Raw genomic sequence first — 71,545 nt, 5'->3', positions numbered from 1 at the left:
TTCGTGGGTATCTGGTGTGATTCGTGCCCTGTGATTAACACCTACACACGTGATAGTGAAATGCTTCATCCTTACACCCAAGAACCGCGTGGACTCCAGGGAAGAATTGCTCCTGTCTACCGGACAACCTGGAAATCTGTAACTAAGCAGAGAAGGAAGGCTCTGTGCATCCACAGGACTGACTTCATCTCAAAGATGGCCCATGGAGCTGGTGAGGCAAGTCTTGAAGGTTGAGAAAGCCTCGTGGGGACGAAGTGAGAAGTGCAGAGTGTTGGGGACAGTGGTGAATTCACTGAGCAGGAGGCAACTTGGACCCGTATCTTCCATGTGAAAGCATAATGCGGTTCCATTCAGCTTTCACGTTAGAAACATCACCCTGACTGCACTGTGAAGGACAGACGGAGGCCGGGGAGGGCCAGGAACGTTACGGGAAACTGGAGGGACCCTACAGAGGGATGTGGCTGAGACCTGTCCGGTAGGCGACTTTAGAGTGGTTTAAATGTGGACTCAGACAGACGACAGAATTTTGGAAGACATTCTAGGTTTATATGACTGCAGAGAAAAAAAGGAGGAACATTGCTTTAAAGAAAATAAGTCCAGCTTTCTAATATAATTCGTTTTTTCTTCTTTACCTTTGGTCACAGGGACAAGTTAAGGTATCCTACGTTGTATGAGATCATAACTGCTGTGCAAATTCAAGTGTGCAATGATAAACTGAACTAGGAGACTTTCAAAAACCACTGATCTCAACCAAAACAGCATTGAGTGAGGGAGCCCAGGGACACTGACTAGAATCAATAGTCCTGAGCTCTCAGAAAAGAAAAGTAACAACTGCGCGGTTCCAATAATGCTTAGGAAGCTTGGCTTACCATGATGATAAATTGTAATATTAAATATATTTTTTAAAAATCTGCTGTATTTTGTCTACTGGGTATCAAGGCAAAAGCATCGCATTCCTTTATCAACAACTATTTGTACATATGAGCTGTTGTCAGAGAAGATAAATATATTAAAATAGCATGACTACCATGTCTTCCAGGAGTACACAATGCCATCTATCAAAGTATATAAGTCTAATATGTATTTATACCCTGTATACACACCTATGTGTATGTTTATACCACATCTCCCTTTAACAAGTCTCTATCCACAAAACGTAATACAGTCTAGAAATAGACAGCTCAAAATGCCTTCCTTATTAAACACTTGACCTACGGCAGCTGAACAGCAGGACTGGATCACCAAAGTCAGCCTTTTTAAAAAATGAAAGTACAAACCTTCAGCTCCCAAGCAGAGCCTTATGCCTTTCTTCCTCTCCATAACGCTGCCTAGCAACAGAGCATCACTCCTTAATCACATACATGAATATACAGCTGGTAGGAATTTCGAAACGGAAGACAAAGGAGTCACACTGTCGGCAAATGAACAACCCAGATTGTAAATCCATGTAGGCACACATGCACACCTCTCTGGGAGCACCAAGTGTGCACATATGCATTATTAAGGTTGATTCTCTCCACATGGTATATGATCTACAAGAATAATCAGACAGTGCTCTTTCCAAAAAACAAAAGCAACAAAAAACAAACAAAACAAACAAACAACAACAAAAAAAACTGGCGAATAAGAGACTGGGCATGCGTGCATGAGTGGGTTAAGCATGCAAACCCAGCACCTGAGGGTGAAGGCTGGAGAATTGCAACATTAAGACCAACCTGGGCAGTGTAAACAGATCCAGTCATGCAACAAACAACATGAAGCATCTTACCTGTGTGTACACATACATGTATTTCCCCCAACATATTCGCAGGGAACTGGGGAGTTGGTAAAGTGCCATCCAACAAGAATGAGGACCTGAATTTGATCTTCAACACCTAGACAAAAGGTCAGTGACAGTGTGTGCTTGTAATCCCAGCCCTGGGGAGTCAGAGACAGGATCCCTGCGACTCGCTGCTAGTACAGCTACACAAATCAGTGAACTCCGGGCTCAAAAGTCAAGGAGGGGGATGAGTGAGGAGGACACTCAGCCTTGACCTCTGACCTCCACATGCAACTGCATACATGCATTCATGCTTACCTGAACACACATGCTTACATACAGAAAAAGGTGCTTGCACAAAAGAAAGACACCAAAGGACAAAAATGCAAGCATAACGTGGCGGTCAAACTGTCGTCTGTGAACACACAGTGAACAGTAACTGAACAGCAAGCTGAACAACATTTGTTCACAGAAACTTTTGCTCAGAAAATTAAAATTCTGTTTACTTTGTAGTCTACCTTTGAATGGTCTGCTCAATGCCTCTTGTGTTTCTTAGAAGTTATTTTATGTCACTGGGAGACAAGTGCTTCTGCCCTGTATTTTATCAATTTAAGAATTTATGCCATTGGGAGATGTGTGTTTCTGATCTGGATTTTATGAATTTAAGTGAATTTCAAAAATTGAAAAGAGAAGTCAATGCAAGATTAAATTCATCACTAGAATCATCCTTGACTCTACAGTCCTTCCTCAGGCTGTGCATCCTGGTCTAGGAAATGGTGCCAGATGGCTAAGTGTAGAGTTATGATATCAAGCAAGCAAGGGGATACTGCTTGTGACTGACCTTCACACCAACTCCAACAGTGTCAGTCCACCCAACTGGACTGAAAAGAAAGATCCACTCATTCATTCCTTGTTGTCAAAAAGTAAAGCTACAGGGATGGAAGATTGCTCAGTGGTTGAGAGTACATGCTGCTCTTCCAGTTTAGTTCCCAGAATTCAGGTGGAGCAGCTCAGAAACCACCTATAACTCTAGCTCCAAGGTCCAAGGACCCAGTGCCCTCTGAGGGCATCTGTACACACACACACACACACACACACACACACACACACACACACACACTAAAGCTACCTTAATTTATTGCAATGTTTTGATATAAGCAACTCTCATTGCAAAATGGTTTAAAATTAAGCTGTGGTTCACAAGGCTCTGCAAATGTCAGTGATGGTGGTACAGAAATGCACTCCACACAAACCACACAAATGCACACCACAAAAGTTTAGAGCGATGGAACATCTTGTTTAAATCCATGAACAAGAAGATGAATGGCAGCCCAGTGAGTGATACATAGGGTCTTACAATGCTATCCCTGAGATCGTCCAATGGCCCCTACACAGCATTTACATAGGCTTTGCTCTATAGAAAAGCCAAAATTGATATCCCAGTCCACAACACCAGCAGAAGACACCCACTCTACCAGAGGCATATAGAACCCCAGAGAGCACACTGGTTTCCAGAATTCTAGAGGCCACACCAGTTCCCAGAACCCCAAAATTCCAAAGGCAAAGAAAACCAGCCAAAACCAAAACCCCAGTGGGCACCAGAAGAGCCACTGGTCACCAGAACAATGGGCCGATCAGGCCAGAAGACCAGAAAGGAAATAGAAAGCAGGAGAAAAAAATATCCAAAAAGCATCCATCCAACAACGGTAAACTCAGAAATTGACACCTAGACTGATAATCACCCCAAACCTAGATGACTAAAGGCCAGTGTAAGAACACGATCCACAAGCCCAGGGCAATGTGGCTCCCCCTGAGCCCAACTATTCTACCACAGCAACCCCTAAGTATTCCAACATAGCAGAAGCTCAAGAAAATGGCCTTAAATCCAATCTTAGGAAGATGATGGAAGAAGCCCTTAACTTAGGTCTATTTCCCTGTGAAGAGGCTATGGCAACTCTTATCAAGGAAAGCATTTAATTGGGGTTGGTTTACAGTTCAGAAGTTCAGTACACCATCACCATGGCGGGACATAGCAGCATAGGCAGACGTGGTGCTGGAGAGGTAACTGAGCGTTCTACATCCTTCAGGCAACAGGAAGGGGTCTGTCCCACTGGGTGTGGCTTGAGCATGAATAAGACTCAAAGGGCCACACCTGCTCCAATAAGGCCACGCCTCCCAATAGAGACAGTCCCTGCAGTGGACATTTCCTTTCAGACCACCACGTCCCATTCCCTGTCCCCCCAAAGGCTTGCAGCCATTCCACAATGCAAAGACGCTTCACAAGTCCCTATAGTCAGTAACAGTCTCTAACTCGCTTAAAACAGAGCTTCTTCCGACACTCTTGCAACCTCGGGATTGTAATCACCTGTAAAAGCGAAACAACAATAATAATAAATCTAAGAAAGCCAGCTCACACGCTTCCGTTATACGACGGTAGCACAGGATATATACATTACCGTTCCAAAACATCCACAGGGGAGGAAGCTCAGTGGGGAAAGACTGGCCCGAAGTAAGGCAGACGGCAGCTGGGCGGACTCCAGGCTCCGCAGCTCCACGCTTGGCATCCAAGTGCTCTTGACCTCTCCGGCTCCCTTCATGCTGTTGACTGCAGCACACTTGCTACTCTTGCATGTCTTGCGCTGCCTGTTAACACTCCTCCTCAGTGGGCATCCCACGGGTATCCCGGGTATCCCAGTAAGTCTGGATCCCCAACACAATCCAGGCTTCAACCACGCCACCCCAAACAACGGCCTCTCTAGGTGCCCCGACACTCGGTAACTTCCCTTAGTCACGGAGGAAGTTCCCATAATGCCTTTCTATCCTCAACTCTAAAGCCAGAACCACATGGCCAAAAGCTGCCAAGTTCTGCTGTCTGCTGGAGCTTGAACGTGGAGCCCTCCCTCGTCCTATTACAAATCCGTCCTTCGCTGCCTAAGCTTGGCTGGCCTCAAACTCAGCCATCCACCAGCCTCTGCCCTCTGAGTATTGGGATTAGAGGCCTGTGCCACCACATTTGGACCTAAACTGCTCTTTAATTCCTCTTTACAAGTTGGAAGGAAGCTTAGCTGGGTAGGATCTTGCCTTGAAGTCACGACTCCCTGTATTCCATTCCCTAATCTGTTTATCTCCTTGAACACGGGATCAAATCTTCACCGGAGCTATCACTAACAACACACAACAGAGTCCATTGTTAGGCTGTTTCAAGACTTCCTCTGCCAACTAAATTAGTTCAAACTCTTCACTTTAGCTCCAGGCAGACTATTTAAACAAGGACAAAAAAGCAGTCAGTCACGTTCTTTACCAAAATATCACAAAAATGACCTCTAACCCACATATTAATATTCTTCTCCTGTGGAACCTCCTGAGTGAGAGCCCCCACAGTTCATCAAATCACAGTCAGCACCACAGTCTCCCAAGCTCCTGCTAGTGTGGCCCATTAAACGTCACGTGAGCATTCAACTGCTTTTCTGATCCCCTGCCCCCTCCCCCATCTTCTCTCTGCCCATCTGTCTCTGCATCTCAGTTTCCATCTCTTTCTCAGAGGGAGAAAACATAAGTAACAAGGTCTTCTTTCACATACCAACAACAGCTCCCTCTTTCTCCCCTCCTCCCACTTCCCACCCATCCCCCACCCCCTCCTCAGAAAAGGTAAGGCCTCCCACGGGGGCTCAACAAAGCCTGGCACATCAAGCAGAGACAGAACTCAGCCCCTTCTTGCTGCATCAAGGCTGACAAGGCATCCCATCATAGGGAAGGGGCTCCAAAAGGCCAGACCATGAACAAGGGATAGATCCTGGCCCCACTGCCAGGGGACCCAAAAAGCACACCAAGCCACACAACTGCCAGCCACTTGCAGAGTGCCTAGTTCAGTCCCATGCAGGTTCCCCGGCTGTCTGTCCAGAGTCCATTAGCTTATAGGAGCTCAGGTCAGCCGTCTCTGTGTGTTTCCCCAGCATGATCCTGATTTCCCTTGCTCATACAACTCCTCCTCCTCTTTTTGACTGGACTCCCAACCGGGCCCAGTGCTTGGCTGTGGATCTCTGCATCTGCTTCCATCAGTCACTGGGTGAAGGTTCTATGATGACAATTAGAATTGCTTTTCTAATCCACAGTCCCTAGCCCCATATTCCTTCAAACAAAAACATGGTCAGGCTTATCATAGCAATACCCCAGTCCCTGTCACCAGCTAGAAACTATAACTAAGACAGCCTTTGAAAAGGAAATGAAGATAAATCCCTTAAAGAATTTAAGGAGGAAACAAGCAGGTGAAGGAAATGGATAAAACTATTTAAGACCTGAAAATGAAAATAAAAGCAATACTGGAAACACAATCCTGGAGACAGAAAATACAGGTAAGTGAACAGGGACTACAGACTCAAGTATCACCAGCAGAAAGCAAGGGATGAAAGATGATCTCAGGGGTAGAAGACACAAAGGAAGAAACTGATACAACAGTCAAAGAAAATTCTAACTCTAAAATGTTCCAGACACAAAACATCCAGGAAATCGGGGACTCTACAAAACGATCAAACCTAATAATAATAGTAATAGAAAAGGGAGGAGGAGAAGGAGAATACCAAGTTCAAATGCCCAGAAAATATCTTCAACAGAACCATAGAAGAATACTTTCCTAACCTAAAAAAGAAGATGCCTATAAATATACAAGAAGCTTACAGAACACCAAATAGATTGGACCAGAAAAAAAGTCCTCATGTCACATTATAACCAAAACACTAAGCATACAGAACAAAGAAAGAATATTAAAAGCCTCAAGGGGAAAAGGCCTAATAACATAAAGGCAGAACTATCGGAATTACACCCAAATTCTCAATGGTGACTCTAAAATCCAGAAGAGACTGGACAGATGTCTTACAGACTCTAAGAGACCAGAGATGACACACAAGACTACTAATCCAGCAAAATTTTCAATCAACATAGATCAAGAAAACAATATACTCCATGACAAAGTCAAATTTAAACATTATCCATAAATAAGTCCCTACAAAAAGTTCTAGAAGAAAAACTCCAACCAAAGTTAATTTCTCCCATGAAAGCACAGGAAATAAATAATCTCACACAAGCAAAATCAAAAGAAGGAAAACTTACACACACACACAAACGATTGCATGTGTACTCACACACTACCATAACCACCACCAAAAACAAAATAAAAAGAATTAACAATCACTGGTCAATAACATCACTCAATATCAATGGATTCAATTTCCAAATAAAAAGACACAGTCTAACAGAATGGGTGCAAAAAACAGGACCCATCCTTCTGCTGCCTACAAGAAACACACCTCAACATCAAAGACAGACATTACCTCAGAGTAAAAGGTTGGCAAAAGATTTTCCAAGCAAATAGACCCAAAAATCAAGCTGGTGCAGTGGTTCTACTATCTAACAAAATAGACTTCCAATCAAAATTCATCAAAAGAGACAGTGTCTTTGGGTTTACACTGCTGTGAAGAGACACCATGACCTGGCAACTCTTATAAATGAAAAACATTTGATTGGGGTGGTTTACATTTTTAGAGATTTAGTCCATTACAATATGGCTTGGTAGTATACAGGCATACATGGTGTTGGAGAAGTAGCAGGCAAGAGGAAGTGGTCTATCTCATGAGCACAGCTTGAGCATATATGAGACCTCAAACCTGCCTCCACAATGACACACTTCCTCCATCAAGACCATAATACTCCAACAAAGCCAGTCCTCTTAACAGAGGCACTCCCTTTGGGGGTCATTTTCTTTCAAAACATCACAGATACAGAAGGACACTTCCATCAAAGGAAAAATTCACCAAGGTAACATTTCATAATATCTATGCCCCAAATGCAAAGGTAGCCACATTTGTAAAAGAGATATTACTAAAGCTTAAATCACACATTGAACCCCACACATTAATAGTGGGGAACTTCAACAATCCATTCTCTCCAACGGACAGCTAACAAGATAGAAACTAAATGGAGACAGTATGATCCAAATGGACCTAACAGACATCTGCAGAACATTTCACCCAAACACAAAAGAATGCACCTTCTCAGCAACTCATGGAAAGGTCTCCAAAATTGACCTCATACTTGGTCTCAAAGCAGGTTTCTCCTGTATCTTATCAGACCACCAAGGATTAAAAAGGAAAAGGCCTACATCCTCAGGAAAACTTGACTACTCCCCACTGAGTGGCCAGAGTCAAAGACAGAATAAAAAAGAAATGGCAGACTCCCAGGAATCCCAGGATTCCATGAAAATGAATGCACAGCATGCCTAAACTTGTGATACACAAGGAAAGCTGTGCTAAGAAGAAAGCTCACAACACTAAGTGCCTTAGTGAGGAAATCAGAGAGCTCTCATACTAGAAACTTAACAACATACCTGAAAAGCTCCATTACAAAAAGAAGCAAGCACACCCAAGAAGAGTAGAGGACAGGAAATAGTCAAACTCAGCACTGAAATCAATAAAGTCGGAAAACAAGGAGAACATTACAATGAATCAGTGAGAAAAAAACTTGTGGGTTCCTTGAGAAAAATCAACAAGGTAGACACACTCTTATCAAACTAACTAAAAGTCAGAAAAAGAATATCTGAATGAAGAAAATCAGAAAGGGGACAAAACCACAGACAAAGGAAATCCAAACAGTCATTAGTTCATACCTTAAGGACCTGTACTGACAAAAATGAAAAATCTAAATGAAATGGACGATCTTTTCAATAGATACCACTTACCGAAGTTAGATCAAGATCAGACAATTTAAATAGATCTATAGCCCCTAAGGAAACAGAAACAGTCATTAAAAGTGTCCCAACTCCCACCCCCTGAAAGCCACCCAGGGCCAGTTTAGCACAGAATTCTACCAGAATTTCAAAAGGGAGCTAATACCAACACTCCTCAAAATACAAACAGAAGGAATGTTGCCAAGTTCATTTTATGATGCCACAGTTACCTTGATACCCAAACTACACAAAGACTCAACAAAAGAAAGAGAATTACAGATAAATATCTCTCATGAATACTGATGCAAAAACACTTAATGAAATGCCTGCAAACTGAATCCAAGAACACATCAAAAAGATGTCTACCTTGATCAAGTAGGCTTCATCCCAGAGATGCAAGGATGGCTCAATGAAAACATGTAGCTAATGACTTATTTATTAATCTGTGGATTCCAGCTCAACAGGTGCCCTATCTCTCTACCTTCTAAATAAAGAGCAGGAGTGGAAAATACCCTGTCTATTTTAAAGACTTGATCTTTAAAAATCAGCCCTGAGGCCTCCGGTACCATCCTCTGCTTGAGCGCCTTCTCTGTATGACCATCCTCTGCAAGAAATGGCAGGGTGCTCTGTGGGAGCCTGTTTTTGCAGGACTGTAGTCGGAGCCATATGACTCGCCCATGGTTTGTACCTGAGAGGGGGGTGTGGATTAAGGAAAGCTAGCTAAGGACATTAAAGGGAAAGACGGAGACACAGGGTAGAGGCCATTCAGTCCATACTGAACACCCCTACTTTATTTTTCACCATCCTCGAATACCTTAACCAAAAAGGGAAACATGGTATCATACGTATGGAACAAACACATTTCTTCCTCTGTTCTCCAAGGATTTGCTAACCACCCCTTATATTTAATTTCCAGGTGACTGGCCTTGAGGGTCAAGAGTAACCACATTTCAGACCAAGTCTGCTGTTATAAGACACCCAAGGCCAAGATCAAACACCCTACTCTAGCCGAGCCTTAGACCTTTAGGTCTTATGACTTACTGAGGACAGTTCTGAACTCTCTGAACTTTAGTCACGCTGGAGTGCAGACATCTTTATGGGTCCCCGACAGTGTTCCCAATTCCATACCCAGATCTTATGGGCACACTTGTCATCGTCCTCAGGCTGGAGTCTAGATGTTCTCATCTGTGTGCACAGCTCCCTGAGACCTTGCTGGTGTCACCTTTGACCCCCACTCCTTCTCCGGTCACACCAGGTCTTGGCTCCCCCTGAAACACACCAAGCACACTCCTTCCTCCCCGCGTGGTCCACACACCCATCCATTGCATCTATCCCTGTAAGTCTCCTATTCAAACGTTGCTCACCTTAGAAGAGCCAGTCCTCGCTACAGGCTCAATTCTGTCATCAGTATATTGGCACATCCTGGTCTAAAACAAAATTGGGCTTTCCTGGATGTGCTGGCTCCCACCCCTCCATCTCATCTACCCCCTCCACCCCTCCTACCCCTCCACCCCTTCCCACTGCCTACTGTCACGACTTTCTCAGCATCACAGCCTTACTTGCCCAAGTGTTTGTGGCCTTTCTCCCTGAAATGCAAACGCTGTGAAACCAGACACTGTCACCTGTCACAGATCAGAGCCTGGCTCAGGGCAGGTGTCTAACAGATGTTTGTCATATAGGTGATGTTTGTTTGAGAGCTTATGGGAGGTTTTAGTGGGTTACGATGCCAGAGTTTGCCCCGATTCACCAAACTGCTTGATTTGTGGTAGATACTATTCTCCTCCTTATACAAAACAAAATTTTCCAGACAAATCCCTAACTAAACCCGAGTAGTGGAGTCAGGCAATGACTGTAGATCATTGATATCCGTCCTCTCATCCAACCTTTATTTATGGAATGCTTATAGGAGAAAGCTAAAGATTTTTTAAAAATTATTTTATGTGCCAAGATTGTGTAGACTCACAAGACTTAACCAGTGCTTTCCCTAACAATCGGATGAGTACTTAATATCCCATCTGAGTCTTTGTCTGATGGGGCCCAGTGTCACCCCCCTTAGGAAGGTGATACTCTACACCACTCTCTTCTCACCCTACTATTTTGGTACTTTAAAAAAATATAACCATCAGTGAGCCATGGAAAGCCTCCCGGTGGAAGTAACACTTATGATAAATCTTCCATTGTAACAAACAAAAATTTGGAAAGAATGGAATGCATATAGTCTGCTGACCTGAAACAGTAAATATTATAATTCAACGAAGAAATAACACAGGCCTTTGTGCTTTTATTCCTGTTACTGAAGAAGATTAATTTTGGACTTGCACAATGTGCTACTGAAATGGAAAATACAAAGGTATCCACACAGGTCTGCTAGGAACAACGACAAAAATCAGTTAGTATGTCTCATAACAGAACACAGCGGACCTAGAGAAGTGGATCAGAGATAACCGGGAGACCAGAGGAAGAGCTGGCGTTCCGAATTTCAACAAAGAGATATGATGCCTGCAAACAACACTTCCCATTTATAGTGCATAATTAAATAACTTATGTGGCAATTAAATTACATGCCAATTAAATGGAATTGCGGGCTCTAATGCAGCAAGTGAAAGCAAGCGGCTCATCGCCGAAGCACATCAATTGCTTTTTCCTACTAAGCTGAATTGACATTTTAAAATTACTGCTGACCTGTCCTATGTGTTCCCAGTGTTTAGCATTTAGGTTGGAATTAGATCCTTAAAAGTTTTAGAGGTGAAAGTTGAATCAAGTTATGAGAAGTAGATTCTGTTGCATTCAAACAAAACAGTAAAGGGAAAATAAAATCTGTTGCAATGGATTGTTTGCTGTAGCTATCCAAGTCCGGTTTTGTCTTTGAGCTGTTGACATTGGGGTTTCCTGAAGAGTTGGGAGGTGCCCAGAACTGTGGTTAGGTGCCCAATTCCTTCTGCCTAGCACCACGTGACAGGGCACAGTTCATGTGTAAGCCTGTCTGGCCACATCCACAGCTACCAGCTCTTCCCCTGACCAGAGTTTCAGTTACTGTGTATTGTATGGCTGCACTTTAATGTAACAGACTTTCTTCACAAGCCTGCTGTTACATTTGTGTTTCCTTGGACAGTCAAGAAAGAAAATGTTACAAGTAGAAAAGTGCCGCAGTTCACCTGGTCTTTTTCTCATAACCCACTCTGCTGCCTGGCACTCTCGTTCATAAGCGTCACAATGGGTCCTAGCACAGAAAGAAGGATTAAGGGCTAGGCACAGCACAACCCTGCAGTACAGGGCAAGTGTGCAGCCAGTGTGGGCCCTGGGTCCAGTCTTCAGGGCCATATGCTTATAAATAACACACGTGAAAGAGGAAAAACCCCTCCTGCCGATCATCACACTGCTTATCCTACTGGACTTCACCAGATCTGCTTTCTGGCTTCTGGTTTGTGACAGCCATTCACTTTCACTCAGGTCAGAGTAACAGCTGATGAATGGCTACTCACACACCCCACTAAACCTTCCAAAATGGCAACAAAGATATCCAAAGATCAGCAGGAAACTGGCCCATGATTAACTTTCTTTCAGACTTTAGAGAAACTGTAACAAATGGAAGGGGCAGGGACTGAGTGTGAGCACGGGAGCTGGAGGGGAGGAAATGAGTGTGAGCACAGGAGCTGGAGGGGAGGAAGTGAGTGTGAGCACAGGAGCTGGAGGGGAGGAAATGAGTGTGAACACGGGAGCTGGAGGGGAGGAACTGAGTGTGAGCACGGGAGCTGGAGGGGAGGAAATGAGTGTGAACACGGGAGCTGGAGGGGAGGAAATGAGTGTGAGCACGGGAGCTGGAGGGGAGGAACTGAGTGTGAACACGGGAGCTGGAGGGGAGGAACTGAGTGTGAGCACAGGAGCTGGAGGGGAGGGACTGAGTGTGAACACGGGAGCTGGAGGGGAGGAACTGAGTGTGAACACAGGAGCTGGAGGGGAGGAACTGAGTGTGAACACAGGAGCTGGAGGGGAGGGACTGAATGTGAACACGGGAGCTGGAGGGGAGGGACTGAGTGTGAGCACAGGAGCTGGAGGGGAGGAACTGAGTGTGAGCACGGGAGCTGGAGTGGAGGAAATGAGTGTGAACACGGGAGCTGGAGTGGAAGAACTGAGTGTGAGCACGGGAGCTGGAGTGGAAGACTGGCGGACTCAGCCCTAGCTAACCACACACAGCTCTTTGCCCTCTGAGACAGAAAGCACTGGAAGGCTGTTGCAGAGAGTTGCTCAGGGACACAGCCGTTCGGAGCAGTTAGGGGGATACTTAAATGGTGACGGTGGTCAGGAAAATCTATGGGCCTCGGGACACAGAACAGGTTGGATTCAGGTCCAAAGTTATCAACACACAGGCAGTACCCGGGCCTCGGTTCAGAAGTGAGGTGAGGTAATACACACAGGAGGAAGGCACACTGGGGTTCACGAAGTGAGTGGAGAGAAAGCCAAGGAGCTCTGGGAAAGGAGAACCATGTTCCAGAAGGCAGGGTGGGAAAGAAGTGTGATGTGAAGTGTGAAAACCCAGGACTCCATAAACCCAAGTTCCCACAGAGGCTGCTGCGATGGGATTCAGAGACACAGTTGTATGTCACAGCTATACAAGCCAGACCAGGACAAAAGGGTGCCAGTAAGTTTGTAAATACAAAGTTCTGCTTTCTTCATTGTAAGGAAGGAAATACACTCCGGTTGCCCATCGTTGGATGGAACAAGATGTAAGGAATGAGTGTTCTTCATTTGGTGAACTAACAGGCTGGCAATAAAGACATAAAGAATCCCAGCAACTTAAGGGTTTTTGTTTATGAGGAAATGTAGCTGCATGGACATAAAATGGGGACATAATCTGAGGAGCACTTAGGAGCGGGGTAATGGGCCTGTAAACAAGACTAAGTGAAATCACCTAATAAACCAGGACTTACACTGTAATGAACCACAGGGCACATAAAAGTCCTGACAACAAAGAAACACAGTAAGACAAAGTTCGGTACCAAATTCTAAGCAAAATAATATTTTACCAGATAAGATGTAGAGTCTGCGTTGTTGAAACACAGTGATCACGCTACCAAAAGCACTTTGAGGAGGAGCGATACTTACCGTGGTATTTCACACGTCAGGCTGGGATCAAGGAAAGCTCCCACAGACGATGCAGAAGTCTGAGTTCACCTCAGTGTTTAGGCAAACCACAATGGATGATGAACAGCTCAATCCCAGAGGTTCAAAGGTGGGGTTTCCCTTTTAATCAGATCGTATTTTAATCAGATCCCTTTTAATCGTATCCATCACTAGACAAATAATCTGTCTTTTTTTTTTTTCTTTTTGAGTGAAGAGTGGCTAGCAATAGCTCAGTGTGTGCTTGTTGCTAAGTCTGGTGATCTAAGTTCAAGCCCCAGACCCGACATGGTGGAAGGAGAGAGCAGGCTCCTACACATTCTCGTATGGCCTTCACACCCACTGGCACATATGAACAGGAAAAGAAGGAGGGAGGGAGGTGGGGGAGGGAAGGAGAGGGAGGGGGAGGGAGGGGGAGGGAAGAGGAGGGGAAGGGAGGGAGGAGGAGGGGGAGGGAAGGACGGGGAGGGGGAGGGAAGGAGGGGGAGGGAGGGGGAGGGAAGAGGAGGGGAAAGGAGGGAGGAGGAGGGGGAGGGAAGGACGGGGAGGGGGAGGGAAGGAGGGGGAGGGAGAGGGAGGGAGGGGAAGGGAGGGAGGTGGGGGACGGAGGGGGAGAGAGGGGGAGGGAGGGGGAGGGCCTTTAAGATAAAATGAAGTGTTGAAGAGGACAACTTGTTATTTAAAAGACAATAATTAATCATGACCTACTGCCTTAATTCGCCTCCTATTGCTGGTGTAAGGAATATTACTAAAAGCAACGTGAAGGGAAAGGGTTTATTTCATCTCACGGCTTATAGTCCTCCATGAAGGAAAGCCATGAACTTTGAGTCGGGGACCGAAGAGGCCATGGAGGGATGCGGTCTATTGGTTTGTTCCCCATGGCTTGCTCATACTGCTTTCTTAATCAGTCCAGTGGGCTGGAGCTTTCAACATCAATCATAATTAACCAAGGAAATGCCCCCACAATGCTTACAGGCCTTACAAAGGCATTTTCTCATTTGAAGTTCCCTCTTCCAAAATGACTCAAGTTCTTGTCCAAGTTGGCTCAAAACTAATCAGTCCCCTTGTCAACCTGACACATCACTGATAACCACAACCTTTCCTTTCTTGTCTATCCCCAAGCTCTCACGTTAGTATTAATATCACAATATAAAACACAGCCGAACTTTAAAAAGTTCCTCGGCCTTTAAAAGTTGTTAGGTTTTTTTTTCTTTCTGATTTTTGTCTGTTTCCTCCCTCTAAAAACTACTTGAGAAGTTTTATGAAGCTTCTAAAAATGTATACTGCAATTTTGTTATAAATTACTGTGAAGGCTGAGAATACAAAGGGAGGCCCTTCACAGCACTTTTTGGTTATCTCTGCGTGTTACAAGGGAATGAGAATCTTACAGTTCTCTTTCTAAAGCCCCCTGTGTGTTTCTCATAAATTTGGCTACTTCATTTCCATTGTATTTTAAACTAGTAATCACAGTAACGTTGCAATTATGACATTTCCCATTTTCTCTGAAAGATCATTGTGGCTGTCTATGGATTTTTTTATACTCTCATCGGCTGCCTTTCGAACCCATCAAGATCTCCTGTTTGCCTTCGTCCATAAGTAATGACTCTTCTGTGTTCCTTTGTACAGTGGTTACACTCCATTGTTCACGTGGCTGGGTGTAAAATCGCCCAGGAGGCACACACTTCTGGGCACATCTGTGAAGGAATGTCCACAGACCTACCGTGCTCGTAAGGAGCCTAGACTGTTAAAGGGGAAATAAGCGGTATCCTCATGTCCCCCTGATCCTGACGGTGTCCAGCACGGCACACCAACCGCACCACCCTTTCCCAGACCTGAAGGACTGGACAGCTCACGCTATGAACTTTAAGAAGCCCTTCTTCCTTCCATTGGTCACTTTAGTCAGGCATTTTGTCCTAGCTATGAGAAAAGACCTAATGCACTTTCCAAATCTAATTATGCGGATTTCAGACACCTTAAAGTGTCTCTTTTATCTCCAGCAGTGTTTTTCACATTGGCTCTGGTTCCACAGCCGGTCCACAATAGATCTGGCATTTACAGCTAGGTCTTGTGTCTTTCTGAACCCTGACTTTACCTGTGCACATGATCCCTCCTTCCTGTCCGTAGAGAGCTCCAGTCATTTCGAATCTGTACTTGTAGGAAAGTAGCCTCTTAACTCCTTGTGTCCATCCATGTGTTTACTGTACCAAGGCGTGATGTCTGGGTTTGGGGGTCGTTTGGCCTCGAATATCAGATGCTCTGCATTGCTGAAGTGTGCTGCCAGCACTGCAGCACAGGGGTCCTCCGATCAACTTCTGTGTTCAAGATACTTTCTGGGTAGCTACTGTCAATCTGGTCTAACTAGTTTGCCACCCCTGTTAACACTCCAGACGGTCCACTAAACTAGAAAAGGTTTGTTTCAGGTCCATGAGTTGTTGACTTCGTGGCTGCGGGGCAGTGGCCCGCGATGTTCATCACAGCAGAAGCATGTGGTGCACGAAGCCCCGCCACCCTTTCCACAGACACTAAAGGAAAGGACTGGAGTGCCACAGTCCCCTTGCAGGCACGCCCTGTGACGTAGAACCTCTGCCAGCTCCACCTGTTGAAGGCCCTGCCACCTCTCAGGACCACCGAGCAGAACACCAAGCAAGCAGTTGACGCCTGGGCCCTTGGGGTTACTGCAGAGAAAAGGACACAGTGTACCTCTGCCTCCATTGACAGGTGTGTGGCTTTCCAGGCCCGTAGTGCTTGTGTCCTAGAAGCAATGCTCAATTTGAACTTCTTCCTACCTACTTTAGCTCAGTGACTCAAACAACAGAAATTCCCAGTGGATGGTGGTGTCTGTCACTTTAGTACCTAGCATAACAAGTCTTTGTAGGTGGTTTCGTTTTGCTTTTTAAGATTTATTTATTCAGGCCAGAAGAGGGCACCAGATCTCATTAAGGATGGTTGTGAGCCACCATGTGGTTGCTGGGAACTGGGAAGAACAGTCAGTGCTCTTAACTAAGAGCCATCTCTCCAGTCCTGTAAGTAGTTTTTTTTATGTAGAATAGTAAACCAGGAACTGTTACTTCTGGTTGCTTTATAAGACAAACAAACCAAAAAATCCAAAAAACAAATAACAAAAAACCCATTTACATACCATGATCTAGATACTGTCCTAATTAAAAACCCACAATTTCTGCCTCTGAAAATGTTACTTAGCTCCAGAGGAAATCTCTTTTAGGGCAGGGACAGAAGATTACCCTACAATGGTCCTGTAGACAAGATTATGACAGCATCCCCCAACCCTTGTAAGCCCTTGACTATGTATTGTGAGGGGTGACTCCTTATGCACTGACCAAGGACCTGTTGCTCACTCAGAGAATTACGAACTTCCCCCTGGTATCTCTGTACCATGGATAAATAAGAATCAGGGGAAACAAATAGGCTGATGGATGTTTATTCGGGGAGAAATCACTTACACCAGAAACAGATGGCCGCAGGCAGGTTCCCGTCCCAAGGGTGCTCTCCGTCTCCAAGCAGGAAGCAAGAGATTGCTGGGGTCCAGGACCCCAGACCTAGTTCCCCCAGGTCACGCCGGCGCCTGTCCCGTGCGGCAATGGGTACTTCACTACTCCTCTGAGTCTTAGATTGAATTCTCAGCTGAAGGGGAATTCTTCCCGTTACATACTCAGCCCATGCTCAATGAATGTTTGTATCACACATTGGTTTGGGAATCAGTCCACGCTTACTCTAAAGGGACACACATAGGCCATCACGGTCTGACAGGCCACTGGCAGACAACAGTGAATCTCGGTTTCTATGACATAATACTCCTTAGGCCTTGTGTGGGCTCTATAAAGTGATAAAACTGCTATGGCAATTTTAAATAGCACTTTTAAAAAGCATCAGACTCAAAACTGGCACTGTTAGAGATGGCTAAGGGTTGTGCTGGGGTGGTTTCCTGCCTTGGGATGTGGACTGAGTGAGGAAGCTAAGTCAGGTCAGACTGACCTGACAGTTTTATTGTTCTTGGAAATTACCCGGTAGAGAAAACCGGCTCTTTATCCTCAGAATCGTGGGCATCCTAGGAACACGTGTAATTTCCCGCTTTTATGTTTACCTAAGGATGTTATGGACGGAAGTGTCTAAGTTTGTCCCCAGCCGTGGTTCTATGGTCAGAGCAGGTATAAAAAGCTGACAAAGAGCATCACCACAAGAGTTAAACGTGCAGGTAGGACTTCCAAGTGACATGAAGCGGCTGACCCGTGTCCTGTCACCTGTGCTGATTGGTTACATGTCAACATAGTCATGTCTTATCTGCTTACATATTCTAAGGACATTTCTTCAATAGCACAGGGAGGCTATTTCCAATGAGTTGAAGCATTTAATAATGAAAACTGAAATTCCATAGAGAGAATTCTGCTTCAGAACTCCAAAGGAAAAAGCCCAACCCACATTCTGCCCCTGCTGCCCCTGCATCTGTTTTGAGGGAATTCCTTCAAACCCTCTCAGCATGTGCCTTGATGGTGAGTTTCTCTGGGGATCCCTGACAGGTGCCCCCTCCAATGGTGAGAAATATACCCACTCCGCAATGGACCCTCCCTGGGACATGGGTCATGTTTTACGTATCTTGTCACCTCCGAATCCAGCACAGTGTCTTCCCACACTTGACAGCTGCTGAGCTACTGGTGAACAGACTGAGCCTCAGTGACTATGAGCCAATCAGCAGATAAGCAGAGCCAGGTGAGGATGATTGACAGTCAGGAAAACGAGAGGAGCCCATGCAGACCGGAGCTGGGCAGCTGGCTGTTTGATGTCATGGAAGCCAGAGGAATAGTAAGCCAGAGACTTTGGGAGGTAAGTTCAAGAGCTTGAAGTTTAACATCAATAGTCAGGGGGGTAAAAAAATCCACTCCACTCCAAGCTCCTGGTCATGTGCCCATGAGGATGCTGTCACAGCGTTGGGGATCAGAGCCGCTTATCACCTTGTTCTCCAACATGAGTCTTGGGCATAGAACTCAAAAGAACCCAAGAGCAGAAATGCAGAAGATCCAGCAGTGAGATGATCATTATCTGCCTTTCATGGGGGTTGGCCCCTGGTGATCTGGGCCCTGGGTCCTCATTTCTGACTGCAGTGGTGCAGAACTAAAGCCAGGATTACAGAGAGATCTGCACGGAACCAGGCCTGGTGCTGCAACACCTTACACCTGGAAGTTAACTCAAGTGTGGCTAGTTCTACCCTCAGGCGTGCCTGGCCTATAGCAACGGCTGTGAAGTAGCATGCGATCCATGTGTGTTAGCTCCTGTTCACAAGGCAATGTGCAAACAGATCACACTGTCCATGCAAGCATCATTCCTTTATCTCTCTGCATTTAAAAAAAAAAAAAAAAAAAAAAAAAAAAAAAAAAACACTACCCTAAGGATCCAAGACATTGTCTCTCTGGGCTTTGTTAAATGTTCTTTCACAGGACAGTTCAGCAGTAAGATAACAGTGGCTAAGCTTAGGCCACGGTAATGGCTGAAACACACAGCGCATACATCAAAGCTATCAGTGGCTGCATCCCCAGCCGCATGAACAGCGATCTCTGCTCACTGCTTCTCAGAGGTCTAGGTTCAGGCTGCAAACGAATGTTCTATGGAACAAATGAAACATGGCAATTACCCACATAATCCAACAAGAAACAGGGTGATATGCTCACCACGTGGAGAAAAAACACAAGAGTGAGTGACCAAACATATCTCCTTGGACAGGAACTGGTGTGAGATTTCCAAGTGGCCGTCCTTTCATTTAGTCTAAAAGAACTCCTCTGTAGATCAGGCCTCCGAAGCAGCCACAAGGCCGGGAGCTAAGAGAAATGAGGCATCTGCTGCCCAGTGAGAGAGACAGGCACCGGCTTCAGCGCTCTACAGAATCCGCTCGTCACGACACTGTGAGCCACAGCAGCCCTTCCTTAATGTGTTAAACTTGTGAACTTACAACCACGAATCCCTTAATGGGTATCTGTACTGTACCACAGACCCAGGATGTCGCTGGCCTCCCAAGACACAGCTGGTGAGCAGCATGCGGTGAGCACGCTAGCATTTTCAGAAGTGTTAGGGGAACTGGCTGACAGCTCTCCCCGTATTGCTCGTGTTTGCCCTTTCCAGGAGCCTACAGGCTCAGATGATGATACTAGTTTTAAAAAGATGTTTTTTTTTGTTTTTTTTTTTTTTTCAGCCCAGAAAACCTTCAGAGTCCACAACAGCCAAGGCTGATCAGAGGACTGGTGACCCTTAAATGAAGCTAGGTAGGTTTGGAAGCCCATGGAGATCAATAGTCTCACTTTGAACTCGTACATTTTATTCAGATGCTTAAAGTTAACGAAGTAAGAAGTTCTGAAATGAGGCTGTGTGTGGCCGTCCATGACTTCTAACCCAGCACTTAGAAGGCTGGGACAGACAGGTCACCATGAGTTCAGGGCCAGCATGAACCAAACAAAGAAAACAGAGAGAGAGAGAAGCAGAAACAGTTTTGAGATGCATGCCAACACCATGTAAGACATCTCGCTCATCTCCGCCACGTTACTCCATCGTGCCCACTCCCTAAAGTTTAATTCATGAAACTCAATGACATGAACGCTGATTAAAGATGACGTAAGAAAGACTTGGGGAAGAAGGTGTCCCAACGACACAAGGCATCCGGGAAAGAGTTGGTCATACTAAGAGAAGAACCATTTTTCCGGTCTTCCCACTGCTGTGGATGATGTCTTCATGGGCCTGGACTACCTTCTCCAATGGGTACTCAGAACCTATCATGGGTTTCACCCAACCTTTTTCCATTCCTGCTTGGAGGATGCCGGCGAACTGTTGAAATTCCTCCTGGAGGAAAGAGATTAAAACCTTTTGGTGTTTTACTTCCTGGCAGTGAACCACGTGACTCATGTTCACGGGCATTGGGAACTTCGATATCTGAGAGCCATACCAGGAAGTCCTCTTGCAGATGTGCAGAATTCAAGTTTGCCCAGAACTACCTGTTAATTCTGTCACTCACACTGCCTAGGGCAGTGTTAGTATATGAAATACTGTCTTGAAATAGCTGCGGTTGGTTAGTATGCCTTCTCCCAAACACAGACTGGATTACACGGATGCCCTCATAGACCATCTAGTGACTGACTGATATCTACCTCTCTAGTCGGGTGACCAAGCTCACATGTACTCTGACTGCAAATCTGCTGACCGGACAGAACTCCCTGTGTTTCCATCAGCGACACCAGAGCCGCCCCTTCCCTACCTTGGTGGATGAAAAGAGAGAAACTCCAATTATACTCGTCTCCTTTGCCATGGTGTCCCGTGGGTTTATTTCAATAGGACCTCTACAGCCAACAACCTGTCATGAAAACAGCAGGTACAGAGCGAGATTACTCTGGAGTGGGGTAAAATGGCAGAGGAAACCAAAGGGATGAAGAATGGTACTTACGATCACCCGTCCTCCACGGGACAGAAGCTTCAAGTCATTATTCAGGTTTACATTCGCCAGCATCTCAACAACCACATCGACCCCCTTGTCACCGACAGACTCCTGCACCATGAAAGGGAGGAGATAGAGGTGGAGGACTGTAAAATTGCCTCTCCAGTAGCATGTTCCACGGGATGTGTTTCAGATGTCAGGCAAATGCTACGTTTTTAAGACTAAGTGCATGCGTTAATAAAATGACTCCATTACAAGGCAATAGCAAACACCAAGACTTCGGTGTGAAGACTAAGAGGCACCGGATAAACTGCCAGAATACGTAAATCTGTATGTAGTCTCTCTGTGTGTGCGCGCTAGTCAACCTGAATATAAAATACTTTTCCATAGTTAAAAATTTCCCAATATTAACAATGTTTACAGAGAGTAACAAATCAAAACTTCTCAAACCTGAGGAGTGTTCCATTGGTGCTCGTGGTGTGTGTGTGCACGTGTGTGTGTGTGTGTGCACGTGTGTGTGCGTGCATGCCTGAGTGTGTATGTTTGGGTGTGTGTGTGTGTGTGTGGATGTGTGGATGTGTGTGTATATGTATGAGTAGGTATGGGGGGGTGGCTGTAGGTTTATATCTGTGGATGAATGGCTGCAGGTCTGTATCTGTAGGCGGATGCTGTAGGTTTATATCTGTAGGCGGATGCTGTAGGTCTGTATCTGTAGGCGGATGCTGTAGGTTTGTATTTGTGGGTGAATGGCTGCAGGTCTGTATCTGTGGGTGGATGCTGTAGGTCTGTGTCTGTGGGTGGATGGCTGCAGGTCTGTATCTGTGGGTGGATGCTGCAGGTTTGTGTCTGTGGGTGGATGGCTTGCTACACTAATTCTTTCTGTATGCACTGTAAGGTATTGAGTCTCCATATTTAAAAATTGTCCTTGAAGAGTCAGCAATATTACAGTTATTTTATATTACATTTGCTTTATTTTATTTTAACAAAGTGAATACTTCCACCAAGGCATTGGAGAGAGTTCAAAGAATGGATGCTGTACAGTTTAAACCAGGAATTTGGGTGGAAAACACTACAAGCATATCTTTTACATAAGTCCTGAGTAAAAGCACAGCTTTTGCATAAGGGTTGAATACAGTGTTAGCAGGCAAAGCCATGAGTAACAGAAGGAAAGGGTTAAAGTTTAATATGAGTAACAGAAGGAAAGGGTTAAAGTTTAATATGAGTAACAGAAGGAAAGGGTTAATATGAGTAACAGAAGGAAAGGGTTAAAGTTTAATGGCCTACACTGGTCAAGGGAATTTCCACAGAGGACAAGGAAGATGAAACTGCGTACAAGAAGGACGAAGAGGGCCCTGGGAATACTTGAGTGAGTTATTAGCAGATTACAGATAGGGACTTGAGGGCTGAGGTGAGGGTTGGGGATAGAAGTCAGCGGCAGAGTGCTCGCCAGGCAAAACAGGCAGACAGATAAGATCCTGTATGAAGTGTGCCGTATGCCACCATCACCCGAACCCTCCTCGCCATGGTGGGCGGCACAGTGATAATCCTTCCCCAAGGACCCCGTTAGCAAGCAGCATCTTTTCAGGACAGATACATGTGTCCTGCAATTCTGGGAACCTGGACTGCAATGGGAATTTCACACCCCAGCAGCTGCCCTAAGAGCATCTTGCAGCTACAAACTTTACTTAGAACGCGATCTTTCAACTTCTTGAGCCATCGGACTCCAGAAAACTCCGTCTTGTTTAGTATGCATGCACAAGGTAAGCATGAGAGCAAAGGCTGAAAACTAGACGCCTGTGCCTTTTAAATCAATCAAAACACACACAGGGATAAGAGTTCACATAGACATGAAAATCAAGCAATCTCATTCATTAAGCAAAATCTTATTTATGCATTCGAAGGGTAGGAGTTAAAATAACTTGTTTTTGAAAAGAGTAAATCTCCAAGAAGCAATGTTCGGCTTTTGTAAAACTGCGGAAAACTCTACCTTGATTTTATCAATATAATTGACTTCTTTGTGATCAAACACTTCATGAGCCCCGTTTTGCAGAACAAGCTTTTTTCCTTCCTCGGAACCAGCTGTGCCCAAAACCTTTAAGCCGTGAGCTCTGGCAATCTGGCATGTAGCTAATCCAACCTGAAAAACAAAGTATAAGCCTGGCGTTACACATTCTCTGCATCCCTGAGAAGCCTTCGGTGCCTCCGGGAACTGCAGATCTCCAGTGCAGTGTTTCCCAACCTCACAGGGCCGCAGAGCAGGTGTCCTGCACATCAGATGTCCACACTACGATTCACACTGTAGCAAGATTACAGTCATGAACTAGCAAGGAAATAATTTTATGGTAGGGGGTCACCATAGTGTGAGGAACTGTATTAAAGAGTCCAGCATCAGGAAGGCTGAGAACCGCTGTCCTAGTGTATAACCTGTCCCCAGGGTGAGGAGGAAACCAGCTTTGCGTTCATATCCATCCACACCATGCTGGTGACACACACTGTGCTCAGCTTACCTGCACCGTGCTGGGGGAGGTCTCCATCATCTGTACCTGCCTTACGCTGACGAGGAACAGGAATATCTTACCCAGTCTCCCACAGCGGAACGATGCAGGATTAGACTGCATAAGGGGACCACTAACCACTGTGTGAGAGCACCTGCTAATACCTGCTTCGTGCAGGAGGTGCAGGCTTTAAAAATGGCCTCAACGCTGCTTCCTGGCGATAACTAATCAATTAAATACTTCATTCTTTATAACAAGCATTAAGGCCTCTACCATTTAAGTCAGAGACATAGGCCCATGGGCTCACATTTACTGAGAGCCTGTCTTGTCCTGCCCATGGACTGAATGTAAAAGAAAGTACATTCTAAAGACAAAGGAAGATAGTGAAGGGACAAACAACTCGGTGAAGCTAACAGAAAGTACCAGGGAGAATAACAAAACAGCCTGGGAGAGGGGTGTGGAGAGGGGCTGGAGGAGAGGAGAGGGAGGGAGGAGAGGGAGGGACACTAGCCGATGGGAAGTGAGGAGTTGGCCACGTGGGTCCAGCGGGAACAAGGTCAAAAGGCAGGAAGATGATGACTTGGCTCTGGGAGAGATCACCTGGCAGAGACAAAAGTCAGAGCCCAAGGTCCAGAGCAAAACGGCCCTGGACAATATTGAGAGCCATGGCAATCACCCGAGACCCCAGACACTCAAGGGGTGGTGACAGCTGGAACCTCTAGACACAGGGTATAAAAATCACGCCACTGAGAACAGCCCTACCAAATCAGGGCGCGGGCTTCCTGACTGCATCCATTTGCTCTTATTTTCCAAGGGAAACAAACCCTTCCCAGCTGTGATTTATCATAAGCTTTTATACCCCGTTTTATTCAAAGTCAATTTGGAAAAGCACTCGCTGCTTGAAAAAAGGTAACTGCTCAGTCATTTCTTTTTTCTTTTCTTTTTAATCGTTTGTTTATTTCTATTTTATGTGCATTGGTGTTTTGCCTGTATGTATGTCTGTGTGAGGGTGTCAGATAGTGGACTTGCAGCCAGGTGTGAGCTGCCACGCAAGTGCTGGGAATTGAACCTGGGTCCTACGGAAGAGCAGTCAGTGTCCTGAAACCACTGAGCCATCTCTCCAACTCCCCATTTCTTTTTCTTTTGAGAAACTCATCACATAGCCCACGCTGTCCTGAACTCATCGTGAGCCTCAGCCTCAGCCTCCTATGTGTTAGAGTTCTCAGCATGAGCTGCCATGTTTGGCTGCTACTTTCCATTAAAGACCAGCATTTCATACACAGACCAGGACTGTGGTGACATGTTATATATGATCTATTAAAGCTTGCCAAGGCCAGCCACACAAGACACAGAGCCAGGTGGTGGTGATACGCACCTTTAATCCCAGAGCCATACTAGCTAGCCAGGACTCGAGACAGGCAGATGGATCTATGTCTGTTAGTTCAAAGCCACGCTGAGCTACATGAAATTGATCTAGTTCTAAAGAGAAACAGCTCACACAAAGGTGATCTCAGCACTTTAATCCCGGGATCTAAGAGGTATAAGAGGAGGAGGCTGCAGTCTGCAGTCTGAGGTTTGGTGAGGAGATTTCTTCCCCAGCCACACTGGGAGAGGACTGCCCTTTCAGCCTGAGGTAGAGGTGAGAGCCAGTGACCGGCATTTTCCACTCAGGACTCCTCTTGGCCTGAGAAGCTTGTACACAGCCTTAGGCATGTGGACACAAGAAACAGACAAATCAATCCGACCTCTCAGAGTTTAACCCATTATTCTGACTTTGTAATTGTCAAGGGTAAGAATGGCACTACACATAAACATGTAATGCAAAAGTGGCAGGCATATTTAGGCACACTTCAGAAACTGATGGAAATTCTTCCTACTCCCAGGTCAAAATTTATTGAATTGTTTTTTAATGAAACTCAAGGCAGCAATTCCATATCCATACCAGTTTTCAAAGCCAAGCCTCCTTTGTGAGTGTCACCCCACCTTGTCAAAGCCATACATTCTAACACCGTACACTTCACAGATCACATAATGACGCATGCTGACTTAGGATCAGTAAGTAGGCTAGACTGCCTCCCACGGGGCCACGTCAGGAACCATGCTGTAGGAGTGGGGAACCAGCTCATGCATGTTGTCCTCCGATCGCCAAGAGCATGCACAGACCCACAAGTGCTCCATTAAAAGTGAAGGAAGCTGTGGTCTGGACGGCCAATGGGAAGACAATTACAATGAAAAAAACTCACGTGAGCGGGAGTAATTCTAGCAGCCTGGGCTAAGACTGTAAGGTCTCTGGGGCGGATGAGGCCATGCAAGTCAGGCTATGGCAGGGTTTCCACAATCTAACAAAAACAGGCACGCAGGACTCCACAGCCCACTGGGCGAAACACTGCCCTGTAGGGCCATCTCAATCTATTCCCATGACTTACATTTTCTATTAACACTATGACTCTAGTAAAATCACACGCCTTAAGGCACAGACTTAACGCAAGCATATCACATAACGTTACCCTTTGAGGGGCCACTCAAGAGTCTTCTGAATGGCTCTGCCTGCTGTTTTCTTGCCCAAGAGATTACACACCATTACCTGTCAGCTATTTTTCTCCAACTTATTTGCTAACACTAAAATGAGGCACTCCCCGCCAACATACTGGGACAGCGGCTGTGTTCGTGAGTCCACATCACTTTAAAACCACAGGAATGTGGACTAAGTGGAGAGTACAGACAGAAGCCAGGCCAAAGCCAGCGCTGTCTCCCTCAGATAGGGCAGGGGGATCACAGGCACTTACTGCATGTGCCCGGCACACAGCCTGTTCTGGCCAGCTCTGAAAACCAACGGTTTGGATTGTACCTTTTAAAAAGGCAAACCGATCCCTCTGAAGCGACACGGCTTTCTACGTGTGGGAGGGTGGAGGGAATAGATCGACTTCCTTTAAATTCCTCTCTCTCCACTGAACCAAGATCTCTCTTCTCTACAGGGCGCCAGGCTCTGAGAAAGCCACAGCAGTTTAAAGGGACACAGGTGCTTTTCAACCCTTTGGTTATTAGGTTAAATTTAAACCGCATCCAGCACCAGCCTTTGGTGATGGTAAACAGCGAGTCCAGCTGCTGTGTTTTCTCAAGCTGTGGAGACACCTTGGGCTTCTTGATAAATGGTCTGATTTGTGAAATCCCCCAGGAGTGATTTCTTTGAGTCATCCAGGAAATAAGGAAGTCCATCTCCTAAGATACAAAGTGGCCTGACTTTTTGAGTTACCTGGCACTTTTAGAGGCAGGGTCATACTGTCAGGGCACTACCATCATCCCATGGGGCATGCTGCCCTAGAGTTAACCCTTTCCATACCCTCCCCGGAACACCCAGAACTGAAGGTGAGCCATTATGCCCCAGGCCCTGGGTTTAAACAACGTGACATCTTGTCTCCAACATTTCCAAAGTCTCTCTGTGCTGGAGTTTGAATTCCAAATGCATCGCTCTAGCTTTCTCTCCATGCTCCTTGGAGACAGACTGCAGTAAGGTTCCTGAGGAGGAGTACAACACTTGCTGCTTGGTGGTTTCCCAAAGGGGCTTAGGTGCTATGTTCTGAATCCGTTCCCCACTAAATGTTAGCGTTCTCAGGCTTGGCTTGTGGTGCTGAGCACACAGCTATAAACCAGGCACTGCTCGAATGTCGAGAAGCTGACCACTGCCCAAGAGGTCTCATGAGCCTTATTTTGCTAACTACTGGGATAGGGAACAGCTACTGTTAACCTCTGAACGGCTTAAAACGCCGCATAATTTAAGACCAGTCGACATCTGCCATCTTGGTGCGTGGCTCCCAACATGGGTGGGAAACCCACCACATTGATTTTTTTTTTTTTTTAAATGAGGGGCCCTGTTGAATTTATTGAGCACAAAGTTCTACAGCATCAGTCATGAACTCCACTCAGGGACCACATCTTATGAAGTTTCGTGGCATTAAAGGCAGGGTAGGGGAGCGTGACTATAAAATTGGCTCTCCAAACTGACTTTATGGACAATGTCCGCGTCCCAGCATGGGTGGGGGAGGGATGCACCAGGCCTGGTCCCAGCTGAGGAGCTACTGGCAGCTGATGGTGGCTGGGAGAGGAAGGCATGGCCTGCAGGGGTTTGGCACTCAATGGCTTCTCATGTGGGCATCACTGACTTTGGACCCAATGGATTATTTTAAAAGAAGAGGTGGACATGAAGCTGGGAAGGACAAGTGTGTTGGGAGGGATCTGGGGGTTAGATCAAGCACACTGAGTGTATGTATGAGATCCTTAAAGAATAATTTAAAAACTTTTAAAAATCAAGAAGGTAAAGGGATTTCAGGAAGTGTTACTTGAGACCCATAACTCCACGCTCACTTAAATACGGACGTAAAAACAGAGGTACTTACGCCTCCACTGGCCCCGTGGACCAGGACGATTTCCCCAGCTCGTGCGCGGGCACTGCAGAACAAAGCAGAGGGGCCGTTACTCTCCTCTGAAGCGAACCAAGAGCTGGCATTTCCCGTCATCTCTGAGGAGCCCCTGCCTGTGCTTCAGCTAACACTGAGGGGCTACTGCACCCTGACATGGAGTCAAATATCCTGACCCCAGGGCTCAAGGGTGCTGCCCAGAGCCGCAGTGAATAGACACCTCCCACAGTACCCACTCCAGAGATGCCACAGATGTCTATTGCCTGCCTCTGACCATGATGGGCACAGAAGCTGCACTGCACTACCGTCTTTGTGTACTGGTGGAATTTCTGAACCAGAACTGGAGTCCCTCATGCCCATGTGTCCCCACAGAGAGTGTCCCCGGACAAGTTTTCTTAGCTCAGTCTTTGTCCCGTGGTTCAGGGTTACCCAGCTAACAGCAGGTGGACTGCTTTGGGCAGGGCTAAAAAATATCCTTGCCTCTCCACACCTCTGAAAACCAGATCTGAGCAGTTCCCAAAAATGCAGTGCTGAGTCACCGAGGCCCCCACGCCACCCCATAAAACATACAGGCTTTCCACCTGTGTACGTTACCACACGGTTTAAAACCCTGAATGCTAGGGACAGGCAAGTCAGCATGGGGAGTCCTCCATTATTCAAACACGCAAGGCTTCACTTCGCCAGCACCACACCCCTTATAACCCAGCTCATTCTGGGAATACGGTAGGAAGGCCCCTGTTTTGAGACCCGTTCATTCCAGAATGAGAGCCAACTGCTCACAGTTTACAGCTGGCAGTCAATGGAGCCTCCCTAACCCTTGCTTATGAACAGGGAAGACAGGGAGAGAGACAGAGTCTGAATGACAAATTGACATGACAGACATCCAAAGCCCTGATACCCTAAATGTACAAATGTAGGGGAAGATGACGACTGACCATATACACTGAGAGATAAAATACACCTTGAAAACGGCTAGAATACGTTTTCCAGAATCTCAAGGCCCTGAGGTAAGTATTTATCTGAGTCTTAGTCACTATTCTGTTGCTGTGAAGAGCCTTCCAATATTTCTGGGAAAATAATCTCCATTCATGGGGATTGATTTCCTCTTTTTAACTCAAAATGATCAGACTTCTGTCCCCTCTGTGATGGTCATGACCCCAGGAATGCTTAACGACAAACGACCAGCAGCCCTTTTTTGACAAGCAGCCACAGGGCAGGCAGAAGGCAGGTGGCGAGGGCTGCCTGAGTGGGCTGGCTGTGAAGTCACCATGCTCACCTCACCTGTGGAACAGAGCTCGGCAGGCTGTGAAGTATGGGATGCCAAGTGCAGCCCCTTGCTTGAAGTCCAGTGTCTCAGGCAGGGGGTAGACAGTGTGATCCGATGCAAGAGCAAACTCTGCATAACCGCCAGAAACTGTGCTGGAGCAGAAGACCCGGTCACCTCTCTGAAAGAGAGATCGGCGAAGGCGCGCATCTGAGACTCCGGTTAGGCCAAGATGCATGAGACTCTCACAATGCCAGCCTTCAGTGAGAAATAACCATTAACACATGGATATCTCCAACTCAGGATCTCATGAACAAACAACAGCAAACCCTGACACTGTGCACATGTTTTCTAAGCGGGGACTTACAAAAAGACCCTGTACCCTTGTACATAACCACCACAGTGACCTAGGGAAGATAGGAAAGAGGCGTGCTCCATCGCTCCCACTACAGATGAGGAAACAGAAGTGCACATGAGTGCAGTATCTTCATCCAACTAAGCATCACCCTGAATCAGCAGGACGGTCAGAGCAGACCCCGTACCTCTCACAGCAGGAAGCAGAGCACCCTGTTAACGACACCTGCTACCCCCTGGTCAGGGGGAAGCGCACGCACAACCTGCTCTAGCACGCCCCACATGCTGGCTGCCCGGACACGGGCCTGCGTCTTTAGGGAGAAAAAGACAAAAGAAATAGGAAGACCATCAAGTAAAATACAGTGCAATGATGGCCTCAGAACACTCAAACTGGCCCTATGATAAAGAAATGTGAAAAGCATTGGGCTGTAGGAGGGACGTAAAAAGGAGACTGAGAGCCAAAGGCAAGTGTGAGCATTGGGCAGGGTCGTCTGAGAACGGGCAAGGAAGATCAGTTAAGAGGAGTCCCTGTTTTATGGCTTGAAAACAGCCCGGTTCACTTCCGTGAGATTCAAACATTAAGAACTTGCTAGAAGGAAAACGTGAGGGACACCAGAGGCAACACACTGTCCCAAATCTCAAGCACGCCCACCTCCAGGAGGGGAGGGACAGGGAGACATGCCATGGTAATGCAAGCAAGCATGGCGTGATGGGGCCGAGAAAAGAAGGCGGTGATTGAACGCTGGGGGACGCGGGTGTGTGAGGCAGGTCAGGAAGTCATGACAAGAGCTGAGGACAGGGCTGGGATGAGGTGACACAGAGAAGGAAGCCCGGTGGCAAATGCTGAGACACGGTACTCCCTTCCGCTCCCGCAAAACAAAGCTTTTACCTCAAAGGGAGCAAGAATTCATCCCGGAGCCTTGAGGGACCACAGCCTGGGAACAGAGATTCTAGTCAGTTCCGCTCCATGTCCCCATGCGTTAGCGGCTTCGTGAAGTAAAGAACAAAGAAAGCCATCAAGCAAGCACTTTTCAAATACATTAGTGGGAACATCTCGGGAGGCAGTTCCAGCAGAGTCTGATGCTATTCTTAACACCGAGGTCGGGGGAGGCTTCCGGTCTGTGTGTGCACTCCCAAAGACTCTCCAAAGAGCCATGCAGATGGATGTTAGGTCAAAAGAAGGGGTGAGGGTAGGGCCCTGCATGGACGCCCCCCCCCAGGCACCCTGAGCAAGCCTGAGCTGTTAACTGGAACACTCCACACTTTCAGCTGGAGCATCTTGCCCAGAGTTGTTACTGGCACCCTCCAATTGCTAACACACACCTGCTGGGGAGGAGCTAAGCCCACACTTATACTCCTGACTCTGAGATTGCTCTCCACCATGCTGTGAGTCAGTATACAAGCCCGCTCCTTCCCCTCAATAAAGGGCGTTCCTGTCAGCAGGCTTGGATAGACAGACTGAGATAAGTCAGCTCAGGGCTCACAACATCCCCGCTCTACATCATCATGGAAGCTACTCCAGCCCGTTGGGTTTGCACAATCATCAATACGGGTTACGGGGCTATTTTCTGGGAGTTTTGTATGCAGCACACGATGGACGCGGGACAGAACTGACATCTGTGAGGTCTTGCTTCAACACCAAAGCACACAAGAAACAGATGTGAGTTCGGGCTCCGGGAACAGGAGAAGGTAGCAGGTGCCTATACATTCCAGGTCAAGTTACTTCAATAGAGACAACCTAAACTACGCTACCGGCAGGGATCACACCCAGCAGGAGGAGGGGACTGAGTGAGGAGGGGCCTCCCCTCCCGGGGAGTGAGCAGGGAGAAGAGTGTGGCATATCCTATACCTTCCCTGTCGAGGAAGGGAGCGGCCAGAGGCACGGGACTGTTAAGCACTGAGACACAGGAACGAGACTCATAACGGAAATTTAACTGTTTGATTGACAGCCAGAGAGCACCATTTCAGACACAGTCCTAGTGATGGGCTGAGGAAGGAAACAGGATGAGAGGGTGTCTATGGCTAAGGACCACTGCGGGAAGGGAGTAAACACAGAAAGCAGGTCTGGATGGGGCTGCGGGCTTAACAGGACTAAGGCAGCACCCACAGAGCAAGGATGGAGAACAAGGTGCCAAGAGGAAGGGACACAGGCAGCACCGGAGAAGCCGGAGGAAAGGCTGGGTCTTGGCTTTGTTGTTGTTTAAGAAAAAGTTAACCGACAGAAAGTGTCAAGTGTCATCGGGAAGTTAAGATGGATAGTGACGTAAAAGGGCCGCCGATTCCGGGAGAATAGTGACCATTAGTGGCATTAGCAACAGAGTCTTAGAGACTCGATGGAGGGGGCAGACGCCACACTGCCATGAGCTGAGAAGTAGAGAGCTGCAGGAATCGGCTCACTTCCTGCACAGGGGCGGGTTACGTTCCTCCTATTAAGCGCAATACTGGTGACTATGGTGCCAATGGTGAGCAGGCCAGGAAACTAGGAGGCAAGAGGGTAGCCATAAGATGCCACAAAGACACCATCCACACCTGGCATGTCTTTTGGCAGAACAGTGATGACAGCCATGATCGCAGCTCTGATGTCTACTCCAAAATGGCATAGTGACGCCGCATGTGCTCATGGTTTATTTATCCTCCCAAAGAGTTAACCTTTCCTCTACCTTGTGAAAAGAAATTTAAAAATTCTGTCTGTGCATGACAAGAGTTCGGGCCACGTGTCATCTCCCTATCTGTTTCCTTCGCTCACAAGTTTCTATGAGACTAAATGGACCACAACTCAACTCATTCGGTGAGTTGTGACGGCACAGAAATTACCCGGTGTTGATTTCCAACAGTGCAGACAAGCAAGGCCTCTGGATAAGAAACACTTTCTTTTCTGACCAGGAGTCCCCCAACTAGCAGAAACTGTGCAATGGGTACCTTTGAAAGCCTTTAAAGCTATCACTAAATTTCAAAACAATGCTGTTAAGTTAAAATAGAAATAATTACGAATAGAATACCTTGAAAGAAGACACACCATCTCCAATGGATTCTATGACCCCAGCCACATCAGTGCCTGGAGTGTAGGGTAAGGTGGGTTTTCGACTGTAGGTTCCAGAGCGAATATACGTCTCTACTGGGTTGACACCACAGGCGTGCACTTTGATTAGAACCTGTAGTGACGATACAATTCAGTTCACACAGAGCGCTGCGGCACTGCCTTACAAAGATGCTGCAGGGATAAGGACGGAGCTAGGAAAACTGAGCAACGCGGTAAGACTGAACAAGCTCCCACCTACAAGCCTGTATTCTAAGTCTGCAGTAAGGAGGGAGGTAGGCTGGCTTACACACTACTCTCAACTTTCAGCAAACAATAAAGGATGCCGAAAGAGGGGTGTCCCAGCCAACTCCACGTGTCCACAAGATCTACTCCCTCTTCTTAGATATGTACGAGGAACAGCATTTCCCAGGGTCCAGGCCAGTTTTTATGTCAATCTGGCGCACACTACGGCTCCCTGAGAGCAGGGAACCTCGGTAAAGAAACTGCTTCCACGAGGTCTGACTGTACACTAGCCTATGGGGTATCTTCTTAAACGCCGATGTGGGAGGGCCCAGATCATGGTGGGCGGGGCCACCCCTGAGCAGGCTGAGCAAGCCATGGAGAGCAAGCCAGTGAGCAGCACCCTCCATTGTAGTGTTGACATGAGACAACTCATGACTAGCTAGCTGTAATGGTGCACCTTTTTATTACACCCTGGCCAGTTTCAAATAGAACTACAGTCAAGAATTTTCTGCCACACAGTGCCTAACTACATATGTCACAGCCAGTTCTGTTGAGAAATTTGGTTGCTAAAAATTTTCTTCCTACAGGATCCATTGGAGCAATCATCGTCCCATTTCAGCAGGAAGTAATCTTAATATGACTACGCCCCCTTTCCCTACCCTTGGAATTTTGGGATAATAGTCATCGTCTTTGGGTTGGTTTTAGTTATTTGGGATTGGGTGATGCTTACACTCGGGTTTATCTTTTAGACAGGAATAGGGAATGGTGGGTAAAGGTATGGTTTAGATGGGATATAAGTAGATTAGCCTATTTCCTTGAGAATTTGAGTATGAATGAGATAGTATTTTACAGCTTACATTGTTATGTATTCCTATGTGGTAAGCTATGTAAAATTAAGTTTATATTTTGTTATATTGTGTTAAATGTTTCCACTTATAATATTTATGCACATTATTTTTTTACCATATTCTATGTATGTATACTTTTCCTGTATTCAAGACATTTTGTATATTGATACAATTTGGGATATTTATCTTGCTGCCCTTTATAGTTCTACCTCTTGTCTTGACACTTATACTCTACCTCTATTTTAGGGATTTACATGTAGGTATATGTAAATAGTTATATTGTTTAAGTATTTGTTCCTGCTTTACTCAGGAAAGTTTTAATCAGTCTTTTAGCTAAGTTCCCGAGTATTACAGATTATCTTCACTCACATTTCCTGTACCTATGAGATTAGTCAGATATAGATGCTTAATCTTCAATCACTTCATAGACATGCAGAACATGGCATTTAAATGTTTTAATATTAGTACTCCATTGACATGAGACACTGTTGCTCCTGACAGCACCGTGCACTTTCCCGAAAATATGTTGGACACTGTTGTTGCTCCTGCTGGAGTTCAATCTCGCCTCAGCTAATGGCCTGTTGGGCATAGAATTGCCCCCACCTTGACCACTGATTTGGACATGCAGTCCTATGTGCTTGCAGGAGACAAATATAGAAGACTGCTTGACCTTGCCAAGTCAGGGTAAGACAGCCATTCTGTTTCCCTGCTGTTGTTGTGGTCTGTCAAGTTCTCTTGGCCTTAGCCAAATCTGGGTGTACCAACGTCGCTGTGAGACCTAGGGTGACTGTTCAGGTGGCTTGCTGTTTCTGTCCTTGCTGCACCTTTTGGAAGTTGTCCATCCGCATTTCCTGTCTACTCTAGTATTGTTATTTTCCTTCTCAGGTCTTGATGAGGTTGAAGATTAAACTATCACAACTATTATTCTCTCTTCCTAGTTAGATATATTAGGTACTAGACTTACATTTTCCAGCTTAGGACAACTCTATTGTAAACTCAATTATGCCCTCACCCTAGGACTAGATATGTAGGTCATTTTGTTCTCGATTTTCCTTTTCTTAGAGCACACTTGTTATTCACTGTTTTGTATATAGTTTTGTATTAAGCCTAAATCTTTTCTTTAGACTAAAAGGGGAATTGTAGTGAGGTAGTCCTTCTGTAGCACTGACCACGCCCATTGGGGGGTGGAGCGATGGGCGGAGGTGACCTGAGGAAGGAGGGTCGGAGGGGGCCAGGAAAGGCTCTCTCTTTCTGGCGTGACTCGGACAGGAGAGGATCGGGTTGAATTTCCTGGTGTTCATCTGTCTAGGTTGTAAGTTATTTCTCCCTGAATAAACATCTATTCGGCCTATTTGTTTATCCTGATCCTTATTTACCGCAATACTCCATGGCCTCTGCGTCAGCTCCTGCCTCCGGGTTCCCGCCCTGCCTGAGTTCCTGCCCTCACTGCTTTGGATTTGGACGATGAACTGTGATCCAAATGATCCACTATGAGCGCAATGGCTCCGCTCACTCCCAAGCTGCTTTTGATTAGAGTGTTTCACCACAGCAATAGGAGCCAAAGACGCGTTGGTGTTGGGCAGTGGACTACTTACTGTAATGACAGGCCGACCCAGCTGGGGTTTGGTGGAATGTGGAAGACACTACTGCAGCTTGGTTTTGCTGTGTTCAGATTGTGACTGTTCCTCTCAGAGTAAGAATGCATTGACTTACTGTGATTTTTACAAGAGCCACAGTGAGGAGACTGTGAACTTTTAAAGAGGTTTTGAAGTTTTACATAGACTTTGAATTCTAAAGTGTTTGATTTTGTAAAGGCTATGGGGCTTCTTAGATTGTAAAAATATTTTATATTGTGTTATCAGTTTGTGATCTTGGCCTGCACTGATTAACTATCCCCACCTGATGGCCTTTTGGGACGGGAACCGCCACGTTGGACTGGAGCTTCAGCACTTCTGGTCCACCAAATTCAAACACTCGAATCGCCCTCATCAGCTTCTGTCCAGTTGCCATTATGACCTAGAGACTAAGAAAAAAATTAGTATTATCATATTATACCCAGGTTATCGCTGTTTTTCTCCCCTACTGAGAGGACAGATCAAACAAATTTTCAAACAGTTTAAACCAGGAGCTTGCCAATGATCTCATTTCGTGTTTAAGAAATTTCACCCTGAAAATCCTTCTGCTACAAAGCAAAATAGTCCATACTACTTCCCATGAGGACCACATGCCTTCAACAAGGGACTCAAACATGCAAACAAAAACATCTGGACCAACATAGCAGAACGCCATATCTGATGGGCGTTTGTTTGTTTGTATAAGCTTGGGTGGTAGTAAAACTTTAACCAACAAAAATTAGATTTAGGGACCATTAGTGAAGATCTGAAATGCTCCAAACATATATAAAGAAGGAATAAACATTTATGCCTAGCTTTTAATAATGTAAGCCATTACAGACAATAACTGAAACCTATCACCCTCCTCCTCCTCCTCTAAATCACCTCTGGGCCACACTTTTAAAATTGGTTAGTACCATAAATTCAATGCTAGTAATTGCCCAGCATGATTACATGCATCCAGGAGCAACATAAGCAACTATTTTGTATATTTACTACCTTTATTTAGATTGAATTTATTTATACTTTATTTCCTTTAGCATTCAGTCTTTGAAAAGTATCAGGTTATGGAAACATCGGGCTTCCTGTAGTTTTTTTAAGTGTTTTGTTGAGCACATGCCAAGGGCACAGGAGTGTAGGTCAGAGAACAGCCAAGCCATCTCTTCCCTTCCATCATGTGGGTCCAAGGAATCAAACTGAGGTGTATGGTTTGGTGGCGAGCGTCTCTACACACTGACTGAACTATCTCTCACAGGCCCTCTGGAGTTCACTGTCACAAAAGGAGAAAGAAAATTTAAACCTAAAAAAAAAAAAAAAAAAAAAAAAAAAAAAAACACAGCGCAGCTCTTTATACGTTACAAAGGTCCAGGTAATCTTTCTACCCTCCTGTTATTACTGAAGGGAAGAGAAAACCCAGTTAAAAATAAGCTCTAAGAAAAGCAAAGCTAATTAGCAACTAAAATTATGCAACTGGAAATACCACACTGGTAGATATATAATAAACAGGTTTTAACTGTATCTCCATACTTTTCATTGTGGCTTTTCCTAATTTCTTTCAATAAACCAAATCAAATAGTGAGACTCTGCTGCCCCTGGGAGGTTTCTGTTATCTTGAAGAACAATCACATCCCCCAAACACCAGGAATATCAGGGACGAAAAGCTCAGAAGCCGAGAAAAACAGATGCAGAGATCCAGTCTAGGAAAGAAGTCAGGTGCAGCAAGGCATTCACTCTGTCCCCACCTGTTGCACTGACCACGCCCAGTGGGGGATGGGGGCAGGGCCGTGACCTGGGGGAAGTAGGTCTGGGGTAGGGGAGCTCTCTCTCACTTGCTGGATGGAGACAGAGGGCATCCAGAAGCATCCTTGGAACTGGAACCTGCTGGCGTTCATCTGTCTCTGTTGTAAGTTATTTCTTCCTGTTGTTTCTATCTGTTTTCCCTGATTCTTATTTTTCCACGATAGTCAGGCAAAACACTAACAGTAAGCATGCACTGGTCCTTGTTCACTTAACATACAGGACTTCAACATTAAATGTGAGTGTGGCCAAACTCTCTCCCCGGAGAGATGTAAACAAAGACTCCCACCCCATTATGGGGCCTCAGCAACAAGGCAAGTCCTACTCAGGGCTCCAGTCAGTTTATAATGCTGACTTACAGGGTCTGGGTGTGGGGTTACTTACAAGGGTGCAGATGGAAAGTCTCACCCAGCATGCGTGGGTTGTTGCTGGAGTTTCTTCTCCTGCCAGGTCCCGCCGCTATAGTCCCAAATGAACACACAGAGACGCTATGTTAATTATAAAACTGTTGACCGACGGCTGGGGTGTCTTACTGGCTTAATTACTGACCCATAACTACTAATCTAAGTATTTCCACATGGTCTTGTCTTACCAGAGGAGTATACAGTGCTTTATTCATCAACCAATAAGAGAAACATACAGAAGGACACCCCTCCCCTGCCCCCCTCCGTCAGTGGATAGATGACAACCCTCTCCAGTTATCCTTCCATCTCACAAACGTGCTGGGCCTTCTGGGACAATGGGGCAGAACCGCATACAGTTGGCCCTGAGGCATGGAAGGGAATGGCTGCAATGTCAAGTAAGAGTCCAATGACCCCAGCTGTCTAGGAGGGGACAGCGACAGTCACCAAACATGATCTGGGGAATCTCCTGTAAGTAAGCAGTCACACACAGCTGCTTCACTCAGAGGATGGCGCTTTCAATAGTGAGTGGCTGTGCTAACCCAGAAACAGAAAGCCTGAAAAGACTATGTAATAATAAAACCAAAGTTGTTCTAAACCAGCGTCTGTGTCTTGCTGCTAACTCGTTTATTTCCTTACACTTTGAGGGTGAGAAGAAAGGAGGAGAGGGGAGGAAGGCAGAGACTTCCCACTCTGCCCTGCGCCTCCGAGACTGGTATCAGACTTCCTCGACTCTCCACCACTGTGTCCTGTGTGTCCTGAAGCTGCACTGAGCCTGTGCATTCAACTAATCCGGTTCCACACCCAACTCACTACCCTTGAATTCAACCACACGACCATCCTCCCACCAACGCTCTATCAAAGGGAATCACAAAGAATAAATCAGCGAGATATACCAATAGCAACTAAGAAAACCCTCGGACCGTTTAATACCCAGACTTTCCTAAAATGTGTGGTGTTTTTAATTATCTTCACCATGGGCAAAAACGAAGTTACTGAAACTGTTACCTTACGCAGAACTAAAAGCAAAGCCCCGTTTTATGAGTGAGAAGACATCAGAGGAGGTTCAGGGCCTGGGACAGCCTCACACAGGACATAGAGGCGGAGCCAGAGCTAAGTCCTGAGCCTTGAGCGTTGGCTGATTTTGCTTTTCCAATTTATAATCTTCCAAATTCACTGTAGGAAATGTTGGCTTAGATTGCCTTAAATTTCTCTGAAATGAATTCTGGAATGTAGGAGAAACTGGGTGGAAGATGTCACCAAGCATCAGGCTGGAGTGTTGTGTGATATTTTGATCACATTTCAACAATAAACTTTGATTTCACCCAGCCGGTGGAGCTAGCCACTGGCCGAGCGTAGAAGTCTGGGACTGAGTTACAGATAGAGGGACAGGAAATAGTATGGCAGGGCTGAGACAGGACCTCAGCCTTCTGGTCTGGTGGCTTCTCTGTCACCTCTCTGACCATATCTGACTCGTTATTTTTTTTTTAATCAATGAGGAATTTGTGGATATACTTTTAAATGAAAACTAAGAAAGAGACCCAACAGTTATCAGAAGTACTGCCATGCGCTAGATAGGCTCCTCGGGGCATGTGGCTTATGTATTAACTTGGAAACGCAAATAAATGATCAAAACTAAAGTGGCCAGTGCAAGGGTCACGACTGTGTGACGTTGCCGTGGTCTTGCACTCCGGTGACAGAGGGTGGGGAGAAGTACTGCTGAGTGCTGCGCGACCTAGAGCAGGAGCCACGGTGGCTTTGTGGGCTCAGGAGCAGGGGCGAGCAGCGCACACAGACCTTCTTTGCACCTTTCAGTCATTACCCTGTCTTTTCTGCTCTCTGCTCGCGGTCCTCCAGAAGGTGTAGTAACAAAGCACTAGCGCTTTCCTCTCGGTCGCTGCGATGCCCGACTTATTTCAGACTGTGGCGGGTCGGTGCCACTGAGCCTGAATGCAGACAACACCTCCAGCTGCGTGCACTCTGGAGGCCGCAGCGCGGACCGTCCTCTGCCTGGGGCCGGCCGGGGACTTGCGAGCTCGGGGAGCCGGGCGAGCGCACGGGCCAGGGCGGTGGCTGCAGCCTGGGCCCCCCGGCCGCCCGCGGTGCCTGCCTGGGGCTGGTTTTCGCTGTTGATGGCTGTGAGGCTTTTTCTGTCCGTCTGTCTGTCTTTTAAAGCGTCCCAGCACACAGGGCTAGGAGCCTGCAGCCCTGGGTTGTGAGCCAGACCCGGGGACGCAGGGACGGGAAGAAAAATCGTGGCGTCCTAGAACCACTTACCCTTCTCTGGAGCGGGAAGCGAAGCCTCCAAAGCTCCGGACGTTCCCGGGCAAAGCCGACCTGCAAAGCCGACGCGCCGGCCGGCGTCCTCCAACTTTAGCGAGGCCCCGCCCCGCCCCGCCCCGCCCCGCCTCCTCTCGGCTGCGCCCGCCGCCGCGCGAGTGCACAAGTCTGGTCCTCGCCGGCCACCGTGGGCGCCGGGAGCCGCCCGCGGGCCGCACGCGCATGGACGGCCGCGCGGAGTTCGGGCGCCGGAAGGCGCAGAGCCTGGGCAAGGCGGACCTGAGCCGCAAAGGCAGCGTGGACGAGGGCGCCGTGCGGGTCGTGCAGCTCCTGAACTCGCGGGAGGAGTTTTTCACCACCAGCTCCTGCGCCGGCCGGATCCTCGTGGTGGACGGGGTGAGGCCACGCCCTGCCACGCCCCGCCCCGCCCTGCCACGCCCTGCCCGCCCCGCCCCGGCTGTGTCTGTGTGTCTGTGTGTTGTTGTTGTTTTCCTAACGAGTCTCTGACACGCTGCTTCCTCTGCTCCAAACCATGTTGCGCGTTTGCACATTTGTCTTTTTTACGTTCACCCCTGAAGGCTGGGTTTTCTAACTTCAGTAAATCCAAGTTTATGTCCTGCTCCACCCAGCAACCCCGTCCTCGGCTTTCCCTGGCCTGCCTTTGTCTAGCTCGTGTTCTCGTCTGGCAGCGGCAGCCCTGAGAGCTAAATGTGGGCCCCGCCCTGCCTTTTACCTTTTAAAGCCCTGCATTTCGAAGTTGCCTAGGCTGGTCTTGAACACGTTCCATAGAACAAGGAAGCCTTGGGCCTGTGACCCTCCTGCCCCGGCTTCTGGAATAGCCGTTCTTCTGTAATGTCTCCCCCATGTCCACGTATCTGAGCCATGAGTCCCCAACACCCAGAGAGGCGCAGGCAGAGGGAGGCACGATGCCCACTTGGTGGCTGCTCACGCTGAACTGTCTTAGGACTCTTTCTGGGCCTCTTTTTGGCTTTATACTTTACTGGTATTTGTTTTCACTCTGACTTTCTAGGAAAGAAGGAAAGTGAAAAAACCAGGATAAAAGGAGCATAGATGAACCAGAGATGTTCCCAAGTCGTGGTATTAGATTCTGTAAATTGGTTAAATGTAGACCACTCGTTTGGCTCTGAGGCTTATAGTTTATAGCAACCACCACGAGGCCAAGCACATGTTAGTAAAGTCTAAACCAGTTATTCAGGACACGTGCTCCCGAGACCAGACGGCAGAGTACCCTCCCAAGCCCTTGTATAAGTAGTTATTTTAGAGGTACAGCCATCTCCATGTATGAAGTTCCCTGCGTTCACATTCACGTATCTTGGGGAATGATCTGTATATACCTGGAATTTGCAAATAAACAATGTTTGTCTCAGTGTTGTAATGATAACCTTTCCAGATCTTTGACACTTTGGACCCTAGTGTCTTTGCCAGTACAGTCCAATATAGAATTTGTGGACGGAAGTTTCTGTTCCGTCTGGTCCCGCAACCACTTAGTCCCAAATAAACACACAGAGACTTCTCATATTAATTATAAACTGTTTGGCCGATGGCTCAGGCTTCTTACTGACTAGCTGGCTCTTAATTATTAACCCATTTATATTAATCTAACTATTTCAGCGTGGTCTTGGCTTACTGGAGAATGCCCAGGCATCCTACCTTCCCAGTGGCTACATGGTGACTCTCTGGCTTCTCTCTGCTTTCTTCTCTGCCGCGTTCTTCTAGTCTGGTAGCCCTGCCTATACTTCCTGTTGGCTACTGGCCAATCAGTGTTTTATTCAACCAATAAGAGAAACATATATACAGAAGGACGTCCCTCATCATAGAAATCAGAGATTTATGCCCATTGTGATGAGGAAAGTGTTCAAAGGCAGGCCCTCACAGGTGTCAGCCAATGGAAGGTCTTATTAGTGTTAGTCACTATTCTACTGGTGGCCCCCTCCTGGCTCATCCTTTGTGATGTAACCGCTCAGCATCCTTTTCTTCCAACAAAAACATGAGCTAATGGCAGGTGAGTGTACCCACCTAGCATTCATGAGGTCTTGGGCTGCATCCCTACCATCACAGCACAAACACAGAAGCAAACAAAAACCGTGGCCGTGTTTCTAAACACACAAGTGCTGTTACCATTCACTCCCTAAGTTATTTGACTTGATTTTTCTTCTAGGTTATTTGTATTAACCCTTATGAGTATTAACTTAACAATAGCCCTCATAATATGCAATGCAAGGTGGTGGTTTCGTTTAGTTTTGTGATCCAGTTGTCTATTGTTCTAGAGCGCAAACGACTCTGGGGTCCAGAAAAAGCACTGTTCCTGGCTCCTGGTCACACACGAACCTTGTGCAAAAGATGACGTGGTAAGTTTTTAATATTTAAAAGACAAACTTTAAAACCCATAGCAACTTTAAAGATATATAGGAAGAATAGAAGATTCACATGTGTGATTGTACTGGCTGAAGATGATGAAGCCTAGAGGACTTGGGTTTCGTTGTTCCTGTTGGGCTGCAGGAGGTGATGGTGTGAAGTGTCCGTGTGCCTCAGCCAAGCATCCGCCTCAGCAGCAGAGATGCAGGGCCGTGTGCATGTGGCACGTTGGGTCCACGGCTTTCAAGCCAGTTATTTAGTAACTTTGCAGCCTGAACAAATTATGGAAGGAGAAGAAGGGGATTGGTCCTCTCTGCATTGCTGGCTGCTGTGCTGGAAATAATCACGTGTCGTGGATTGATTTCACGGCCTTCAAGGCTGTGCTCACTTGTCTGTTGTCTGGGGCTGAAGCGTCAGGTGAGCACATGGGAGGTTGTATCATGCAGTGTCTTTCCCTGCCCCACCCAATACATAAATAAATGCAAAGAAAAATGTGAACAAGAATATAGTCATGTTTTTAGTGGGAGGATGCCAAGGAAGCAGAGGAAAGAGATATCACAGACAGTGTGTGCTTAGTGAGTGTGAGAATTTCTAGGAGTCTGAAAGGAAGGAGAGAAGGGGTTGACAGGGCAGGGCAGAGCAGCCATGCCTGATGCTGCCCTTTGGTTCATGCAGATGGCAGCTCTGAAGGGCGCGGCCAACAATGCTGTCCTTAAGTTTGAACCATTTATCCTCCACGTGCAATGCCGGACGCTGCAGGACGCACAGACCCTGGTAAGATTTGTGCCTGTTCTTGAATTTAGACAGCTGTGGGTAAAATTAATTTTAGGCTTTAAGCCACCTTTTAAAATTATTGGATGTCGTTTTATTCAGCTAATATTTTGACTGTTTTCATCTGGTTGGTCAGTCTAGCTATTTCTATCAGGTGTTACGAGCAGGGACTCCTGGTAGTCTCTGGGAAAGTAAAATGCATACCCACTCATGGCCGGCCAGCTTCTTCAGCGCGCTCTATGTGAATTTCACAGGCCTGTGTCTTTGGTTTTCTTGACAAATTTCAGGAGGACAGTCTGTGGGACAGCATGTTCGACATTTCCCGGTGCTGTTTCATTACAAGTGTGAGTTAGTGAGAGCGCTCGGTTCCCCGCCTCACAGAGCTACTGAGTAGAGCTGTGTGGCGCAGGCACCTCTCACAAGCTCCTCTGAAGGAAGTTCCTGGGGATGAGACTGAAAAAGAATAGAAAAAAGTTAGGGCTGTAGCAGATTAAAATGTTCCTAATACAGAATCTCAGAAGCCGAAAGGGCTTGGTGTGTTCACAGAGCCGGAGGAACGGGACACAGGAGGGAGGAGAGCGGAGGCCAGGAAGCTCAGGCCTGCAGGCCAGAATGAAGACGCCAGGTTCTTTCTGGGTCGGGGGAAGCCGTAAAGGGTTAGTGCAGTTCTGAGAGCCTGGTTGTGCCACCGTATGGTCAGGCCTCAGTGGAGTGTGGTGACATGGCCTGAGAGGGTGACGGAGTCAAGTTATATTTAGTTTTTGGTTGATCAGTGATGGTTGTCAGGGGTCAGACAGCTTGGGAAGTAGAAAGGTGAAGGAGGGAGTCTTGGGTCTGGCCTGAGCATCTGTGAGCCAGGCAGTGTCTTCAAGAGGAAGCGCAAGACTCGAGTAGTATGTTTGAGGCATGCATCTTAAGTGCTGGGTGCCTGTCTGGCAGGGATGCCGTAATGAAGCACCACAGAGTAAATGATTGGGAACAAAGGTACTTTTTTTTCCTGTGCTGGAGGTCAAAGGTCAGGGGTTGACAGAGTTGGTTCTCTTAAGACGTCTCCCTCTGCCAGCCACCTCTCTGCTGTGTCCTCTCGTGGCCTTTCCTCTGGGAATACGCCCCGCTAGGATCTCTTTTGGGGACCTCAGCCCTGCTGACCTAGGTTCTCATGCTGGAGATCTCATTCAGCATTGCCAACGGAAACGGTTTGGCCATGGCCAGACGCCCGTTTTACCCTCTCTCTGTGACATTTCCAGAACTGTTTTTGAGGTGTGTGTAGCAGGCGTTGTGGTGGGGCCCTGAAATACATACAGTCCATCCACACAGCCAGACACATTAATGGTTTTGCAGTTACGGGTTTGGCACCCGTGAGAGGTCACTGAGGGCCTGGCTAGCCGGCGTAACTTAGGGTGCTGTGTTTTCTTACAGCACTCAGTGGCCATTGATTCTGGCTTCAGGAACTCTGGCATCACCGTGGGGAAACGAGGGAAGACCATGCTGGTAAGGTCTGCCGGCAGGACAGTTCTGTGGGGCCACCTGTGCTCACCCCTGCTCTTGCCTTACCTTTTCTGGTCCCCAGACCTGAAGTGCAGCCCCCACCTCCCCCCTAGAAAACCCCGAGTTTGGATTTAAAATTGAGTCCCTGTTTTCTGCCCCCTTCCCTGCTTACTTTGAACGATTCTTTGCTGTCCTGGCCACATCATGGGTTATGAAGGGAGAGTGCAGTGAGTGTGGTTGTGCCGCATTGAGAGCCTCATAGGCCTCGCGCCCTCCATGCCAGTGCCCTCCTGAGCACAGCTGTGCTTTGCGATCTGTGTGAGCTCTGTAATGCCGCTGTCTGCTCAGAGGTCCGGCCCCTGGGGGCCAAATCCACTCTACCCTGCCATTCGTGATTGGGTACAGCTTACTTTGCGCCACTTCCTCACAATTGAGTAGTAACAGATACCATATGACCTGCAAAATCAAGGACATTTATTACCTACCTGTCCCTTCACAGAAATCGTTTGCCAGCCCCAATCTAGAAAGTCCCCAAAGCCCTTAAATCCTACATGCTCTTTGTCCTTTCCTGGCCAATCCAACCCTTAGTAATTTTGCCCTGCTCTGGTCTCCTTTGTTCACTGTTTGCACAGCACATACTGTATTTGAACACGTCAAATCCCTGCTATTTTAGCTCTCTTGACTCTATTTTTAACAAATGGCTTACTTCCCCCAGAAGTTGGTTACAGAGAACTTAGGACGCATCTAAACAGTAAACCAAAGTCCGCACTGTACACTCTACTGTACGCATCTGGTCCCCAAGGGCCCTTTCTCTCCTGTGTCCCCTGTATCCACATAGTCCCTGTGTCTTTGCCAGCCAGACCCTGCATGCTGACCCTGAGTCAGAGCTCAGCCTCCGTCTCCTTTTTCTAAGATTGCCTCCCGACAATCTTCTCCAGCCTCCAGGCCCTGGCCAATATCGACAGGATCTCTACTTTAGTACATCAGGGTCTCCCAACTTTTCCATGGTATTCAAGGTCTTAAACTGTCTAACCCCAACTCCCACCCTGTGTGTGTGTGTGTGTGTGTGTGTGTGTGTGTGTGTGTGTGTGTGTTCCAGCCATGTAAAACTGTTGCTGCTCTGGCTAAAACATCACTCCCTGTTTTGAGGTCTGATGAAACTGCCCTTGTTCCTAGAAATCCCAGCTCAAATGCTGGCTTTGTGTGGAGCTGAGTCCCAGACTTGACCGGGGCATTTGCTGTGTTATAAGCATTTTTCACTTGTGTTTGTGCATATATGGATTCACGTGTTCTTCCTATCTTGGTTTGCAGTGCAGTTCTGTGTGGTTGTCTGTCTAGAAGCAGGAACTATGTAGTTGAATGATTTTCTCTGTCCTGCTGGTCCCCCGGACCTGTTTTCTCTTGAGCTTTTGGGTCCCCACAGCTGCTTATGAAATAATTGCTCAGAGGCTAACATAAGTGAAATTGTTTGGCCAGTGTCTCAGGCTAGCTTTCTCTTATAAATTAACCCATTTTTTTTTTTTAAATAATCTGTTTATCACTAGCTGGCTGTGGCTTACCAGTAATGTTCTGGCATCTTATCCCTTCGGCTGCTACATGGCATCTTCCCAGCTCTGACTTCTTTCTCTCCCTAACTCTGTTTGGGTTTCTCACCCAGCTGTATTCTGCCTGGCCATTGGTCAAAACAGCTTTATTGATGAGCCAATGAAAGCAAGACATATTTGTAGCATACAGAAGGAACTATGCTCCTATAGGGATCGTCTCAGCTACAAAGAAGCTCAGGAAAGATTCACTATGTGAAATTTTATTCTTCAACACTAGTGGGTTTTGTAGGATTTTTTTTTTTTTTTTTTTTTTTTTTTGCTCTGTCCTCTTCCTCTACCCAGCTTTTGGATGCACAGGGGATATGTTGACTGTTTTCTCAACAGAACTACTAAGCTTGACAGCCCCAGAGCATTGAGCAGGCGAACATCATTAGATCTTAAACAAGTATCACCACACTGCTGCACGGTGGAGGAGGCATGACTTGCCCCTTGCCATACTCAGCTCCAGCAGATGCTGGAAGAGACTGGTTTTTCCTTGAGTCCTCTATGGATGTTTTATTTGTTTCTTTTCTTTAAATCACATGCTGATGCTTTCTTAGCTGTAGTGGGATTGAAATTGTTCACCGTTACTGAATTCTTTGATATTACCTGATTCTCTGTAAAAGAAAGTATAGCTGCCCTTCTGGAGAAGAAACTGCACCCCATCGATGAGAAGTCTGCCTCATCTCCTTTGATTTGTCTGAGTTTAACTAAATTAGGTCACATCAAGGGCCTCCATGCTATAATGGAAGTTTGCTGTTCCAGCTGAGCCCTGTCTAGGACCTCTCTCTCCTGGGCTCTGTTCTTCATGCGCACACTGCTTTCTCTACTAGGCTGTCCGGAGTACACATGGATTAGAAGTTCCATTATGCCATAAGGGGAGACTGATGGTGACAGAAGAATATATTGAGTTCCTGTTAACTGTAGCAAATCAGAAAATGGAGGAAAACAAGAAAAGAATTGGAAGGTACAGTTAATTATTTCCATGTTATTCATATACACCTACGTCATCCTTGAAAATAGGGATACACACCACTTTAAGTTTATAATCCAAACTGCTTGTGCTGGTGGAGACCTCTGTGGAGAAAGGATGCGTGAGGCCATCAGTGGGACTGGAGTGTCCAGTGGTGGGCACTCAAAGATTGCCGAGGGAGGCTTTGCCCAGTCAGCCAGTGGCCGCCAGGGCACTGCTAAAGAAAGAGCGGCCATGTGGGAACAGAGGTCCGACAGTCAGCTGTTGCCATAGAGCCGACATGGAATTGCATCATAGGCCCATTGGAAAGACGAGAGATTTCGGTTCACATCGTTCTGTCCTTGCTCTTCATCTGTGCCTCCTGGCCAGTGGACCAGCACACAGCTCCACTGTAGCAGTTTTTCTGTAAACACTGCCTTCCATGTGTGCCAGCAGTGCCTCTGAATCCCCCGGGCAAGAGTGGATCTGTTGTTTTGGTTTTTGTTTTTTTTAAGGGTTTGGGGGGGTTTTGTTTATTTGTTTGTTTGGTGTGCGTGTGCGTATGTGTGCGCATACGTGCATGCATGCGTGTGTGCATGCGAGCGTGCCTGTGTCTGTGTGCCAAAGCACACTGTTGTGGTCATATAACAACCCTGTGGGTTTCAGAGACTAAGTTCAGGCCATCAGACTTGTGTGGAGGGTGCTTTTGCCCATGAGCCATCTCACTGTGGCTCACCAGCCCAAGTTCTACGCTGCCAGGTCACAGAGTGATGGACATGTTGGACTCACTTGTCCCGCCCTAAGTCTCACGTCCATCACTGCCTACGCGTCTCTTCATTCCCTTTCCTTTCTGTCCTCATTGCCTCTTTATTTATCCAAACCTGTGCAGCAGCCCCTCAGGCTGCTCTCAGAACGGGGTATAAAGAGGATGTCAAAGTCCTGTCCATATACTGCGAAAGAAACCCATGCCTTGACTTGCCTGCCTGAACCCCTTACATACCGAGAGATTCCCACTGCAGCCGAGTCAGAAGGGGCCAGTGATAGGCAGTGGGAACTAGTCCCCAAGCAGCCTGGGTTCCACCCCATGCCACCAAGTTCCTCAGCTCAATTCTACCAAGTTGCTGTCTTATTTTTGATTGTGTGGTCTCTAACTGGGGAAATGCTAGCTCAGAGAACAGTTACTGATATCATTTAACAGCATGTTCCTTGTGCTAGGCCTTGCTTGGTAACGCTTGTGGGCTTTCAGAGCAGGAGAGCCCTTCTCTTCATTCACGCACAACACAGGATCCCCCACCTGGAAGCATAGAATCCTAGGATTAAGGAAGCTTCCCTGGGGAACTGTGTGGCCTATGCCAGATTAGATGCAGGGGACAGAAGCCGATTCCTCACACACAGAGGTTGTCTCAGAGCATTGCAGTGGGTAGATCCTGGGTAGGAAAATGGCTCATAAATCCTGGCCACAAAGTATGGACGTTCTAACCAAAGTGAGTCTCTGAGGTAACCACCTGAGCTGACTGCCCGCCAGACTGCAGGCATGCACTGACACAGATGCCGACTGCCCGCCAGACTGCAGGCATGCACTGTCCACAGATGCCGACTGCCCGCCAGACTGCAGGCATGCACTGACACAGATGCCGACTGCCCGCCAGACTGCAGGCATGCACTGACACAGATGCCGACTGTCCACCAGACTGCAGGCATGCACTGACACAGATGCCGACTGTCCGCCAGGGTTTCATGTCTGTGGGTGGTGCTGCCCTGGGCTGTTTATGGAAACACAAGAAGCAATGGTTCAGTTTCTCTGTACCCAGCACTGAATTTCAACAAGATTGTAAAGACAGCCCAAGACCAGCTAGCTATACACCTGGTGAAGTTAATTGAGCCACACTCACCAACCATAAAATCAAATTATGAATTGGATCCATTGACTCAAAAATGTATTTTGAGATGATAGTCTGCATGCCGCTATCAAGAGAGCCAGGCTCATCATGTAAAATCAGTGAAAAATTAAAGAAGGGTAAAAAAGTATCTTAAGATCCTGATTGCAAGATTACGTGTGAATTCAGAGCATGTGAGTAAATTAGGGAGCTCCCCTGGGAGCTGCGTGCACATCAGCCAGATTCAGGCACAGTCCTGGTCTTAGAAGAAAACAGGCCATTAACACTAGCGGGTGATCGTGGGGGCAGGGAGATTTCATCATGGTTCAGATAGCCACAAGAATCTCACCAACAAATAATTTAGAAGCATGACAGAGTTAGGAGTTAAAGTACTTACAAACATTACATTGTGTGTGTGTTGTTAGATGTGTGCACACGTATATGTAGGTATGTTGTATGTGTGCGTGGCATACTCATGTGTGTCTGTGTGCATACAAATGCGTGAGTGTGATGATATTGGTCACATGTATGCACGCATGTATGTATGAGAGTGGTGTATATAGTGTATGCACATGTGTGCAGATATGTGTTTTTATGTGATATGTACGTATATGGTGTGTGCACATGGGTACATGTGTGTGTGTGATATGTGTGTGTAGTTATCTGCACACATTTGCCTATGTATGTGTGCTATATATCTGTGTAGTATCTGCACATGTGTGTAAGTGTACCTTTGTGTGTGTGGTATCTGCGCAGGAGTATCTATGTATGTGTGATGTGTGTGTGTGTGGTAACTGCATATATGTTCAGATGTGCCTATGTATGTGTGTGTAGTATCTGCACGTGTGTGCAGGTGTGTCTGTGTATGTGTGTGGTATCTGTGCATGTGTGCAGGTGTGCCTACATATGTGATATGTGTATATGGTATCTGCACATGTGTGCAAGCATGTGTAAGCATGTGAAGTCTTGTCCTGCTCTCTCACTGTCTGCCTTGGGACAGGGTCCCTCAGTAACCTTGGTGTAGGATGAGGCAGACAGCCCTAGCTGCCATCCAGCCTCTGTTTCTCACAGGGCTCCTGCTGCAGGCTACAGACATTCACAAGCCTGCCGTGTAGGTGCTGGGATCAGAACTCAGGCCCTGACCCGTGAGCCATCTCCTCAGACCCTGAAGCACTTTTAATAGCAAAAAGGTCATGGTCATGGTTGTGAGAAGTAGTTGCCATGCCTGCGTCTCTGTGGGAAGGGACTCAGCCAGCAGAAGAGCTGAGGGCCTGTGGCATCTGGAGACGGGAAGACACAGGGACCAACAGACACCAAAAGCTACTTCAAACATAATGATTTCCAGGTGGAAAACTCAGAGTCTGTAGCTGTGCCTCTGGAAGTTTCTGTCTGTTGATGCCAGGTCAGGACCAGCGTCCAATGACGCCATGTGGCACTGACTAGAAAGAAGTTAACAATGTTCTTCTTTTCGTCAACTGTGTAATCAAATATTAAATAAAACAGAGTAAAGGGCTGGATATATTAGCATATAATATTGTTAAGAATAAAGAAATCAGAAAGGCAAAGCCATTGAATCTGTTTCCAGTGGTTGATTTAAAAAAAAAAAAAATCTTCTACTGTGTAACAGAAATTTACCATTTTAACAAATGGCATTATTCTATCCATCCACATCATTAGAAACCGTCACAGTGGTCATTTTAACCAATGGCATTGTGTATGTCTACATCCTTAGAAACCATCGCCATTATTTTAACCAATGGCATTGTGCATTTCCACATCATTAGAAGCCACTGCTACTATCACGTTAACCGATGGCATTGTGTACATCCAGGTTACTAGAAACCATCCCCAACGCCCCTCTCCAGAACTTTCATCCTCTTAAACCAGCCACACTTCCCGTACTGCAGCTGCTCTGAGCGCTGCATTTCCTGTGTCTGTGAGCTTGGCCCCTCTAGCCACTTGGTTGTGTGATCTGTCTTATTGTGGCGGTGGTTTTGTTTGTTGTAGTACTGGGTATTGAACCTGGGGCCTTGTGCGTGCTTTACCCGAGGCCTACCACTGAGCTACATCCCCTGACCATGTCAGTCACCTCTCAAACTGGTGGCCCTCCATTGTGTTTGTGGGCTGCATGTGCTTTCCCTGTCTTTGCTGGAGATTTTTGGTGTGTTTTCACCCCAAGTCCACCCATGGAGTGAACCCTTGAGGTTTCTGGCCTGCTCAGAGGATAGAAGGCTGCAGTGGATGGGAAGAGCTAAAAAGACGCGTGGTCTTTTTCAGTAGGAAAGGTGGAGAAGATGGAGGTGAAGTGATGTTTGCTCTTCCGTGGACCAACCTGGTTTATCTACATTTGACTCCCAAGCTTTATTGAATAATAAAGCTTTAAAAGAAGCCACAGTACCCTGTGCATCTGTTGATAGACAGTTGTTTCCAGCTTTTACCCGTGGGGATGCCGCTGCGCGGGTCATTGGTCTCCAAGCACACACTCGTCTCTCCCACTTCCAGTGATCGTGGATATATACTCAGAAGTGGAGTGGCGTGGTAAATCTGCATCTGACTTCCCGAGAGCCCCGCTCCGCCATCCGCAGCATTGCCACCGGCCGTGAGAGCTCCAAACTCTACCCTTGCAAACAGCAGCAGGGTGGTGTGAGAAGGCAGACACCTCCGTAGACTCTCGTCTTGTGCTGTCTGGTGTTTAATGGTGTTCGGCACACGCTCTTTATCCGCCACGTATCTGTCATCTTTACACGTGTCTCTTCAGTCTTGCTCAGTTTTAATTGGATCGCTGCCTCCCCCCACTCCCCCGAGTTGTGGGGGGGATGTTCAGCAGATGTGTGATTGGCAGATTCTTTTCAATGCTGTGGGTTCCCTTTTACTATCAGCAGCGTCTTTACATAAGAGTTTCAGATTCTTATGTAGCTGTCTGTCTGATTTTCTTTTGCTGCCTGATTTTTGGTACTAAGCCGAAGAAAGAAACCATTGCCAAATTCAGTCCGGTGATGTTTCCTGTTTTGTTTTGTTTGTTTGTTTGAGTTCTTGTATTTAGGTCTCTGTGGGTATCTACTTTAACTGGCAGGTGATTTCAACACTGGTTGGTGCTGAGTAAGAAAAGGGTTGGTGAAACTTTTTTGTGGCCGTCTTTCGTCTGCTGCAGCTCCCAGCCCAGCACAGCTCCCAGCACTGCTAACCCATCCCAGTGTTGACCTCAGTCCTCTCCCAGGTCAGACAGAGTGTGTTCTTGTCAGCGGGACGCCAGAAATTAACAGCATCCCGTCAGACTGGATGACGGTGGATATAGATGACGGTGGATATGTACGTGTGTGTTCTTTCAAAAACCACTCATATAGACGCCAGTGAAATGTGAAATGTGGGCGCTGCAGTCGAGAAATGAGTCCAAGGTAGAGTCTTAGCTTTCGCAGCAGCACAGCTGGGCACTCTGATAGGCACCAAGTAACTATAATTCTGTCCAAGGAATGGTGAACGCCCAAGACAGGTCTTGGAGTCACTGGGTGTCCAAGATGAGGCTGTTAAATTCACAGAGCAATTAGTGTGCAGTTAGGTGTGATGCAGGGAACCTCTGCCAGGGCCTGGGGCAGGGTTCCGAGGGCGATCCCTGTGGTAGAAGGAGCTGAAGGAGAGAAGGAGGCATGCCGTGTGCAGAGCTGGGAGATGGGTGTTGGTCAGAGTAGCGTTCGTAAAGAGGGAGAACACGTGTTCACAGTGATGGAGGCAAAGGCAGTTGTAGCTGACTGGGTTTATAATTTATAAGGCTAAGACATGACATTATCAAGTCCTAAAGAGTAGGTCAATTCTAGATGTGCCCCAGTCACTCACTTGCAGAGTGTCTGTATATGTAACCAACTGTATATTTAATTCTTTACAGGTTTTATAACTGCCTGCAACATGCTCTGGAAAGGAAAACCATTTCCAGCTCACATTCTGAGATCAAAGAGAAAAATAACCCACTTTGTACTCATAAGAATAAAAGGAGCCAAGAGAAAGCACGTGACCCATCTATTACTGAAGACCATGAAAAGGAACTGGAAGGTGGTGATGGCCTGGGGATCAGTGCCACATTCTTCTTGGAGGGTGACTAAGGTTTGGCACTGACGGCGTCCGACACACACTATTTTTAAGTATATTAGGAGGCACTCCACAAATAAACTTACAGCTTTTAATGCCTGTCTTTCTGGTTCCTGTTTGTGTTTGTGTGAAGTGGGAAAAGCCAGATTAATTCCCTCCTGAGGCAGTGTCAGCACCATGAGCTTTGAAGTGGGAACTGTAGGAACGACCTCACCTGGAAACCCAGCTTTTTTAAGGTGAAGGTCTGAGTTTGCATTTCTCACCATGGACGAGTGTTTCCTCCCCGCTTGGTTTTGTGGATAAAAATTACCACATTCTGCTATTTGTTCAGGAAAATACCTGAGCGTTCTTTCTGCTTTGTCCCTTATTACTAGAGCTTGGTCCTGGCAGCCCCTGAGACACATGGGGTGGCATGTCCTAGGCTTGCTTGGGAAGGGTCACTGAGGCAGACGCCCCTGTGAAACAGAACACGTGTGCTCTAACAGCACAGCTTGAGTCCTGATGTCACATGTTCTGATCAGATGTCTTCTGCACTATAGGAATAGTAACCCTTGCTGTATTCACAGGTGAGTGCCCACTGGGTCATACTGCAAGTGTGAGACTGCTGACCAGCAGAGCCCACGTTAGTGTTAGCACGCGTGCTCATTACACAGGAAGGTGACTTCATACATACTTTCAAGCCTACCAGTCAAAGAGATGACACTGGAGGACGGCTGGAGCAGGCAGCATCTCCAGGTTTGGTAGCAGGAGCTTGAGGCAGCTGGTCTCACCGTATGCGTAGTCAGGAAGCTCAGAGAGATGGACACAGGCGCTTGGCTCCATTCTATCCAGCCCGTGGGATGAGCCACCCACACCAGGATGGATCTTCCCTGCTCAGTTAGGTCTCTCCGAAACTCAGTGTGCACAGAGGTTCTGTCCACCTGGCCTTGCAGCCCTTTAGCCCCAAATAAACACACAGAGGCTTCCATTAATTAGAAACTGTTTGGCCCATGGCTTAGGCTTCTTATTGGCTAGCTCTCCCTTATTTAGCCCATTTCTATTAATCTAAGTATTCCCACATGTTCCTGTCTTACCGAGAAAGGGTCCAGCAGGTTACTCATTCCGTGGCTACATGGCATTGCCTGGAGGCCTCTCTCTGTGTCCTCACCCCAGAATTCTCCTCGTCCCACCTACAGGGTTTTATACATCAACCAGTAAGAGAAACGTATATACGCAAGGGCATCCCCACCACACCAGAGGTTTGTCCCGAGTGACCCTGAATCTCGTCAGATTGACGACACTGTCAAAACCCCAGCCCTGTCTGTCTGATGCCCAAGCCCAATACTTTTTCCCCTTTTATTAGGACTGGTTTTATTATGGTTTTATTATTTTTAGTTGTATGTTTGAGTGTGGATTTGTGTCCGTGAGCACACATGGAGGTCACAGGTTTCAGATACCCTGGAGCAGGTGACGGTGAGCCGCTTAACACAAACACATCTGTTACACACACCATAGGCGATTCCAGATGCTGGCACACCGACAATGAAGGTTAACCATAATAGTCATCATTTTTTTAATATCACATCTAAATGAGTCCAATCAAATCATTTCAGCCCTTTGATGGTTCACTGGCAACACCCTTACTCAAACAGCATGAAAGCAAGCCCCATGGCCAGAGGCCGACAGATCTGTCCTGTAGATGTTTGTGTGTCTGATACTGTCCACCATCTTTACACTGCTCACCACTGTGGTTTCGCTCTATGAAGGCCGTGCACCGTGTGCTACTGTGACTGGACCATTGCACAAGCGTGGCACTCCTGAAGCTGTGCAGCTGCACGTTGGCATTAAGCATGCGTGTACGTGTGTGCGTGTGCTCGTGCATTTGTGCGTGCATTTTTGTGTGCATGTGTGTGTGCATGTGTGTGCTACATGCAGATGTGTGCGCACGTATGCTCGTGTGCGCGCTTGTGCATTGTATGTGTGTGTGCATGTGTGTGTTTGTGTGTGTGCATGTGTTGTGTGCACATGTGCGTGTGTGCATGCATGCAGATGTGTGCATGTGTGTGTGCATGTGTGTGCTCGTATGTGTACATATGTGCATTGTATGTGTGTGCATGTGTGTGTTTGTGTGTGTGCATGTGTTGTGTGCACGTGTGTGTGCATGTGCGTGCTCGTATGTGTACATATGTGCATTGTATGTGTGTGCATGTGTGTGTTTGTGTGTGTGCATGTGTGCATGTGTATACAGTTTCCCTCCCAGGTAGGGAATTGGGGCAGGGAAAGAAAACAGTTTTAGAATGTCTGGGGCATGGCTTCTAACTTACTGAATAAAATCAGGATGATCTGCCAGGCACATAGGTCGAAGGGGTGACAGAAAGTAAGCAGGGACCCTCACACACAGTGGGGCCAGCATGAGGCGGGACACCTGAGCTGCAATGATGCACATTGCGCATTTCAGCCTCCTGATTCCCCAGGCTGGGACAACCATTTGCTCCCAAGGTTTGAACCCTCCACACTGTGCAAGGAACTGCATAGTTAGCATCTAAGAGGAAGAGACACACAGTCAGGCCTGATAAGACACAGAGGGGGCAAGGTGTGTTTGCGGTTCTGAAGTTCTAACCCAGAGCACGACTATAAACTATCAGCCATGTTGTGACCCAGCTAATGTGGATTGGTAAAGGGAGGAAGCGCCGTTTCTGTCCTTTCATATCCCTGTCCCTGACAATGGTTGGTGTTCAACAAATGCTTTGTTTTGGTAAATGTTTTGCATGGGTGATTATTCAAGAGCATTATTTAGCTTACAATTTATAAACTCAGAGAAGCTTGATAATATGACTAATAAAATTAAAGCCTTGAGCTAATTTGATAGGGTACAAGGTCACTTGTAAGCTGTATAATGTTAGGTCGCATTTGTATTCAACTGAATGTGCAATCTCCTGCACAGTCTCATGTATTTGAACCCTTGGTCCTTGGCTGCCCAGGCTCTGAGGAGGACACAGACCTTTAGGCTTCGGAGCCATGCTGGAAGAAGAAGACTATTGAAAAGGAAGATGTATAGATTACAGTCAGACCCTGGTTCCCACACCCTGGTTCCCACCCACGCCCTATACCTACTGGGTCCTGGGATGAGCAGCCACAGCTGCATAGCCTGCCATCATGAACTCTGCCAGACTTCACCATGGTAGGCTAAACCACTTTAAACTGTGAGCCAAAAAGATCCTTCTCCCTCAGGCCCTGCCTTCAGGCATCGTGCCAAGAAAAAAACTAATACAGTTTTCCTGACAAAATGTCCAGACCCTAGAATTCTAAGATAAGCTTTGTAACTTTATGTGACATGGACTTTCTGATATTTTTTTCAGCAATCCTTTTTAACTCTTCTATATTGAGATAATTTCAAAACTGAAGGAAAGCAACGATCATAAAGAATCTACACACACTTCACCCAGGCTGGCGATGCCCCCTCTGCCGTGAGCATGTAGATAGTGTGTACACATCTCAGTGTGTGTAAACATCGCAGAATATTTTCGAGGAAGATGACTCTTCCTGGGGTAGGACCTCGGGTATCTTCAAGCTCTCTTGAATCCTCTGCATAGCGGAGGATAACCATGACTTCCTTATTCTCCTGTCTCTACTCTCTGAGTGCCGGGAGTAAACCCTGTGCCATGACACCTGACTTAGATGGTTCTGGGAATTAAAACCCTGGCCTCGTGTGTGCTAGGCAAGCACTCTACCCGATAAGACACATGCCCAGCCTTATTATTAATTCACTTCATTTGTTTTATATCCTGACCACAGTTTTCCCTCCCTCCTCTCCTCTATCCCTCCCCACCCGCCTCCTTTCTGGCCCTTCCCATCCACTCCTCCTCTGTTTCCATTCAGAACGATGCAGGCCTCGTGTGGATACCAACCAAGCATGGCACATCGAGTTAGGTAGAACGAAGCACCTCTCCTTGCATTAAGGTCGGGTAGGGCAACCCAGTATGAGGAACAGGTTCCCAAAAGCCAGCCGCAGCATTAGGGACAGCTCTGCTCCCGCTTTTAGGAGTCCCACAAGTAGGTCAAGCTCCACAAGTGTCAAATATACGTAGAGGGTCTAGGTGGGTCCCATGCAGGCTCCCTGGCTGTCAGTTCAGACTCAGCGAGCTCCTACGAACCCAGATTAGTTACTTGGGCGGGTTCCCTTGTGATGCTCCCACAATCCTTCATCTTTTTCAGTGGGATTCCCAGATCTCAGTCTAATGTCTGCTGTGGGCCCCCGCATCTGCTTCCTTCAGTTACTGGATGAAGGCTCTCTGACGATAATTGGGGTAGTCACCAACCCCAGCACATTCCAAAGGGAGGACAGATCGTAGGTCAAAGGTCATGTGACTGGTTTTGGTGTCTCCACTGGAAGTCTTGACTGGTCACAGGAGATGATCAATTTAGGCTATGTCTCTACTATTCCGAGTAGTCTTAGCCGGGGCCATGGTTGTACGTTTCTGGGAGTTCCTACCTGACCCTGAAATGCACTCCATTTCCAGGCTTTCAGAATTCTCCCCACAACCACTCCCAACTGGATCCCTCACATTCCCATCCCACACACAAGATCTCTTCTATTTCCCTCCCTAGGGAGATTAAGCATCACACCCCACCCTCCTTGGGCCCTGGTTGTTACCTAGCCTCTCTGGGCCTGTGAATGATAGCATGGTCGTCTTTCACAGTTACCATCTACTTATAAGTGGGCACACACCATGTTTGTCTTTCTGGGTTACCCCACTCAGGATGATTTTTTTCCTAGTTTCATCCATTTGCCTTCAAATTTCATTGTTTTTAGCAGCTGAGTAATACCCATTGTATAAATGTACCGCATTTTCTTTATCCATTCTTTGGTTAAGGGGGATTGAGGTTGTTTCCAGCTTCTGGCTATTGCAAATAAAGCCCAAGCTTTCTCTTTCTCTCTCTCTCTCTCTCTCTCTCTCTCTCTCTCTCTCTCTCTTTCTTTCTTTCTCTCTCTCTCTCTCTCTCATGTCAATGTATGCAGTCATCTCTAACCATCTGTGGGGAATGTGATCAGGAATCTCTATGGATACTAAAATTAATGGATGTCCCAGCTCCTATATAAAATGGCATTGTATTTTCATATGTCACATATCTATCTCCCCATAAACGTTAAAACATATTGAGATGGCTTATAATATGTCATGCCCTGTAAATGCTTAGAGAAAAATAACAAGGAAAGGTCTCAGTGATCGGTACAGATGCAAATTTTTCAAGTATATTTGATCTGCAGTTGGTGAATCCACAGAAACTTAGCCTACCAACATGATGGTCAAATGTCTTTCCTTTGCTTTAATTACTTGATTAATGTGGTGTTGGCTCGATTTCTCATCCTAATTATACTTTTTCCTCTTATAACTAATAAGAAATTTGAATATCACAGAAGAGGAGGTGGGAAGATTGTAGGAGATGGAGGACCATGGTGTCTAGTGGGAAACAGTGTCTTCTAGATTATAAAAGCTCAGAGACCAAGACAGCGTCTTCTACACATGACAGACATGCAACACCCAGGAAATCCCAGCAGCATGGCCACCCAAACAAGACCTGCATAGGGACACCACCAGTTCACTCACCAGCATAGATGGGAAGTCTCACAAGGCCCTCCCTGGATCGGGAGCTACAGGTAACCAATGGGTCCTGAGGAAGGGAGAGTCAGGCCTCTCCAGGAAGGAGGCCCCTGGAGGCTACCCGAGCCCAAGCAGCCATTTCTAAGCATGTGCGTAGGCATAGCACTAATAGACTCAGCAGGTTGCATATATGTAACAATAATAAATAAAGAAGAAGAGGTCACAAAGTTGAGAAGCGATAAGGGTGGGCAAGGGAGGAGGTGTAAGATGCGAATGATAGAACCTTCATGTATGAATTCTCAGAACATAACGTAATAAATGGTAGGGAAAAAATTGCTTGAACTTTCATGTTTTGGAGTCTGTAAGCACCCTACATTTTATCAAAGTCTCACCATCCACTCACACTCATATTCAAATCAGTTGTTACACAGTTGCTCTTTTATTTCTTCTCCTGTTATTAGTTGGCATCCTCCTTTGTCCTATGAGCACGTGTGTGCATGCTCAGGTACACACACACACACGCTCACACACACATGCACACGCACGTGCACACACACACACACACACACAAAACACACATTTGTCAAGTGGGTTATTCTTCGGTTTAAAGATGTAAGTTTCATTGTTGTTACAGTTTATGTTAATGTTACATTGTCCCAGGTAGATCCCATGGGAGTCCTCGGGTTGCCCTGAGTGTGTTTTGCAGGTGTTCTTATCTTGTAGGAGAAGACACTCAGGGCTCATCTAGTGACTTTCCAGCCCATGAACCTGGCCCCTCTGGGTTCTGCATTTGTGACAGTGGGTTATTTTCATGTGTAATTATGAAATTGTTCACCACGCATGATAATTATTAGCAAACGATCACTATCCCCAGGATAGATTTTGCAGTTTGCATCACCTTCATGATGCACTGATAGGAATGCTGCCGGCTGCTTTCTTGCAGTGAGAAGTTCTTACTGAAGCTCTGGAGTGTTGTCCACAGAAGTGCTTAACGAGGTCTCTGTGTCTCAGTGTTTCATGACCAACCCTCTGCTGCTCTCCCAAAGCACAAGAGACTAAAAGGAACAGTTTCTGTGTCTTCAGACATTACCATGGAAAGATCAAAGAATTTTATTGGATTTCCTTATCTTACGATGGGCTTCTTCCAGGTTGGGGTGGCATGCCTTTAATCTCAGAACTCTAGAGACAAAGGCTTTCTGAGATGGAGGTCGGTCTAAGGCGTGAGTTCCAGGCAGGCCTCCACAGAGAATCTCTGACTTCAAATACAGGAAACAGAAAACAGAAACACCAATAGGTTCCTCAAGCCACCTGTCTCGTCTGTCTTGTGGCCTCTGAATGGGCCATTGGCGTGAACTATCAATGGCTTCCACAGGAGCTGGAACAGCATCAGAGTGAACTTTAACCAGATTCAGACTTTGTTGACTCCCCAAAAAAGGCTTTACCCGCTCTGAGGAGTGGATGGGGGTAGGTAGGGGAGGGGGGAGGTGCGGGCAAGAGGGGGGAAGAAGGAGAACTGGGATTGGTACGTAAAGTGCAAACTAATTTTATTTTTCAATAAAAAGGGGAAGTTGAGCAGAATCGGGTGGGATATGTAGACGGCGTGCAATCGCCCGTGTGGGCCACCAGGTGGCAGGGTAGGACATACAGTCTGCACCACTGCGGAGTCACCACAGAGTGTGGCTGAGTTTTCTTTATAATGGCAGAATAGTCTCGTGGCTTTTTTTTTTTTTTTTTTTAAACACATTACAAAGATAATGTCTATTGACTTTGTAAACACTGAAGTCACCTAGTGTCAAATGATACGTTAGTCATGTTGTATTTTGATATCAAAAAGCCTTTTGTTTTTAAATCAGGGATATGTCCGCTTTCTTACTGAAATTGACACCCACAAAATCAAGGATAGAGAGCAAGTGCTTCCAACTTCCTCTGTGTGTGTGTGCGCGTGTGTGTGTGCGTGGTGTGTGTGTGGTGTGTGCGTGCGTGGTGTGTGCGTGTGTGTGTGCGTGTGTGTGTGCGTGTGGTGTGTGCATGTGTGCGTGCGTGTGGTGTGTGCGTGTGGTGTGTGCGTGGTGTGTGCGTGTGTGCGTGCGTGGTGTGTGTGTGCGTGTGTGTGTGCGTGTGTGTGCGTGTGGTGTGTGCATGTGTGCGTGCGTGTGGTGTGTGCGTGTGTGCGCGTGTGTGTGTGTGTGCAGGCCTCTAGAAAAATTGCTCTATCGATATATGTGAACTAAGTCTACAGATGTCCTGGGGAGAGTGGATAATTACAGCCTAATTGGTCAGGACTGTGGATTTTCACCTTAAATTGCTTTCTTCTATGATTTTTTTAAAGTTTTCCCAGGGGTCTGTCTATCTTTATGCTCATTATATTGCTCAACACTTGGCAAATTAAAAGCTTCAATATCTACATTCAATACTCCAATCTAAATACTGCACAACTGTTCATTCCAAATAGCCACCGTGTGCATGCGTGTGTGTGCGCGCGTGTGTGTGCATGTGTGTGCACGCGCGCGTGCGTGTGTGTGACCCATGAATGTACGTGTCCTTGTATGCCTGTGCATATGGAGACCAGGTGATAGTCAGCCTCGGGAGCCACCTTTCCTATACTTTGGTGTCTCTCACTTGGCCTAGAGCTCACCGGTTAGAATGGGCTGGCCAGTGAACCCCAGGGACCCTCTTGTCCCTGCTGTACCTGACTTTTTACTCACTTGTCAGAGATCAAACTGGGGGCTTCATGGATGTACACGGAGCACTCTGTCAACTGAGCACTGCCCCAGCTCCTCCAGATAATGTTTCAAGGGATTTTGTGACAAAGGGTTTTCTCCGTGATTCTAAAGGGTAAATGGTGCCTTTGCAACTCAGTGCAGCACGGGGAATTTCAAAGATAACAGCGAGGATGTAAGGCAACTGTTGTGGTTTGACTGTATAAAAGTGGAAATCAATTAAGAGAAACTGGTTGGAAATACTGCACTTCCTGTAAATATGAGTGTGATCGAATGTGGAGAAATCGTCAGTGATTTACCTCCTTGCTACTGCTATTATGTGCTAGATGGAGCTCAAGTAGGACCTGGCCTACCCGCAGAACCTCCAATTTACACGTTCCATTTAAAAGACAAAGGAGCATTTTTTGTTAAATATCACATTCGTATTTTCACTTACAAACCGACGGAGGAATTTGGCAGGCGATCCTCCGTGAACTTGAAGGGCTCGCTTTCTGGCCTGGCTCCTTATTGGATCCTGAGCTTAACTGCTTCCCCAGACATTTCTACATTCACTCTAAGTAAATCAATCCTCTAAGTGGGGAAATGGGGCATTCTTTCACTCAGGGGATGAAGGATAGCTCTTTAAACTGGAACATTTCATCGGCCATTTTTTTTTTTTAGTTTCTTTTTTTAAAATCTTTCCATATTTTCCTTATTTTTTAAAATTAAAACGCTACATATGATCCTGCTCCTCGGTTGTTGGTCAGTGGCCTGCTGCCCCGCTGATGTGAGCGGTCTAAATACAGGAATGAGTGGATCATTCACTCAATTCTCAAACCGTGCCCTCTTTCTGCGGAAAGCACACGATTCAGTTCAATTACATCATCTGCTGCTCTCTGAGACAGGGCTTCCAACAGGGCAGAACAATTCTGAAGCCAGTTCATCTCTCTCTTAAAGAGGGCTAATCAGAAGGGATTTGCAATATTAAAATCACGAAGAGGTCGTTATGATTGATTCTGTGCAATTCAGAAATGAAGAAGTTTCCCCCCGAAGCCCCAGATCTTTGAAGCAACTCTGTTTTAAAATAACGGACGGGTGTGGCACCACTACCATCATTCACTGATGCTGTGTGTGGATTTCCCAAACTCTCAGAATGATGAAAATGTGCCTCTGTCAACAAAGACGAGTGGATTGCAAGCGACAGCAAATAGCACAAGATAATTCTGGAAGGTTCTGAAAGCAGGAGTTCTCAGCATTTAAGGACGGGGATCCATTCCATGAAAATAGTATTTAAACTGGGTTCCCACACCAAAATTATTTTCATTGTTTCTTTACAACCAGAAAAGACAAGCATTATTCAGGAACTTTCCATAGCCTTGTTGACATTGAATACCAGTTTTTGCTATTAATGTAGAAAGCGGTAATTACGTTTTTTAAATGATGACTCTGGTAATTATATATTTAAAATATGAATCCCAATGTTTAATTAGGTCATATGACTATAATATCAGCTTGCACGAGCAGCACGTCAATTCCTAGCAATTCAAAGAAATAGAGGCATAAAAGGCTGCTGCGATTGTGACATTTAAATAGAATAAGCCATAATACACTACATTATTCTTTAAATATTTTAATGTTTACCAATGTTATTGAGTAATGAAGTTTGTCATCATGGAGTATTCTTCGTAGATAATTACTCTGGTAGCAATGAGCACACTGGAACATTCATGTTTTTCTTCCAGAAAAGCTTCCAAATTAAACTCATAGCTGAATTCAAAACACATATATGAAAGTATTTGTTATATTTTAATATTCATAATTCTGTAATTTTTCTGAAATTAATTACATCATACTTTATGCTAGGTAAGTAATTTTCATACCCTGTATTACAAACCTGCATTTTACTAGTTCTTATTTTCACTTCTTCCTATTTTTTCCTTTATAAATACTGAATCTCTTGGTTTTTAATGAATGCTTGTGTCATTAATGACTGTTTCTAAGAAGTTTGTCTGCCTGTACTTTACCTACTTTCATTTTGCCATAGTTATACTCAGGTTTGGTTTGTTTGTTTGTTTGTTTGATTACTTCTTCCCTCTCCAAAGCACACTGATATTTAATAGCTTTATTTGCTGCAAACACAACAGGATGGCCTTTGGTCAGTTGCTCGGTCTTGACCACCACCCTCTCTGCTGTGTTTTAGAGGACTGGCTGCCTTCTGATGACTTTGCTGCATTCTGAGATAGAATGAAAGCCGAATGCATTTATATCACATTTCTCTCCCCAAATTTGTTCTTAAAAGATATAAAAATCAATTGAGGAGATTGTGTAGAATTCATTCACGCAGGGTTGGTGACAGGAGCCCTTTAAACACAAATGCTGACCGCCTTCTTATGAGGAAGTAATGATTTATTCAGCTGAGATGCTCAGGCGCATTTCCATCCCCTCCCTAACAGCCTGGATTTGCTAACGTGGTACCTCTAACCGGGCAGTCCTGACTGGTAGTCTTTCCACATTCCATGCTTAACAATGCTGCTGGAAGTATTACCAAAACTCCTGTTTTGTTTTGATGTTTTCCTCCCTCTGCCTGCCTTTGTAACTACAGCCGCTTCACTAACTCAGAGCCCTAAGAATCTACGGAGACTGGAAAGAAAGTCTGAATCTCTTGAGGGTCCGGGAGGGTTTATAAAGTCTTGTGTTAAATGGGCAGGAGAAAAGGCGATGTCGGGTCTCTGAAGCTGACTGAGGAGTGGGTGGAATCGAGCCTGGCAAACCTGCCTTTAGAAATGTCTGGTGCCTGAGATTCCCGGCTTAAAAAAGAAAGTCTGTGTTTTAACACTAGGGGTCATTTCAGTTTGTGGTAATGGATACAGGAGAAGGTTAGGGACCTGGCCCGTCCCTGTCCGGGACACAGAGCCCTAATGTCCCCGCTGGCTGAAGAGGGCTACAGTGTCACCTTTTCTGATTTTACGAATGTGAAACAATATGCTCTCAGATGGCAGACACCCGTGGCTGGGGGCGAGGGGTGCTTCCTCTCCTTTTACCGTCCTAACCCTGTCACACTGACCTGGCAATCCCGACATTCTGAGCCCCTGAGCTGCAGAACTCTAGATTTCAGACTGCTGTGCAAGACACAGGCTCAAGCACAGGGCTTCGTTCGCCCATAATACAGTTCCCATTCTGTCAGACGTGCTACTCCAAAAGGTGTTGGGAAGTTCGGGCTCTCTTCAAAAGATACTTTGTTGTCGTGACTTGGAACTTACCAACACAAATTATTTCTTTACAATATGGCAATGTGTATACACACACACGCACACACACACACACACACACACACACATATATATATATATATATATATATGCTGTTTTCAGATTTGCAGTGGGCATTTTTTAATGCACTGTACACTGTCATGTGAATTATGATCCTGTTTACATTGAGTGGAGTGGGTAATTCCTGCTATAAATCAATCCTGGGAATCTCTTACTGTAGTCAGCCACATCAATTTTAAAAAAAGAAACAAAAAGTTGTATTTGTTTGTTTAACTCGAGTTTTAGACCTGCGTGGACCCTGCTGTGCTTTGGGAATCACACCTTGTTGTGTTTAACATTTCCAATCAAAAATAAAAATATTTCCTCGGATTCAAAAACCACATATATCCACCACACCTAGTATTTGCTAAATGTACCAGTACCAAAAGAAAGTTATTTTGTCCGCTAGAAAGGAATAAACGGTTTTGAATGCTCTCCAAGTCCTCTGTTTATTCTAATTTGGAAGTGTGGCCTGAATTTACAGACTTGTCCTGTACTCTGCATAACTACAGAGGCGGAGCCCAGGGTTCTGACACAGAAACTTCCTCTTGCTTGTGGTTCCTTATCTTGAAAATCAGACATCCTAGGAGAACATCGCTGTGTTGGGATTCTACTACTGAGTCTCTGTTCTGAATAACTGGGAAATTGTTTTTAAAGTGAGGTACATCTTCTGAAGCTGGCAATTTGATATTCTCAGATTCGATGACAAAGTTGTTCTGAACCTTCCCTGGACCATCAGTATCTTACTAGGTAAGTAACAGAAGGTGGCCATTCCTGTGGTAGGCTGTAAGCTGCATGCAAACGCCTGCAGCTAATGTACCTCCTTGAGAAGCACAGTTTAAAGCAAACGATGCATTTAGGAGAGTGCAGACGACAAGGGACACACAACACAGAAAGTGTGGTGGGAGAGGACATTGGGCCTCAGGCTGATGCGCCACACGTCATTGGTGGCCTTCTCTTTCATTGCGAGATTTCTACTTGTCCTCTGCCTCTGGTTCTCCATTTGAGGGAAAGTTAAGAAGCTGGGCAGACAGCTCTGTGGTCTCTCCTGAGTCTGTGAGTTGGAGTATCTTTCTGTCCACTAATCCCAGCAGCCATATTCTTTAACTGTAGGGGCTGGGGAAATAAACCATGGCTAAGAACACTGGCTGTTCTTACGGAGGACCCTCATTCTGTGTTCAGCACCCGCAATGAGCAGCTCAGAGCTGCTTGTAACTCCAGTTCCAGGAGATGTGACATACTCTTCCAGCCTCTACACCTACATAACCATGGCATACACCTGTGCATACTTATAAATAAAAGTGAAATTGAAAACCACGTGTTACTGAGTTCTTCAATACAATACTGCATTTGATATGTGTGAGTAACATTTATTTTACTTGCTTGATGGGAAATCTACATTGATTTCAGAATAACCTACATCATAGGCTCCTCTGTGAATTACTGCGTTAATGAAAAATTGTGTGTACACAGATTAATGAGAAAAATAACAATGCAGAAAGAAATATGGTATACAAAATGGCATGTTAAAATAAGAGCACACACACACACACACACACACACACACACACACACGTGCGCGCTATGTTTTAGGCTGCTGGAAATAGTGACTTCCTGGATCAAATCTGCCACTATTGAAGGAACCATGCAGTCAGATCATCTGAAAGGTCAAAACCCTTCCTAAAACAAAAATAACAGTTGACAATTCTCCAAATGTATTCAGGGATACTATCCGTCATTGTTTCTAAAGGAATTCTCAGACTGCTTCTTCATTCCTTGCATGTGTTCTCTCCCTCTCCCTCCCCTTCTCTTCCTCTCTCTCTCCCTCTCTCTCTCTCTCTCCCTCTCCCTCTCTCCCTCTCCTCATCTCTCTCCCTCTCTCCCTCTCCTCATCTCTCTCTCCCTCTCTCTCCCTTCTGTCTCTCCATCTCTCTCTCTCCCTCCCTCTCTCTCCCCCTCCCTCTCTCTCCCTCTCTCTCCCTCTCTCTCCCCCTCTCTCCCCCTCCATCTCTCTCTCTCTCTCCCAGTCTCTCCCTCTCTCTCCCCCTCTCTCCCCCTCCCTCTCTCTCCCTCTCTCTCCCTCTCTCTCCCCCTCTCTCCCCCTCCCTCTCTCCCTCTCCTCATCTCTCTCTCCCTCTCTCTCCCCCTCTCTCCCTCTCCCTCTCTCCATCTCTCTCTCCCTCTCCCTGTCCCTCTCCCTCTCTCTCTCTCCCTCTCTCCATCTCCCTGTCTCTCTCCCAGTCTCTCTCTCGCTCCCTCCTTTATTTCCCTTACTTCCACTATCTGTCAGCTACTCTGCTAGCGTGGCAGAGATGGGATTTGATGTCATGAAAATGGTAGCCCACAAGAGAGGCTCGTTACAAAAGCAACTCCTTCCCACCTCCCCTCCCCCTGAAATAATAACAATTTGCTAAATTGTTGGGAAGTTGTTCTAATTCCTTGTCCAAATTATTACTCGCCCTTTAGATTAGAAATGAGGCCAGGGTTAGCAATCAGCTACAAATGGTAGGATTTTTCAAGTATGAAGCACTCGTCTGATTGAAGTGGAGGCCATTACTGCCTTGATTGGGCTTTTTTCCCCCCCTTTCCAGCCTGCTTGATTTGTGGTTGAGAGTGCATATTCACCCTTGTACCGCCAGCAATCACAGCTTCCCCCCTCCCGTTTTTTGCTCAGCGGTTTAGGGTCCACGACTCCGGCACAGCTGTCACCTTTTAGCCACCGTTGCGCAGAATATGTCTTTAAAAAGAGCGAGTGGGGGATGGGAGCAGGTAGCCGCCTCACATCCACTCCCTACTGCATGTATTTTCCACTTTTCAGAGAGAAGTTTTTTTTTTTTTTTTTTTTAACTTGAAGTAACAACCGTGTTGGAACTTGAACTCCTATACTCAATAAGTAAGTTTGGAGAGAGCCCTGAAGCGGATATATTTCCACTTCTTTAGCCCTTCAGAGATGAACAGGTGTGTGAGGTTCACAGCCAGGACTGTGACCCTGGGATGTGCATTTCCCACAGTGCTAGCATGAAAGGGTAGGTTTTGTTCTCCTTCTCTGGGGCTGGGGGGGGGGCATTTAATAAATTTCCCCCAAAGTGTAAAGTCTGTAGTAAGAACGGATTTAAAATCCTTGACGCTTTATTTTGTCAAGGTTAGACATGACATGGGACCGCTTCGGACTTGAGAAGACCTCGTCACCAAGAGGTACAGATGTTTTGTTAAGTCTCTCACCCTCTGGGGTGTGTTAGAGTTTCAAAGTTGGAAGGCTGATCCCTCTGAAAGCTTTCTGGATCCAGTCAGTGAGCGCCAACTACCCAGCCAACCAGCCCATACCTCTTCTTCTGCCCCTGTTGCCCCAAACCAAATTGCCAGAATGACTTCCAAACACAGAGTTTTTTCTAAACACACTGTGCAAGTCTGGGTCACTATGAACATGACTGATATGGTGAGGTCCAGAACATGAGTAATGGGCCCAGGAGCCACTGCTCCTCAGCCTCTACAACTCACAGTGTACCTCCTCACCAGCTGCACAAGTAATATAAGAACATATCAATTCTAATTTTTAAAAATTAAAGAAAAATACATAATTTGCCATCCATTCAGTGCATGGTTCAATAAACTTTTGTATATTTATTTAATTGTGCAGCTATTAGGTACCTATAATCTAAAGACAGACTATTTCTGTCATGCTAACAGAGGTCCTTTTTGTAAAACCCCTTCACCCCACCCATGGCCTGGGCAACATTAATCTTTTTTTTTTTTTTCCTGTCTCTGTAGACATGAGGTTAAGGATATTTTTCATCAATGCAATTGTGCAGCATATGCTTCCATATATCAGGAACTCTCTCTGGGCTGTCTTTGATGTTTGGTATGACATAGGGGTCATTGCATGCTCCATCCTTTGTTACTTTTCACTTCTGGACAATATTCTATTCTGTGGGTGTACCACATTGTATTAATTCATTGGTGTAAGAGGCTTGAATGAAACAGTGTTTCAATTCCACTGGTTAAGGATGCTGCTACAGAGTTCCTATACAAACCTCTGTGTGGAGATATATGCACAATACATGCATGTGTATACATACACACACACACACACAGAGAGAGAGAGAGAGAGAGAGAGAGGAACTGTCAATGGTTTTGCAGATGGCTCCTTTCTTATGAATGCCTGTGAGTAGCCATGTTGATACTTGTTACTGTCTGTCTTCATCACAGTTATTTCAGTGGGTGACAAAAAGACCTCATAGGTTTTTTCTGTATCCCTCTAGTGACTAATGGCAGGAGCAACCATCCTATAATCATATTAGACGTTTGTATATTTCTTTAAATAAATGTCTTTTCAATCCCTTTGCCCATATTTAGGCTGGGTGTTTATAACATATGGGTACACAGATGTGACCAGGTGTGTGATTAGTGGATTTCCTTCCAGTCTGTGAGTTGATTTTTTCTTTCTTTCTGGTTTCTCTAAAGCCCCCAAAGCTTTTAGCTTTGAGCAAGTCTCTTAAACTCTTAATGGATCACAATATTCTACCACTTCAGAGTCCAATTACAGGGCTGGAAAAGTGGCTCGGTGATTAAGAGCACTGGATGCTTTTTTGCAGAGGTGTTGGGTTCAGTTCCCTGCACCCACATGGTGGCTTACACCCATTTGTAACTCTAGTTCCTGGGGATCCAATGCCGTTCTGTTGTGGGTCCACAGTCACTGTGTACACATACCAATGAATTGACAATAAGTAAATCTTTATGAATAGATTTAAATGCTATTGTTTAAAATGAATACGTTAAAGATTTAAGGCAAATCAATGGTTACCCTTGCATCCAAATAAGGAAATGGAACGCCTGTTTTTGGTTGTTTGCATCTTTAAAACAATGTGAAAGTTTTGAGCAGAACATGTTTGCTGGATATCAGTGCTGGCATCATGTTTATGATAAAACTAGAGTAGAAACCCAAATCTCAGCCTTGCCAGGGCACAACTTCTCCGCAGGAATGTATCCACAAAATGAACCTGAGGCAAACCTACTATTCTTTGTTGTAGTTGTAGCTCTGCTAAGGACAGCAAACGGCCAAAGAAAATTAGCAAGCCAAGAACCTTCATCTCTCATGGGTGGAATGTCGAGCTTTGCTCTCTCAGGCCGGGCCCCCTGTGTTCTTCCTCGTGTATCTTCCTGGAGAGGAAGGTCACTACTGAATGCCAAGTGTCCTAGTTAGACTTTATTGTCAACTTGCTATAATACCGTCGCCTGGGAAGAGGGACCCTCAAATATACAGCTGTCCAGGTCAGGTCAGCCTGTGACCATGCAGTGACAGACTTGCTGGAGTGCTCATTGCTTTAGGACAGCCATGCCTGTGCTAAGTGGCACCGTTCCCAGGTCCAGCTAGCCGAGTCGGAGCCTCTGAGGGAGTCAGCAGGCAGCATCCTCCGTGGTTTCTGCCTCTCTTGCTTGAGTTCCTTCCTGCCCTACTTCCCCCTGCGATGCACTCTGACCTTAGTAATAGAATAAAGCAAACCTTTTCCGGTTGTTTTTGGGAATGCAGTGGAAGGCAGAGTAATGCCCAAGCCTACCAGACTAATTTGATAGTGGTGTGGGGAAAACTGTTGGTAATGAAGGCATCTATGTAGAAGTTGCTGGGGGCGGGGAGGGGCAGACCCTATAAGGAAGACCTAAAACTTGTTCACAACATCCACAGCTTTGTTTTAGTGTATGTACCACAGGTATGTGCACCTCGATTTTGCTGGCAAGCACCTCTCTGTTTCCAGAGCCTACAGTTTAAAAGTACCCAACAGCGAATCTTTTTGGAAATTCAATAAACAAAATTAATCATCAGCATTAGGTTTCATCAAGATATTAACTCTGAAAGTCCAGACACCCATCTACTTTTTGCTATCTGTGTATTTATCACAAAAAGTATGAGCTCAATGCAGTCTGGTTAATGCAAGAGCTGCTCCTTTCCAAGCTTTGGACTGTTAGGAATTGAGCTGCCAATGAAAAATATGTGCATAAAACAGCATTAATAGTAAGGGATACTTTAATTTGATTTAGTGATTCTCAGAGTGCTTTGTATGTAAAATGCATATAAAACTACAAATCATTAATTCCATTGTGTTATTTTATGGATACAAGATTGTGGCAAATGTTAAAAATAGCAAAGGTCATATGGATTGAAATTTCCCATCAGATTCTGTTGTCTGCAAGTAAATATGCAATTCATATTGTTTTTATTCTTTCGACTGGATAACTTTCGTTTAAAGATGACTTTCAGTTGAAGCTAAGAATATAGAAGGGCAAGGTCAGTCCTTGCTTGCCAAGACAACATAATTAGTTCAAATCAATGTACACAAGGCTGAGCTGAAGATTTTCAAGTCAAAGCTGTTTGCTACCATCTTCCTAGTGAGGCTGGGATCCAAGAATAAAGCACAGTTAACTGAATGGAACCATGTTAAGTACAGCCAAGTGCCACCAGGTGAAACACACATAAGATTGGCTATTGGGCATGTCCATCCTGTGATGCTTGTGTTTGAAACTTTTTAAACTCAATCACATGGTTCTCAAGCACAGACGTCGTGAACGACGGCACCGTGTTGTAGTATTAAAGGTTGGACATCCCTGGTAGAATGTCAGACAACTAGGGATTGATAAGACATAAATAGAAAAGGTGCTGTGCCCAAAAGTTGAAAGAGGAAAAAACGAAGTCTGTGAGTTTACACAACACTCAATGGGATTGTATCACTATTGTCACACGACACATGCTGAGTCAGTGAAAATGGATGAACCTGAGCCGTAGAAAAGGGGGTGCAAAGGTCAAGTCTCAAGCGTGGATGTCCTGGGCACAGAAAGGGGGCTTGAAGTTTGGTTACAGACTACAGACGCTCTAAACAACAATGGGGTGGAAGCCTACACTGATTCGTATCACCTGTAACCAATCTGCCCCTGTATAATCGATATAAAAGCAGATCTTTAAATAGCTGAAAACGTTCCGTGAAGAGTACTAATTGTAAACCGAGGACATAGTTCTGCCGGCAAAGCATTTGCCATAAATGAATGGGGATCTGAGTTTGGGTCCCCAAGCACCCACAGGAAGTGTC

The 71,545-nt window shown here is 46.2% G+C and overlaps 2 protein-coding genes across 2 annotated transcripts; one reads left to right on the top strand and one right to left on the bottom strand.

Moving 5' to 3' along the window:
* Positions 1 to 19,896: 19,896 nt before the first annotated feature.
* On the bottom strand, positions 19,897 to 37,531 carry Cryz (crystallin zeta). The gene is made up of 9 exons (XM_051195642.1): positions 37,457 to 37,531; positions 35,562 to 35,685; positions 32,552 to 32,704; positions 29,216 to 29,379; positions 27,914 to 27,965; positions 23,012 to 23,161; positions 21,034 to 21,135; positions 20,848 to 20,943; positions 19,897 to 20,435 (listed from the first exon to the last, which is right to left on the bottom strand). The coding sequence occupies exons 2-9, from the start codon at positions 35,670 to 35,672 to the stop codon at positions 20,271 to 20,273; spliced, it is 993 nt and encodes a 330-aa protein (XP_051051599.1). The 5' UTR covers positions 35,673 to 35,685; positions 37,457 to 37,531; the 3' UTR covers positions 19,897 to 20,270.
* A 2,418-nt stretch (positions 37,532 to 39,949) lies between these two features.
* Tyw3 (tRNA-yW synthesizing protein 3 homolog) lies at positions 39,950 to 52,975 on the top strand. Its single transcript, XM_051195655.1, has 6 exons — positions 39,950 to 40,149; positions 42,042 to 42,122; positions 42,805 to 42,903; positions 44,320 to 44,391; positions 46,805 to 46,938; positions 52,681 to 52,975. Exons 1-6 carry the CDS (start codon positions 39,976 to 39,978, stop codon positions 52,892 to 52,894), a joined length of 774 nt encoding a protein of 257 aa, XP_051051612.1. The 5' UTR covers positions 39,950 to 39,975; the 3' UTR covers positions 52,895 to 52,975.
* The last annotated feature ends 18,570 nt before the right edge of the window (positions 52,976 to 71,545 follow it).

The sequence above is a fragment of the Phodopus roborovskii genome, unplaced genomic scaffold, assembly GCF_943737965.1.
Source record: "Phodopus roborovskii unplaced genomic scaffold, PHOROB, whole genome shotgun sequence".
NCBI classification, from domain to species: domain Eukaryota; kingdom Metazoa; phylum Chordata; class Mammalia; order Rodentia; family Cricetidae; genus Phodopus; species Phodopus roborovskii.
The sequence above is the reverse complement of the archived record's forward strand: the minus strand, read 5'-3'. Positions and strand labels throughout refer to the sequence as shown.

What these genes read in the sequence shown, in the direction of transcription:
- Cryz (XM_051195642.1), bottom strand. Translation starts at nt 35,672, where the DNA reads ATGGCAACTGGACAGAAGCTGATGAGGGCGATTCGAGTGTTTGAATTT. An exon ending in CCGTCCCAAAAGGCCATCAG is followed by an intron (nt 32,705 to 35,561) that starts GTGGGGATAGTT and finishes TCGTCACTACAG; the next exon opens with GTTCTAATCAAAGTGCACGC. An exon ending in ATTATATTGATAAAATCAAG is followed by an intron (nt 21,136 to 23,011) that starts GTAGAGTTTTCC and finishes TTCATGGTGCAG; the next exon opens with GAGTCTGTCGGTGACAAGGG.
- Tyw3 (XM_051195655.1), top strand. Translation starts at nt 39,976, where the DNA reads ATGGACGGCCGCGCGGAGTTCGGGCGCCGGAAGGCGCAGAGCCTGGGC. An exon ending in TGCAGGACGCACAGACCCTG is followed by an intron (nt 42,904 to 44,319) that starts GTAAGATTTGTG and finishes GTTTTCTTACAG; the next exon opens with CACTCAGTGGCCATTGATTC. An exon ending in AACAAGAAAAGAATTGGAAG is followed by an intron (nt 46,939 to 52,680) that starts GTACAGTTAATT and finishes AATTCTTTACAG; the next exon opens with GTTTTATAACTGCCTGCAAC.